Source organism: Neomonachus schauinslandi, chromosome 12, assembly GCF_002201575.2.
Source record: "Neomonachus schauinslandi chromosome 12, ASM220157v2, whole genome shotgun sequence".
In the NCBI taxonomy this organism is placed as follows: Eukaryota; Metazoa; Chordata; class Mammalia; order Carnivora; family Phocidae; genus Neomonachus; species Neomonachus schauinslandi.
Window position 1 is genome coordinate 18061219 of NC_058414.1, and position 72089 is coordinate 18133307.

At 40.4% G+C, this 72089-nt stretch overlaps 1 protein-coding gene and 1 long non-coding RNA gene across 7 annotated transcripts; one reads left to right on the top strand and one right to left on the bottom strand.

Annotated features, from left to right (window-relative positions):
• Positions 1–11638: 11638 nt before the first annotated feature.
• LOC110574254 lies at positions 11639–28380 on the bottom strand. Its single transcript, XR_002479956.1, has 3 exons — positions 28334–28380; positions 12359–12439; positions 11639–11660 (listed from the first exon to the last, which is right to left on the bottom strand). It is a non-coding gene; the product is annotated as an uncharacterized LOC110574254 (long non-coding RNA).
• Positions 28381–28969: 589 nt separating this feature from the next.
• On the top strand, positions 28970–53538 carry SYPL1 (synaptophysin like 1). Of its 6 annotated transcripts, XM_044919892.1 has the most exons (8): positions 28970–29020; positions 29288–29359; positions 30186–30258; positions 37825–37829; positions 43773–43894; positions 45138–45345; positions 50291–50476; positions 52097–53538. In XM_044919892.1, the coding sequence occupies exons 1-8, from the start codon at positions 28970–28972 to the stop codon at positions 52229–52231; spliced, it is 852 nt and encodes a 283-aa protein (XP_044775827.1). In that variant the 3' UTR covers positions 52232–53538. The 6 variants fall into 6 exon arrangements, with proteins under 6 accessions (XP_044775827.1, XP_044775828.1, XP_044775829.1 ...); XM_044919893.1 differs by lacking the exons at positions 30186–30258; positions 37825–37829; XM_044919896.1 differs by lacking the exons at positions 28970–29020; positions 30186–30258; positions 37825–37829 and adding an exon at positions 30373–30443 and having other exon boundaries at positions 29289–29359.
• Positions 53539–72089: the final 18551 nt, after the last annotated feature.

Sequence of the window (72089 nt, forward strand, 5' to 3'; positions counted from 1 at the left end):
AGAACAAGAGGCAGTACCTACTGTCAGGGACCTACTCAATACGGACATTAGTACAATGTCGGAACTAGACTTCACAATGACGATTTTAAAGATACTAGCTGGGCTTGAAAAAAGCATGGAAGATATTAGAGAAACCCTTTCTGGAGAAATAAAAACTAAAATCTAACCAAGTGGAAATCAAAAAGGCTGTTAATAAGGTGCAATCAAAAATAGAGGCTCTAACTGCTAGGATAAATGAGGCAGAAGAGAGAATTAGTGATATAGAAGACCAAATGATGGAAAATAAAGAAGCTGAGAAAAAGAGAGATAAACAACTACTGGATCACGAGGGCAGAATTCGAGAGATAAGTGATACCATAAGATGAAACAATATTAGAATAATTGGGATCCCAGAAGAAGAAAGAGAGAGAGGGGCAGAAGGTATATTGGAGCAAATTATAGCAGAGAACTTCCCTAATTTGGGGAAGGAAACAGGCATCAAAATCCAGGAGGCACAGAGAACCCCTCTCAAAAGCAATAAAAATAGGTCAACACCCTGACATCTAATAGTAAAACTTATGAGTCTCAAAGACAAAGAGAAAATCCTGAAAGCAGCTCGGGAGAAGAGATCTGTAACCTACAATGGTAGAAACATTAGATTGGCAACAGACCTATCCACAGAGACCTGGCAGGCCAGAAAGGACTGGCATGATATCTTCAGAGCACTGAACGAAAAATATGCAGCCAAGAATACTATATCCAGCTAGGCTGTCATTGAAAATAGAAGGAGAGATAAAAAGCTTCCAGGACAAACAAAAACTAAAGGAATTTGCAAACACAAAACCAGCCCTACAAGAAATCTTGAAAGGGGTCCTCTAAGCAAAGAGAGAGCCTAAAAGCAACATAGACCAGAAAGGAACACAGACAATATACAGTAACAGTCACCTTACAAGCAACACAATGGCACTAAATTCGTATCTTTCAATAGTTACCTTGAATGTAAATGGACTAAATGCCCCAATCAAAAGACACAGGCTATCAGACTGGATAAAAAAACAAGACCCATTGATATGCTGTCTGCAAGAGACTCATTTTAGAACCAAAGACACCCCCAGATTGAAAGTGAGGGGGTGGAAAACCATTTACCATGCTAACGGACACCAAAAGAAAGCTGGGGTGGCAATCCTTATATCAGACAAATTAGATTTTAAAGAAAAGAGATGAGGAAGGACACTATATCTTACTTAAAGGGTCTATCCAACAAGAAGATCTAACAATTGGAAATATCTATGCCCCTCACATGGGAGCAGTCAATTATATAAGCCAATTAATAACAAAAGCAAAGAAACACATCGACAACAATACAATAATAGTGGGGGACTTTAACACCCCCCTCAGTGAAATGGACAGATCATCTAAGCAAAAGATCAACAAGGAAATAAAGACTTTAAATGACACACTGGACCCCAAATGGACTTCACAAATATATTCAGAACATTCCATCCCAAAGCAACAGAATACACATTCTTCTCCAGTGCCCATGGAACATTCTCCAGAATCGATCACATCCTAGGTCACAAATCAGGTCTCAACTGGTACCAAAAGATTGGGATCATTCCCTGCTTATTTTCAGACCACAATGCTTTGAAGCTAGAACTCAATCACAAGAGGAAAGTCGGAAAGAACTCAAATACATGGAGGCTAGAGAGCATCCTACTAAAGAATGAATGGGTCAACCAGGAAATTAAAGAGGAATTTAAAAAATTCATGGAGGGTGCCTGGGTGGCTCAGATGGTTAAGCATCTGCCTTCGGCTCAGGTCATGATCCCAGGGTCCTGGGATCAAGTCCTGCATCGGGCTCCCTGCTCAGCAGGGAGCCTGCTTCTCCCTCTGCCTCTCTCTCTCTCTCTCATGAATAAATAAAATCTTTAAAAATAAATAAATAAAATAAAAATAAACAATTCATGGAAACCAATGAAAATGAAAACACAACTGTTCAAAATCTTTGGGATGCAGCAAAAGCAGTCCTAAGAGGAAAGTATATAGCAATACAAGCCTTTCCCAAGAAACAAGAAAGGTCTCAAGTACACAACCTAACCCTACACCTAAAGGAGCTAGAGAAAGAGCAGCAAATAAAGCCTAAACCCAGCAGGAGAAGAGAAATAATGAAGATCAGAAATCAATGAAAGAGAAACCAAAAGAACAGTAGAACAGATCAACAAAACTAGGAGCTGGTTCTTTGAAAGAATTCACAAGATTGATAAACCCCTGGCCAGACTTATCAAAAAGAAAAGAGAAATGACCCAAATCAACAAAATCATGAATGAAAGAGGAGAGATCACAACCAACACCAAAGAAATACAAACAATTATAAGAACATATTATGAGCAACTCTATGCCAGCAAATTAGATAACCTGGAAGAAATGGATGCATTCCTAGAGATGTATCAACTACCAAAACTGAACCAGGAACAAACAGAAAACCTGAAGAGACCTATAACCACTAAGGAAATTGAAGCAGTCATCAAAAATCTCCCAACAAACAAAAGCCCAGGGCCAGATGGCTTCCCAGGGGAATTCTACCAAACATTTCAAGAAGAATTAATACCTATTCTTCTGAAACTGTTCCAAAAAATAGAAATGGAAGGAAAACTTCCAAACTCATTTTATGAGGCCACCATTACCTTGATCCCAAAACCAGACAAAGACCCCATCAAAAAGGAGAATTACAGACCAATATCCCTGATGAACATGGATGCAAAAATTCTCACCAAAATACTAGCCAATAGGATCCAACAGTACATTAAAAGGATTATTCACCACGACCAAGTGGGATTTATCCCTGGGCTGCAAGGTTGGTTCAACATCCACAAATCAATCAACGTGGTACAATACATTAACAAACGAAAGAACAAGAATCATATGATCCTCTCAATAGATGCAGAAAAAGCATTTGACAAAGTACAGCATCCTTTCTTGATCAAAACTCTTCAGAGTATAGGGATAGAGGGCACATACCTCAATATCATAAAAGCCATCTATGAAAATCCTACAGCAAATATCATTCTCAATGCAGAAAAACTGAGAGCTTTCCCCCTAAGGTCAGGAATGTGGCAGGGATGTCCACTATCACCACTGCTATTCAACATAGTGTTAAAAGTCCTAGACACAGCAATCAGACAACAAAAAGAAATCAAAGGCATCCGAATTGGCAAAGAAGTCGTCAAACTCTCACTCTTTGCAGACGATATGATACTTTATGTGGAAAACCCAAAAGACTCCACCCCAAAATTGCTAGAACTCATACAGGAATTCAGTAAACTGGCAGGATATAAAACCAATGCACAGAAATCAGTGGCATTCCTATACACCAACAACAAGACAAAAGAAAGAGAAATTAAGGAGCCTATCCCATTTACAATTGCACCCAAACCCATAAGATACCTAGGAATAAATCTAACCAAAGAGGCAAAGGATCTGTACTTAGAAAACTATAAAATACTCACAAAAGAAATTGAGGAAGACACAAAGAAATGGAAAAACGTTCCATGCTCATGGATTGGAAGAACAAATATTGTGAAGATGTCAAGAGCAATCTACACATTCAATGCAATCCCCATCAAAATACCATCACCTTTTTTCAAAGAAATGGAACAAATAATTCTAAAATTTGTATGGAACCAGAAAAGACCCCGCATAGCCAGAGGAATGTTGAAAAAGAAAAGCAAAACTGGCAGCATCACAATTCTGGACTTCCAGCTCTATTACAAAGCTGTCATCATCAAGACAGTATGGTACTGGCACAAAAACAGACACATAGATCAGTGGAACAGAACAGAGAGCCCAGAAATGGACCCTCAACTCTATGGTCAACTCATCTTTGACAAAGCAGGAAAGAATGTCCAATGGAAAAAAAGACAGTCTCTTCAACAAATGGTGCTGGGAAAATTGGACAGCCACATGCAGAAGAATGAAACTGGACCATTTCCTTATACCACACACAAAAATAGACTCCAAATGGTTGAAAGACCTCAATGTGAGACAGGAGTCCATCAAAATCCTAAAGGAGAACACAGGCAGCAGCCTCTTCGACTTCAGCCACAGCAACTTCTTCCTAGAAACATCGCCAAAGGCAAGGGAAGCAAGGGCAAAAATGAACTATTGGGACTTCATCAAGATAAAAACCTTCTGCACAGCAAAGGAAACAGTCAAACAAAACCAAAAGACAACTGACAGAATGGGAGAAGATATTTGCAAATGACATATCAGATAAAGGGCTAGCATCCAAAATCTATAAAGAACTTCTCAAACTCAACACCCAAAGAACAAATGATCCAATCAAGAAATGGGCAGAAGACATGAACATTTTTCCAAAAAGACATCCAAATGGCCAACAGACACATGAAAAAGTGTTCAACATCGCTCAGCATCAGGGAAATCCAAATCACAACCTCGATGAGATACCATCTCACATCAGTCAGAATGGCTAAAATTAACAAGTCAGGAAATGACAGATGTTGGCAGGGATGCGGAGAAAGGGGAACCCTCCTATACTGTTGGTGGGAATGCATGCTGGTGCAGCCACTCTGGAAAACAGTATGGAGGTTCCTCAAAAAGTTGAAAATAGAGCTACCATACGACCCAGCAATTGCTCTACTGGGTATTTACCCCAAAGATACAAATGTAGGGATCCGAAGGGGTACGTGCACCCCAATGTTTATAGCAGCAATGTCCACAATAGCCAAACTATAGAAAGAGCCAAGATGTCCATCAACAGATGAATGGATAAAGATGTGGTATATATATATATATATGATGGAATATTATGCAGTCATCAAAAGGAATGAAATCTTGCCATTTGCAACAACGTGGATGGAACTGGAGGGTATTATGCTGAGCGAAATAAGTCAATCAGAGAAACAGATGTATCATATGATCTTACTGATATGAGCAATTCTTTTTTTTTTTTTTAAAGATTTTATTTATTTATTCATTAGAGGCAGAGAGAGAGAGGCAGAGGGAGAAGCAGGCTCGCCGCCTAGCAGGGAGCCCGATGCAGGACTCAATCCCAGGACCCTGGGATCATGACCTGAGCCAAAGGCAGACGCTTAACCATCTGAGCCACCCAGGCGCCCTGATATGAGGAATTCTTAATCTCAGGAAACAAACAGGGTTGCTGGAGTGGTAGGGGGTGGGAGGGATGGGGCGGCTGGATGATAGACATTGGGGAGGGTATGTGCTATGGTGGGCACTGTGAATTGTGTAAGACTGTTGAATCACAGACCTGTACCTCTGAAACAAATAATACATTATATGTTAAAAAAAAAAAAAAAGAAGATAGTAGGAAAGGAAAAATGAAGGGGGGGAAATCGGAGGGGGATATGAACTATGAGAGACTATGGACTCTGAGATACAAACTGAGGGTTCTAGAGGGGAGGGGGGTGGGGGAATGGGTTAGCCTGGTGATGGGTATTAAAGAAGGCACGTACTGAATGGAGCACTGGGTGCTATACACAATGAATCATGGAACACTACATCAGAAACTAATGATGTAATGTATGGTGATTAACATAATAATAAAAAAAAACAATCTGCAGGAAAAAATAAAATATCTGGCCTGAAATCCCTCATTGTTATCAGGGAGGACTCCTTTCCCCCATGTTTGCCTGGGGAGAAGGTGTCCTTTGAAATGAAACAGGTTTAAGTGTCTGAATTTCCATTGGCCTTGCTGCGAAGGGAGTGGTGAGTTGTCATCAGACCCTGAGTTCTAGCGTCCATGAAATAAGCTAATAAGCTCTTTCTGGAAATGTGCCCATCCTACCATAGAGGTAATTCTTATTCCCCCAGCCTGTAAACTCCGTGAAGGAGGGTGAAAAATCTCGTGTCCTTATTATACTCAGGGCCTAGAATTGAAGGCAGAACATACAAAGTGGACATCACAACGTGGGGTGGGGTAGGAGGATTCAGAGCACAGTTGTCCTGCCTTGACATTGAGACTTGGGGGTAGAGTGACTGGCTCAGGGGCACAGAATGAGACAATGGGTCTGGACCTCAACCCAGGACAGAAGTTTCTCCTGTTTCCCTTCACTTAGAGCTTTTCCTTAATTTTCTCATTCAGTAAGGCATTTCATTCAGCTGTGAGTAACAGAACCCAGGAAGCAAGGTGAGGTTTTCATTTTCTCTCACCTAACAATGAATCTCAAGGTGAGTAGTTGCTGGTGTTGATTCAGTGATTGGAAGGGGGTGGGGGGGTGGCAGGGGAGAAGCATGAGACTTCTGTGATTCTCTTGGCCTTTTCCTGGTGGCCCCAAACCAGAGCCAGCATTAGGACATGTGGTACTCTTGCGCAAAGTACAAAAAGACACTCTCCTGAGCAAGTGAAGTGCAACAGGACTCACTCCACCCCTGGGTAAACAATTTACTAAAAGACACCCTCACCAACAAAATCTAGATTTTTATAGTTGTCTCTACATACAAATGTGAGTCAGGTCATCTCAAATGAACCCCCGGAGTTTTTCCATACAGTACTGAAATCTCAATTATAGAAAGCCTAGGACCCGAGTTCTGAAGTAAAAACCACCACCCCAAACCCATACTGCTGGCAATTAAATAGTTAGAGACCCATCTAGTGGCACTACCCAGGCAATGCATCCAATGGGCTTACAGAGTTCACCTGCAAGTCGGGTACACGGCTACAAGGGGCGCATAGCAAGTGTCCTGGCAGAGGCAGGTGCTGAGCCATTCAGACACAAGTTCAATGCCACAGCAGTTTCAGTGCCTGGGGACATGTACCCTAGGCTATCCAGGCCCCAGGCTACAAAAATGTTAGCTCTACTGTGGCATCCACCTTTACGCTTTGGTCAGCTTGCTCTCAGAACTGAGGGAGAGAAATTCACCTGCACCCAAACACACTTCTCCAGCTGACAGGAAAAAGTGAGAAGGGGAGTGGTTTTCATCACCAACAGGTGCAGATGAGAGCTAAATTGGGAGAGGGAGAGCGCACAGCAGATTAGTATTTGAATCCAGGTTAATATTTATAACTGACACCAGGCCAAAGCCCTAAAGAGAGGGGTTCTGGGTAACTGGTGCGGCAACTACATTTATAAAGTATGAATCAAACCCCTACATTTATAGCTGCCAGATCACTGTTTACACAATTGGCAAACTTGGGGAAATGCACACTACTTTCTCTCCAAGATTCACATCAATCCCTAAACAGGGCTTCTGTGAAGCCCTGTTTGGGTCCATTTATGGAAACCAAATGTCCACTCTGTTTGTACTTACATTTTACCCTACTTTCAAGCTAGTAAGCTGGCCCGTGGCTGTTTCTTGCAAGCTGCCAAAGAGAAGGGATAGGTCAGAGACGAGCGATTTTTACTGTTTACAGCACAGCACCCGGCAGGAACATCAGCGTCTTTGCGTGGGTCCTCCTCACCCTGAGTCTCATGGGAGCAGCCAGACAGCGTAACCCAGAAGGATACCCCACACACAGCGTGTGCACACCACAGCGCAAGTACACGGAGCTTGGGGGGGATCCGCTGCTTTTATAGCAAGCAAGACTGCTCTTCGTCCGGGGGAGACAGCACCTTGTCTCACGAGGTTACCGGCCACATCAACAACCCTGACGCATGGTCGCCAGCACAGAGCCATGAGGATTTTGCCTTTTTGACACACACGCAGGGCATCTAAGAGCTTTTTCTCCCAACAGGGACCACCTCTGTGGCTAGAAAGCCAAAGCCGCATGATTAACAGTTCCACAGAACCTTCTGGAACGGGAAAGCACCAGTTCCCACCAAAGGGGTGCAGAGGTAAACAAAAACGAAGACAAGAAGAAAAGCGCGGGTGGGCAGCCTTGAACTCGCTGGAGCGGGGCATCCCCCCCCCCGACCACGACCTGGGTACTCAGGTGTGCGCACGCCGGAGGCCCCGTGGGGAAGCGCAGCGCCCCGGGGTTCCCTCGTCTGCTCCGGCTCTCCTCGCGTCTTCCCCGCGAAGCTGCGGGGGACGCCTTGCCGCTGCCGGCGCCTCAGGGTGCCCGCCACGCGCCGGGCCTTCTGAGCCGCCAGGCGGCGAGCGGAAGCCACAGGGCCGCGAGAGAGGGCCGCCGCCTGCCTTCTTCCTGCTGCAGCCCGCTCGACGGGACCAGACCGCGTCCTCGTGGCCCGGAGCCGGTGGCGGCCGTTTTCCTCTCCCCGGCCGGCCCTGCGCGCAGCTGGGGGTGGGGGGCAGACTCGGCGCTGGCACGAGGGGGGCGGGCCCGGGCGAGCCGAGGGCGGGGGTCCAACCGCCGGTTTCCCCCTGACCCCCGCTCAGCCCGCCAGGAAGGGCTCGGGCTGCTCGCTCACCGTTTGTGACGGTTGCCCGAACCTGATGGGAGACGGGGGCACTTGATCAAGCTTCGAATTCAACCACCTCGGTGAATTTAAACACTTGCAGAATTTCAGAACATAATTCCCCCGTCATTCTGCCCGCCTTTTCTCTTCCCCTCCTTTCGCAGCTCGGACTCCTTTTCTCCCTTCCTACTTCCAAGGGCCGAAGCCAAAGAGGAAGGATAAGGGAGTGTCGTTAGAGTCGGGAATTGTCGGGACCAGCAGAAACAAGCCGTTTCAGTTCCGGCTCCATCTGCCACTTCAAACCTGAAATTAAAAAAAAAGAAAAATCCTCCTGAGGAATTCAAACCTTTTGACCCAGATTCCCATGCCCCTTTGGTGATGTGCACCTCTTTTGCAGCCCTCTAGGGGGGCTGTTGGTGTTAACGGTGCGCAGAAGCACACCCAGCCACCTGGAGGCAAGTCCCGGAGGCACTGGCGGGGGAGTGGACGCTGCTGACCATACTGTGCGGGACGTGGGCTTTAGGTGACCCGTTTCATCCACACTTGCTTCTCTGCGCCCTTGTGGCCGATGGATTAGATTTTTAACGAAGCTAGCAAAGATTAGATACCCAGGAAAGAAAGCAAGGCCTAACTCGGCCTCCTTAGCACAGTGAACTATTCTCCAAACACTAGCCTAACTCTAGAGCAGGGATGGCAAACCAGTTTTACCCTTCATTTCCAACAGGAAAAAACCAAGACTGACCGACCGCCCAGAGCCTGGGTTGGATTTCATATTCGTAAAAGGTCGGATAAGTACTTTAGACTTTGCAGACAGAATGGTCTCTGTGGCAGTTACTCAGTTCTGGCCATTGGATTATGAAAGCAGCCATGGACAATACATAAACAAGTGAGTTATGGCTGTGTCCCAATAAAACTTTATTTATAAAAACGGGCAGCAGGCCTGAATATGGCCTGAGGTTCATAGCTTGCCAACCCCCACCCTAGAGACCACTGTGTTGTAAGTACAGTTATGACTTCAGGCTCAGGGGCAGGATTTTAAATCAGCCTTGTCTGCACAGGTGTTGTAAGGGGGGGTAACATGTTCTAGGTCAGTGGTCCATAAAGTGGGCTATGCCTATCTCAGGCATATGTGTAATATCCTTTAAGATACAGAGAGTAGAACCACATTAGAATTTCTTTCATTTTTATCTTACCTGTTTTCATTTTGGACTATTGATCTTGTCTACCCCACCATGAATCCATGGAATTTGCAATGAGTCAGTCCATTCATGTTAATCAGAAGTCAGGTTTACAAACCTCTGAAAAGGTTATCACAGAGGATGTGCCCTTGAGTGGCAATAGCTGTCCATGGACTCTCCCTGCTGGTCTGGTCTGAGCTATGTATGTCTCCCAGGAACCCTCCTAGGAGGAAAGCAGAAGGCCCTAATTCTTTACAGGCAGTTTTTGGGGGGAGTATGGTGTCCTTGCCATGCTAGAGGAGTCTTAGATTCATAATTCTATCTTGTATCTGATCAGCAGCTCAGTTATTGGTCAAAACCAAGGAAAAGGAATATCCCACCCCCGTACACGCACACACACACACACACAAACACACACACACACAAACACACAGCTTTCACAAAAGCACTGAACAAATTGTGCTTTCCTGGCCTCTGGTGGTCTACCTCTCCCTTGATTATTCAGGCCTGCCATATATGGGTGGATATGTTGTACACTGCACAAGAGTGCCATACCTAGGGAGGCATCATTGACATTGTATGCATGTTAGACTTATTATGACAATATTCTGGTATATAGCAGCATCATGTTCTAACAAAATCACTCCATTATGACAATTTCTGACCAGTGGATATAAAACATCGAGGAATGGGTGCCTTTTTAATTCCACAAAGGTACTGCATGGGTTAGCAGCAGTCACAGCTACATGACACCTGTATTAGGTAAAAAATGGAAAAGAAGGAAAATACCCAGAATACAATAGATTCAAACTCTTCTGGGGCAGAGCTGTCTTGTGAGCACCTTTTACAGTTTGGGGAGCCTTTTTAGACCCAGCATTTGAACACTGAAGCATTAGAACAAACCTTTAAGAGTAAGGGTCTGGAGCTGATGGTCTACCCTCAAATAGTTGAATCTACTCATGACTGGAGGCAAAGGAGCAAAGGGACAGAAATCCTTTCCCCATCCCAGCTGCTCTCCCTTTCACACAGAGAAGAGGAGCTGAAAGAGGCAGTCAAAGCAGAGAGATGTGTTTTGCTGTTAACCCACATAGAGGCAAGTGATGAAGTAACTCCTTAAAGAAGAGCCAGCTGTTCGTCTTGTGGCTTCTCAGTATCCACTCCCCTTTCTCCTGGTAATAGCTCCCCACTTTCCCTTTGGGAAATAAGTTCTGCTCCATTGTGCAAAGTCTCTGGAATTGCCCAGCAAAACAACCTGCCTTCTACTGGCCAAAGGGATGGTCCTATGAATCAAACTAGGCCAGATGTGCTCTCCCTCTCTTCCCCCTCCTCTTTGTGATGGTTAATTTAATGCATCTACTGGGCTATGGGATGCCCAGCCATTTGGTCAAACATTATTCTGGGAGTTTCTGCAAAGGTATTTTTGGACAAGATTAACATTTTAATCGTATGTGGATGGTGCTTGCCCAATCTGTTGAAGGTCTGAATCTAACAAAAAGACCAACCCTCCCCTGAGTAGGGGAGAATTACCCAGCAGACTGCCTTTGGGCTTCATCTGCAACGTCAGTTCTTTCTGCCTGATGGCCCTTGAAGTGAAACATCAGCTCTTCCTGGGTCTCCAACTCCAACCCACCCTGCAGATTGCACTTGCTAGCCTCCATAATTGTGTGAGCCAATGCCTTATCATAATTTCCCCCTCCCTCTCTCTCCCTCTCCCCTTTCTGTGTATATTCTATTTGTCCTGTTTTTCTCTGGAAAACTCTGATACACTCTCCCTCTCGATTTTGATGCATGGGTATATACACTCAAAAATATAAGAGTAGCTGGAGATCATTCATTTCAGCAGCAATGTCCCAAGGAAACTGTCAGGGACCTCAGTCCTGCTACCTAAACCCCTCCAGAGATGCTTCATTCTTCTCCTTTCCTGAAACTGGTTCTCAGTCTTCCCTAACAATTCTTTGGTCCACCCCATATCTTCTTTCAGGCCACAAACATTTACTAAGCACCTACTAGGTTCAAGGTCTGTTCTGCCGGGGAGGCAGCTGTGCACAAGGTGGCCCTTGTGGCTTTTGAGAATTGTGCAGAGCCTGGGGTTTTCCCTCTGACTTCTTCTGGAGGACCGGAGGACCGGCTTATTCAAGATGACCTAGAGAAGGGGCAGAGCCAGCAGTCTCTGCAGGGAGAATGTTAGTATCAGTCAGGGTTCTTTGGTGGCAAGCAATAGAAACCAACTCTCAAGGGCCACTTCTCTCTGATTACCCTGAGAAAACAACCCAGGAGCCCACCAATGGACTTATCTAATGTACTCCCTTTAGGATAATGAAGGACTCAACAGGAGCACCTCCATGACAGCGGCTTCTCCACAGGATGCCCTCCACCTAAACCACGGTTTCTCCTCTCCTGCTTGCAACCCGAGGAGCTACGTTACAATGAGCATTACATTGCTTGCGCCTCATTACGATTTGTTTCAAGTTTCATCTTCTTCACCAGCAGCCTTGTGAATGCCCTCTCCCCAAGACCCACAGGATTTATTCTGGGATTAGGCAGGAGACAAGATGAGAGAAGCTGATCAAAGTGGCCAGACGTGGCTTTCTCATCAGGTAGCGCCGGACACAACTGCAACTCTATTCTGCAGCAAGAAAGCCTGCTGTTTGCGTCACTGTGGGGGTTTCAGTGACCAGGGCTGGGAATTGTCACAGTTTAGTTGAGCACTCCTGGCAAACTCTGGAGCCAGCTTGCATAATGCAGTGTCTAAAGAACATGATTCCAGTGGAACAGAGCATGTTGGCAGTTAAAAATAGAACTCGGTCACATAACAACTCATGCATACACCATGAGGCTGGGGGAGGAACAAAATTAAATAATACTCACAGGGGGTTACTGAGCACCTGCCCCAGTCACTTAGAGCCGGCACCCTCCGTCAATTGCCCTCCTGCAGAAGCCAGCTCTGCCCTGAAATTGAATGGCAGAAATAAACAACAGAACTGACCCAGTTAAATCAAGAAACACGAGTTCACCTTTAAGCAGGCAGCAATTCAGGCAGCAGCTCCAGGCCAGGCCCCCTGGGAGATTTAGCTCTGTGCCCTAAAAGAATTAGCTGTTGTAGATTCAGTAGCAGACATGCTGGGTTTACAGCTGCATGGAAAGCTGAGACCAGGGTAGGTCTGAATGCGTTTTCACTGCATGTGCACGTGTTCCGCTCTGTCCAGAATGCACTAAACGTGGTCCCTGGCTCCTAAACAGATGCAGGCGTCTCATGACCCGCAGCTTGGGCTTGCAAAGAGCTGAGGTTTAGAAAAGAAAGATGTGGGTTTTCCTTACCAGGAAACACATTAAAACAGTGGTATAGTTCTCACTGGAAAGGTCACTCCAGGGAAGGAGTAGAGACCTCCTGCCTGGGAACATAGAAAGCTAAGCCTTCAGGACTACTGATATTGTAATATACTACCAGAAGAAAGGATGTGTGAGAGCAAAAAGAAAAGGAGGCTCCTCCTACCTCACCCTTGCCCTCACCAGCCCTCTGTCCTGACGAATTGCTTCTCCACTCTCTGCCTCTCTTCCCCTCTTTAAAAGTAACCTATAATGACTGTTTCCCTTCCGAATGCACCAGAATGGTAGAAAGTTTAATTGGACGCTTGTGTCAGTTCTTTTGTTTCTGATTGTGGAATTCTAGAGCAGTAATATCCTCTGGGGAGCTTATAAAAATTACAGTACCTAGGCCACACCCCCAGAGATTTTGGGGTGGTAGGTCCCAGGCATGGGTAGATCGAAAAAGTCCCCCAGCTGATGCTAATGTGTAGCCAGGGCTGAGACCCATGAGCCTCGACAGAGAGAAAAATTGCTCTACTTCTTCCCAGGGAATGGTGGAAGACGGAAGACACATGGATTCTCCCACCTCCTCCAAATCTCCAAAGGGTTTCTTTTCATGGATTTGGACAAATTGTCTTGTTCCCAGACCTTCTCTCACCAACTTCCCACACCCGTCTGCCAGGATCGTTCAGGGAGGAAAGGAGCTAAATATCTTGAAAAGGTGGCTGGGGACATTTGATTGTTTTTAACCGAAGCCAAACCCCAAGTAGCACTTAAGTGTATTATGGCCTTTACCTCAAAGTTTATCTTTTAGGATTTACTCAGCTCTGGAGCATCTGTAACCAAGCAGGGGGTCTTACAGTCCTGGGTCCATGCGGCCGTGTACAGAACGGGCTGCTACCTTCACACCCGGCTGATGACACTGCCCTTCTGCCTTGCCATAGGGCGTTATTAGTAAAGGATGCCTGGGGGTTAAGCACCCCATCCTGCTATTAAAAAATGAATGATTCAGGCTAGAGGATCCATAATGAGTCCCTTGGGAGGGACTTAATGCCTCAGTGTGGGTTGGTCAGTCCCATTTTCCCTTTACCCCCAACGAGCTCCATGCCTGCCCCCCAACTAAAGCATCTGTTGTTACAACTTTGCTCCACAGGTCAGTTATGTCTCCCACTGGAATAAGTCCTGGAAGACCCATGTCCATTCCATGTCCTCCTATAGCCTGTAGTCTGTTCTCTGACCTTGCAAGCACTCTGTGTGCTTCTGCTCTGTTGAATCAGACATTTGGAAGGGGGTGGAAACCTTGAAAGAGCAGCCAAAGGATACAGCAGGGTCATAGTAGCGAGCGTGGTTAAGAGCTAGGGAATCAAACAGGCCTTGAACGTGCGTGGTTAAGAGCTGGGGAATCAAACAGGCCTTGATTTGAATCCCGTCTCTATCACTTTCTAGCTATGCACCTGGGATAACATACCTAAACTCTCCGAGCCTCAGTTTACTCAACTGTAAAATAAGTTATAAAATCTATAGCATAGATTGGAATGAGGATGAAATGAGATGTACCTGGCTTCATGTGACCATCCCAGGTGTCAGTCACTATTGCCACTATTATTATTAATAAAATTAGGAGTGAGGAGTGTGGTGGACAATTGGCATCTCCTCAGAATCACTGTGAATGGTGGAACAACAGGCCTTGGGGGTGAAAAATTGAGTTTAGAACCATCCCTTTCTCTATGATTTTAGACCAGTCACAAAATCTCTTCAAGCTTCGGTTTCCCCAGGCGCAAAACTGTGACAATACTATAATGATGATGTGGACTGGTGCGAAAGACGAAATGCAACAATGCATATAAATGTGCTTTGCAAACTGCAAAAGAACCATATAACATTAGTAATCACGATTCACACCCGATTCTTAACACTTCCTAGGACTCGTCCTGAAAATTGGTAAAAGGAATAAATGGCTTCTCTAAGATTAAACATGGAACAAAATGAGACTCAGCTCTCATGCCTTTAATCCAGTGGCTCAATAAAGTCTAGGCCAAAGGGTGAGCCCCACAGAGAGTGAGGGATCTGATTAAAAGGGGGCGCCCGTGCTGGGCTTAATTGCATTCTGGAATGATCCCTTCCTCTGATTCAGCAACTGCCTAGTGTTTCCTTACCGTATTATCTCCCATTGCCTCAGGAGACATCCTAACAATTAGTTAAAGTTATTGATTTTCAGAAACGATGACCTTCATAAAGGGTGGCCTAATATCACAGGACAAAAAAAGAGAGGGCAGAAAATATCATAGTGCATGTTTCTGTCTTTCAAGGAGCCTTTTTTCTTGACTCTCACTTTTTTTTTTTTTTTTTAGTGTTTAACTTTTTAAAAAATAAATTGGGTTTTGGGTGACACTTTCCTGGTATTTTTTCTAGGGGTTTTCCAACCTCTGCTGACTTTGCTAATGTACCTGGTTTTCCATTGCTACCATAAATAGACATTTCTAATTTGAAAGTTAAAGGCAGGGAGCACTTCTGCTGGCAAGAGAGAGGGAATTTAATGTCAAAATGTTACTTGCCACCTGTAAGTAGGCCCTAGATGGCTCCTATCAAAGTGGAAGCTCTCTTTGTGTCCTGAGCTTACCTAATCACAGCCTCTCTTCCTCCTCCCATCCTCCAGCTGTCCTCAGAGCCTCCACTGACCCAAGCTCCCCATTCACATTAAAGATAGAGATGACTCAGGACACCTTTTAATGCCAGTCCTCTAATACAGTGTTCTTTTAGGAACATTCAAAATTTAGCCAAAGGAAAGAAATTCTAATTGTAGGATTCCAGGCTTCGCTCTTGCGGGCCCAAGAGGTACTATGGGAGCAGGCAGAACGTTATTTCTCCAGTAATACTTGCAGTCAGTGGTATGAAGTCTTTAGATGATGTCCTACTTCCTTGCCCACTATCTGCTAGAAAGAAGTTGGGGCCAACTGGATCTGTGGACATTGGATGGGGACCAAAGAAAATTTGCAAAGAGTGCGCAGGAGTGCCACTCCTGCAGAATTTTTTACATGTTTGTGGAGGACACGGGGATAACTCAAAGGGAAGAGAGGCAATCTAGTGATTAGGAATGTTCTCTGTCCTCGAAAGGGCTCCTGAGGAGGTGTGTCTTGGAGTTGGGGCATGTATAAAATATGCACTAATGGTAAGGAGGGCCCCTTTGGAGAGCTTTCTTCCGATCCCCATATAATTTCATTTTACCCCCAAATTAGACACCAAATTAAGAACAAGAAAGGAAAACTTAAATCTCTTGTTCAGATCTGCCAAATCGAAAGCTCCACTTACGCAATACTACATTTCACCAGCCAAAACAGCAGTATGCATTTATTTTAGGACCTGGCGAGTATTCAAGCGCAGGAACCTGCGAGTGTTATGACAGCACTCACACATAACTGGGTAAGGCGACAAACCAGGAAATGGATGTTCTTAAAGGACCAAAAAGAAAGGGGATCCTGATTAAAATGACAGCCATCAGCTACCGAGAGGTCTAGTCACCCTTTGAGGGGCTCTAGACTCGTAAAAGAATGACCAGGTCGACAGGTAGTAAGTCATCAAGGAGCTAACACATCCCTGAAATGAATGGAGATCTGCATCAGTGACCTCCAGTCCCCAGGCCCAACTCCTGACACACTGGAAAAGGGGTGCCTCTGTCCTGCTGGGGCCAGCTCTGCCCCCAACCAAAGTATATATTAGACAGATAGTTAAAGAATATCATTGCAAGGGGGGTGGTGAATTCTTTGCCTGCTTGAAACACCCATCTTTGGGGTGCCTCTTTACACCCAAAAGCTTCACAAGCCAAGAGCACAGGGGAGAGGTACAGGCCAGGACTACCAATGTCGGGAATTGCCTTCTCTCTTTCATCCTCTAACACCCTCTAACACAGGTGCCTAATGCCCTTCGGCTGCCCAGGGTCAGGACAAGTGTGAGGTGGGATGAGGAGAAGGATAATGAAGCCGGGCCTGCTCCCCCATCCAGTACTATCCCCCTTAAGCTTCAGGGCATGAGGCAGCACAAAGGGGAGTTCCATTTTTTGAGGCCTTCTGAGGTGCCAAAGACTGCTGGTTGCATTATATACATCATCTCTTTCGAATCCTCACAACCCAACGTGGTAGCTTTCACCATTCACACATTCCCTATGAGGAGCGAGGGAAATTAAGAAAGGTATCCAAATTCACAAAGGGGTTCAAAGCTGGGTCTGACCTCCCCAGCCCCTGCTCATATAGGACACATTTTATGCTCCTCTTCGTTTCCCTTGGTGCCTCTCTGGCCTAGACCCTCCAGCCCCGGCTCTGGCTCAGTGACCCTTATAGCCCAGGAACTCACTCCACCTGGGGCCGGCTAGAGTCGTGCCTGGGAGAGTCAGGACCTTCCCCTTGCTGCTGTTGGGCATTGGGCCGATAAGCCACATACCCTGACATGTTGGCTTCTCCCACCACTTCCAGCCTCAGCTGAAACACAGGCTGTGAGATCTGATTTCCCTAACTGCTACCAAAATGGGCCACGGAGGCAGCCCAGAAGTGGTGCCCAGGGGTGGTTATCTCTGCATTGGAGAGACCCAGTCTGACAGTTTTCTTCACCCTCCTCCCTTGCAAGGACTACTCTAAGGCACAATTGCTCAAAACATCCTCCCTGAAGACCTCCCATGTGGCTGAACAGACACACCTGCCTACTTACCAGCCCTGTGTCTCCAGAGCTCTTGGTGAAGCGATGCTAATTCATCCCCAGCATTACTCCCCGAACCTTTCCCTGTCTCCCTTCACCTTTCCCTCATCATCATCACTCAGAAATCGCACTTTTTAAACCAGTTTTGTCTTGACTTACTAATTTCGTTGTTCTTAATAATGCCCTCCACCCTCACTCCCTATCCCCTGTAACTTTCATCTAACCATGGGGTCCCCCAGCCCACTCCCCTCATGTCCCCCCTCAATACAACCATCATCTAGAATTCCTTTGTTTTTTAAATACATAGTTTTATTGCATCTATATGTAGTTCTATAAAGTATATTCTTTTTTAAGTTATGTTTTTATTCATTTATTTAATCCACTTAACAAACAGTTGTTGAACTCTATTTTTCTAGGGACCTTGCCAGGCCACGGGGATACAAGGATAAATAACACACAATACCAGTTTTTAGAAAGCTCACGTCTAGTTGTACTCTTGACAGTATCATCTTTTTATCTTCTTAGTCACCAAACATATTCCCGCCTCAGTCTATGCTTAATCACACAGTAGAACAGATCACTCATTTTCTGTCAATCCAACTATATTTATGATTCAAGTTTTACCTCTTCTGTCAATCCTTCCAAAGATTTCAGGCAGTGTTTGAATGAACTAAGATTTAAGCTTATAAAGTATATTCTTATATTAGTTGTTTTCAACTCTATACAAATTATATGATATTGTATACTTTTAGGACATCTGCTTTCTTCACTTAACGTTTCATTTCTAGGATTTATCCACATTGTAGTGAATTAGCATAGTTCATTTGTTTTTATTGCCATGTGATAGTCAGTTCGTGAATATATTACAATTCATCCATCCACTCTCCTGTTGATGGGCATTTGAGCTGTTTCCAGGTTTTCACACTGTGATCAGTGCAACTATGAACATTCTTGCACACATCTCCTGTTGTAAATCTGCATGAGTTTCCCTTGGGTCCATCCCTCGGAATGAATTGTTGGATCATACGCATACAAATATTCAACTTTAGGAGATATGCCAAACTGTTTTCCAAATTAGTTAACCAAATTAGTGCCCTTTCTATCATACTCAGACTGTTCTCTAAAATCCAGTGTTTGTATTTTCCCTTGTTCTGATAGCTGCCAAAAACGAGAATTGCTGGGCAACAGGGCAGTACCTTACATTTCCTCTGAGTATTTGCATTTTTTAAGAGGATGCTTGGAGAGGCAGTGCTTTCATCCAAAGCAATGACTTTCTCAGGCTAAATACGAATAGAGGCCCTTCCAGATTCACTCATGTTCACTGACATGCTTCCTAAGTTCTGGTGCTGTGTAAGACCTTGACCATCCAGGAGCAGGAGACACAGTTCTGCCTTCAAACATTCTGAAGACTGATGTCTGAGAAAGACAAGAAGACTAATTATGTTGGGTTTGGATGCTATCTCAGTCTTGCTATTTCTTCCTCACTCATTTTTCCCCTAGGTGAATGGTAATGCACGTTGACAGAAGGCAGCGGGGTTGGGGAGGGGGGTGGAGAATGCGGTGCACAGGAAGGCTTCAGAGAGAGCAGACAGGTATAACTCGAAGTTACCCAAAGGCAAATAACTGCAAATAGTCCCACCTGGTTATTTGCTATCATCGGTCCCTTCCACGATAAATGTCCTAGGAGAAATGTCCCCTTCTGACGAGGACAACTAGTTCTATGGTGAGTCAGAGACCTGATTGCCCCATACGTAGAGACTGGTAGAAACCTGCCCTTCTACTCAGCTTCACGCCCACAAGGATCTCTTAGAGTGGATATGGTATAGGTTAGGACCTCTCCGCCCTCACTCCCTATCCCGTTTGCCTCTGCTTGGCTTCATCTTCAAGCTGACTCCATGTGTCAGCCAGATGGACTCTGGCTGCCTCACGCCTCCAGAGTTGCCTATGATCCTGGAAAAAGGGTATTTTTCTGGATAGCTGGTAAATAACCAGAGAGACTTCTGGCTAAATGCTCTTTCAGGAATTAATCACTGTGACTAGAAAGATAAAATGATTGACTGAGTCTGGACCACATACCCATCCTTGGGCCAAACAACCTGACCAGGAATACTTTGGAAAGAGGGTGGGGGATGTGTTCCCCCCAAAGGATGCCGGGCAGATAAAAAAATGTGTGCCCATGAAAAGGCTCAAGAAGATAGCAGTTTTACTTGATTACTCTAGTTCATATTCCTCTTATTACCTCTTTCACTAGTGAGAGACAAGGCATAGCCATATTTTACATTGTCCCTCGGTATTCTATCTACAATGATCCTTGTAATAGAGAAATAACTTAAGTCATCTGCCTGACTTCTCCTTGTAGTGGCTTTAGTAATCACATGCATAAAAGAATGTTTAGGACTGCACATGCAGCCTAGCATAATATAGATTTATAGTCCCCTATAACAGTTGAACAAGCAGGGACCTCAAGTGGCTCCCCACTCTACCCTTAAAGTTTAGGAGGAATTCTGTTCCCCACTCTACTCTTTACCTGGGTTACTGATCTGGAAGTGTCATGAGTTCACTGTCCTACATGGAGCACTTTCCATCAGTTTTCTCAATACCTTTTTTTCTGGGGCTCTGGGTATATTCCTTATGCCTCTTTCTTCTTATCACCAGCAGCTCCATAACTAATCACCTTTCCCTGTTTTCTTCTCCTTAGGCCAGTCTATTAGAATTCTCAACCCTGGAATTTCTGAAGATGCCACTGAAGGGTGGGCATTTTGGTAGGTTGGGGATAGCAGACAGAAGATAAATCGTAAAATCAAACCTCACAGACAGCGGTCCACCTCACCTACTTAATGATTAGAGCTGGCTCTGGGGAGCCCGTCAGTGCTTAGAATGTTAAGTTTACAGCCTTTCCAAGATAATCATAAGATTATCCCTAGAAGTCCTACACAGGATGTCTTACATGGGACCTAAATCAATAGTAGTTGATGTAAATTAGTGAAGATGGTAATCATTGCCAACTTCTCTCTATTGTACCACAGATTTTGCAAGGTAGTCAAATTGTAGAGTGGAAGACAAAAAATACAAAAAGTATAGGTTTTGTATTCTTCATTGCACATATTACAACTTGAAAATATATTTTCCTTAGTTTTTTATGCTTTTGGCCTTTCCTTAAAGAATATAAATTCTCTGAGGACAAAAATATCCGGTTCTACTTTGTATGATGAGCACTTAGCAAAGTGCCTAATCTATATGGGTGATCAGTAAATATTGGAAAGAAAAGGTCTCTATTCAGGTCTCCCTTTCTTCTCAAATGGTTGGCAACTACTGAAGTTAAATGTGCTAAGAAAATCCAGTCTTCCGGGCGCCTGGGTGGCTCAGTTGGTTAAGCGACTGCCTTCGACTCAGGTCATGATCCTGGAGTCCCAGGATCGAGTCCCGCATCGGGCTCCTTGCTCAGCAGGGAGTCTGCTTCTCCCTCTGACCCTCCCCCCTCTCATGCTCTCTCTCTCGCTATCTCATTCTCTCTCAAATAAAGAAATAAAGAAATAAAGAAAATCCAGTCTTCCTTAAATTAAATTGTGCAGGAATCCAAGTTTACTTTAGTTCTGCTTCCCATTTTCCTTTCCTTTGATACTGAACAGCTTCTCCAGCATACTCCCCAGGCACTCAGTATCCCTTCTGCAGCTTCTTGGCAGCCTGGAACTTTCTCCTTTAGTTAAGCCTGTCTCTCTAGGATGGTGCCCCAGATTCCAAGATTACCCCTTTTTTCCTACACTCCCATTAAAATTCCCATTTTTCTCATTGCCAGGAGAAAAATAATCAGATAATTTTCCATTAAGTGTTATGCTGTAATAGACCATTTAATGCAATAATGCTCCAGGGTGTTGGTATTTTAAAATGTGAAGCTCTAGGGGCACCTGGCTGGCTCAGTCAGTGGAGGGTGTGACTCTTAATCTCGGGATTGTGGGTTCGAGTCCCACATTGGATGTAGAGATCACTTAAAAATAAAATCTTTTTAAAAAATAAAATGAGAATCTGTTAACATAAGATAAAGTATTAGGATGGCATTTCAGGATCCCTGTGACAAGACAGTAGGATACCTGTACATTTCTATAGGCAGGTGGTAGGGTGGTTGGGGCTGTCCTCCTTCTCTCTGGGTTTTGCCTTGATAAAAAGTCAAAGTCAATAAATTCTTAGGCTTCTTATCATATGGTCATTCTGGGAAATGAAAAAAAAAGAGAAGAAAAGAAATAAGAAAATGGAGGATTTTAAACACAAACAAAAAACCTTGTTTTTATCTAAAAAGGAGGGAAAGAGGGCACCTGGGTGGCTCACATGGTTAAGCGTCTGCCTTCGGCTCAGGTCATGATCCCAGGGTCCTGGGATCGAGCCCCGCGTCGGGCTCCCTGCTCAGCGGGGGGCCTGCTTCTCCCCCTCCCTCTGCTTATCCCCCTGCTCATATTCTCTCTCTCTCTATCTCTGTGTCTCGAATGAATAAATTAAAAAACCTTTAAAAAAAATAAAATAAAAAAGGGGGAAAAAAGAAAAGACCAAAGAAGTTGTTTCAGAAAGCCAAGACCAATTTATTTAGCTTGTAAGACAATGACAAATAATTCTTGCTTTAGAAAAATGGGATGGGCAAAGAGTATAAAAAATACAAACCTATGAAGGATAAAGAATGATCACAAGAGGTTCTCCAAAAGAATCCTTTAAACGGCTACCTCCTGAAGTGCATTTAAAAAAATTCCACTTGCAAAAATTACATTTACAGTTAACTTTCTAGAAACCATGCTACTGCATAAAATACTTTCTTCTGCCTCCAAGAGAAATTGTAAACAAACTTCCACTGCCAAAATTTTGTCAGCATCAGAATTTCCCTGGCCAGCTTCTACTCAGGGATTTCTCTATTTACCCTCTTCATATCATGTTAGGAAATTGATTTGTTTGTTGATAAGATTACAGACCTCCTGGGCATGTGACTGATCAGCTTTGAAAGTGGTCCCCTGTGGTAGCCTGTTCTCTCTTAATAAGTGCTACAAAGGCACTCAAAAGATCATGGAGGTCCTGACAAAATCCACAGGACCAGAATCAGGAGGGAAGGGCATTTCTTTGGGTTTCCTATGTTAGATATAAAAAGTTCAGGTCCTGGGGCGATCCTGTCCAGCATGCTAAAAACAAAGCACTTCGTCTGCTCAGTTTACTGTCCGAGATCTATCACACCCTGTTCTCTCTCTGGCAGGCAGTCACTTCTCTGCACTTGCAAGTAGAATAAACAAATTGAGATGGTTATCCATACAAACCGAGTGGACATTTTATTTTGTTTCCTACCAGGTTTCAAGAGAGATCCCTGGGTGTAATACAATATTAAACTTGAAATATCTGTATAACTCTGTGGGGCCACTCTACTTTCCAGGGAGACAATAAAACGTGGAAGTCCCTGGAATCATTACTTATGATAGAAACAGCTCAAAATTGGATTCTAAACTCTCCATATCCACCCTGCTTAGGCAGCCTGCTGAACCCTCTATCCTGGGTAGGATTCTGGGACCAGCCTAAGACATTTTCACATTTGTCTTCATTCCCAAGTCCTGATTTGTTGTTGGAAGTACTCCATCAATGTTATTTAACAAACTTAAGTTGATACTATACAAATACTGCACTCTCATTACACAGAGAGGTAAGCAAAAGGAAATTAAATGGCAATGCATCAGGAAAATTTCCAAGTCTGATAACGCCAAAGCAGGAACGAGTGGTTTCTGCCCCTAAATCTCGTGCTTTCGTTGCAGGCAGTATTATGCTGCTGGTGCTAAACTGGCTGGTTACTTCTGCTCATTGTCACCCATCTGGGACCTGAGATCCCATGACCAACGGGTTTAGAATATATCAGCTCTCTTGAACCTCCCCACTAACTTCCTTTTGAGTTTATCTTTTATACTACTGCCAGTGATATTCCTAAACTGAAACCTGATCCTGTTACTGTCCTTTGCCTCAAAGCAACTCACTGCAGAGAATGAAGTCTGAACTCCTAGCCTGGCACAGAAAGCCCTGCCTCTACATTGCTCCCCTTAGTCAAAGCATCAGATGTATTGAGGTGTTTGGTCTCACAAAAGAACTCCCCTCTCCTCTCTCACCATTCCCTACCTTCTGCTGCACTTCCATCTGGAACCCCCTCCCATCTACCTGGAGAACCCCCTTCACATCCCTCAAGCTTTGACGCGGCATCGCTTCTGCTATGAGGCCCTTTCTGATATGCTTTCATCCCTCTGAGCTTCTATCTCAACAAAATATATATCATAATTCCTACACCCTCCCTTAGTTCAAGAGTCACATGAAAAGGGGAGTATGAAAGGTCTCTGAAAAATGCCAAACACCATGCAAATTCCGAGTTATGTTTATTATAAAAGTTATACAATATGCCTTTTTCTGTAGAAATCTAACTGAAGTATTCCTGATGGTCACTATAAAATTAATCTCTACAAATTAGGACATTTTTCCTGTTTATTCATTGCTTAAATGTGAGCTAAGCTTAAGATGGTGATGAGAACTGTGCTCACTTCAGCCACAAATAGATTAAAATTGGACCCACACAAAGAGGATTAGCGTGACCTTTGCCCCACCTGATTTGCAGTAGTGAAAATTTTCATTTTCTTTGCTTTCTAGAATCCTATTACCAAGTTTCATATTTCTTTCCTTTTATCAATGGAATAGTCTTCCTTAGAACTCTCATCGTCTTCTGGACAATAAATAAAAGTTTGATTTCCTTATGCTTTTGCTCTAACATTGAGTCTTGGTTACTTCTTGACCACCCAATTGGGAGATTGGGCCACCCACGGTTTCTGGAACACAGTGATAATAGCAGGTAACATTTACTAAGTACTTACTCTGTAGGGGCCCTCTTCCTTACAATCTCTGAAAATTACACAATTTAAACCTCACTACAACTCTCATTTCCTCTCTGCGAAATGGGGATGAGAAAAGTGAAACTTAAAGGCTAAAGTCCTTGCTGAAAGTCACAAAGTAGAAGCAGGGTTTAAACCGGGGAGTCTAACAACACAGCCCTGTTATTGGCCACTAAATTGTAACCACTGCTCTAATGGACTTCCCAGCAGCAAGAGGGCTCTCTTGCGCTCCAAAAACTTACATTTAGTGCAACGGGTGGTGGGGCCTAGGGCCATGAGAGCAGACACCAGGCTTTAGGCACATGGATCACTCAATCATATGCCACAGGGCGTCACCGCCACCTGTTGGGAACCGGACACGGAAGGGAGACAACCAAGGTGCTAACACCCAGGTAGCCCCTGAGCAGGGGCCTACCAGAGTCAAAGCAATTTGCCATGTACTGAATCCTCAGGCATTTTGTTCAGTCTTCAACAGAATGGAAAATGATTTTGTCTTATTCATTTCCCTCCATTCCCGAACACACCTTCAACAAAGATCTCAATAGTTTAAATGTGGTATCACAGATCGGATCCTGAAGCAGTAAGAAAACATTAGTGGACAACTGGTGAGGTTTGAAAATTTCTGTAGCTTAGTTAATATTAATACACCAATGTTACTTTCCTTTTTTTGACACGTGTCTCTTGGTAATAGAAGATGTAACATTAGGGGAAGCTGGGTGAAGTATACATAGGAACTTTGCAACTTTTCTGTAAATCAAAAATTATTTTAAAAATTAAAATTTAATTTAAAAAGACTTTAATTATTTTGAGATTAATTCACTGGGCCCACTGAGTTAATCTATTGCACAATTTAAATAAATTTGGAGTGATTTTTACATTTTTCTAAAAGAGTTTTTTTAAAAGATTTTTTATTTATTTACATGAGAAAGAGAGACCACAAGCAGGGGGGAGGAGCAGAGGAAGAGGGAGAAGCAGACTCCCCGCTGAGCAGGGAGCCCGATGTGGAGCTCAATGTGGAGCTCGATCCCAGGCCCCCAAGATCATGACCTGAGCCAAAGGCAGACACTTAACTGACTGAGCCATGCGGGGACCCCGATTTTTACATCTTCCTAAAATCATTGTTGAATACATCAGTGAAAAGAAAAGAACTGTGTTATGACATATCAGATAAAGGGCTAGTATCCAAAATCTATAAAGAACCCATCAAACTCAACACCCAAAGAACAAAGAATCCAATCAAGAAATGGGCAGAAGACATGAACAGACATTTTTCCAAAGAAGACATCCAAATGGCCAACAGACACATGCAAAAGTGCTCAATATCACTCGGCATCAGGGAAATCCAAATCAAAACCTCAATGAGATACCACCTCACACCAGTCAGAATGGCTAAAATTAACAAGTCAGGAAACGACAGATGTTGGCGGGGATGCAGAGAAAGGGGAAGCCTCCTACACTGTTGGTGGGAATGCAAGCTGGTACAGCCACTCTGGAAAACAGTATGGAGGTTCCTCAAAAAGTTGAAAATAGAGCCACCATATGATCCAGCAATTGCACTACTGGGTATTTACCCCAAAGATACAAAAGTAGGGATCCGAAAGGGTACATGCACCCCGATGTTTATAGCAGCAATGTCCACAATAGCTAAACTGTGGAAAGAGCCAAGATGTCCATCGACAGATGAATGGATAAAGAAGAAGTGGTATATATATACAATGGAATATTATGCAGCCATCAAAAGGAATGAGATCTTGCCATTTGCAACAACGTGGATGGAACTGGAGGGTATTATGCTGAGCAAAATAAATCAAACAGAGAAAGACATGTATCATATGACCTCACTGATATAAGGAATTCTTAATTGCAGGAAACAAACTGAGGCTTGCTGGAGTGGGGGGTGGGGTGGGAGGGATGGGGTGACTGGGTGATAGACACTGGGGAGGGTATGTGCTCTGGTAAGTGCTGTGAATTGTGCAAGACTGTTGAATCTCAGATCTGTACCTCTGAAACAAATAATGCAATATATGTTAAGAAAAAAAAAAAAGAAGAAGAAGAAGAAGGTAGCAGGAGGGGAAGAATGAAGGGGGGAATTGGAGGGGTAGACAAACCATGAGAGACGATGGACTCTGAAAAACAAACTGAGGGTTCTAGAGGGGAGGGGGGCGGGAGGTTGGGTTAGCCTGGTGATGGGTATTGAGGAGGGCACGTTCTGCATGGAGCACTGGGTGTTATGCACAAGCAATGAATCATGGAACACTACGTCTAAATCTAAAGATGTAATATATGGGGATTAACATAACAATAAAAAATTTTAAAAAAAAGAAAAGAAAAGAACTGTGTTTATTGACAAAATTCAGGTTTTGAACTCAGCAGTAATAAACACTATCTTTTCAGGAGAAAGATAAATATTGGTTGAGAATGAGTTACAAAGTCTCATCTTCCTAATAAAATGACCAGAACTTGGTATTACCACTGACAAACACAAAGGAATGTTAATAGTTTGCCAATAATATGATTTCCCTAACACACATTCCTTCTCACCCCTTGACATCCTTAAATCCCAAGTATCATAACCTGGCACATGTTTCATAAACAGCAAAGAGAAAGTAAAATAATGGGTAGGTAGATAACTCAGCCATAATTATACTACCACTGATAGGACTCAATAATACTACCTCAGACAGGACAATTTTGCATTACATGTATTATTTTCCATAACAGCCCTGGTAGAGAGTGGAACATGTTGTACCCAGAGCTCCCGGCTCTTAGCTCAGATTTTAAGAACAAATCAGAAAATGACCAGTGTTGCAGTCAATGTGATAGTCATCTGAACATTCTTCCCAGATTTTGAACAGTTGTGCCTTCAATGAAGATGCTATTGTTTAAACACTCTTGTTTTTCCAGGGTCAAAAAAATTTACAACTATCTGGTTGCCTAATCGGATCTCACTTGCTCTGCCAGCCACTACCAGCTCCTTCTCAGGAAAGTGGGAGTTCCTCTGCACTGAGATGACCAGCAATAGCAGTGCTAACCTCTACATAACTCTAAGTAACTGTAGTAGTTCACTCCTGCTTTGTGTGGCCCAGTCAGATCCTATGAATTAGTCCTCACAAGTGACCAGATACTGCTCTTCTGCTCAACTTAAGTGGTCTGCATCTTTTCAAAACTAGTGGCACATAGCCAAGGACGAGAATTTCTTAAAGTTCAAGGTGCAAACTCTAGCACTAAAGGTTTTCTGGAGAGAAACAACCCTGCCTTCTTCCACTGCTGGGTGTGAACATGAAGCCGGAGAGAAAGCAAGGAGGGGCACAAAAGAGGAAACAAAACCAAGCTTCTCAGCTGAGAAAGGGTCTGGCCAATTCTAAATTCTTAGACCTTCAAAAAAATGAAAAACTAAATGCCAAAACTCGGTTACTAAATTACAGTATATTTTAGATTTTTAAAGTTAATAAATAAAATTGCAAAGTGAACAGCGTTCTGCTCTAGCAGTGTATATAGCTCATTCGGAAATTAACAGTCCAATCTAACACTGAATCTTAGTGACTATGAAACCCAAGCCAAAATAGCACTACTATCCACAACCCACTCCCAGGCCTCAAAAAAACGGCAGTAGAAGTTTAGAAAAACGGACTAAAGAGAATACAAAGAGTAGAGCAGCAAGAAAGCCAGTAAGGAGATCACTACCTTGGAGCTCTGATAACTGAATGCCAGAAGAAAAGGTGCAGAAACGGAATAGAAAAGAAAAACAACAAAAGAAGCAGCGAAGACTTGGACTACCACTTACAGTGGTCTCAGGTGCACTTAGAAGGATGTCCAATAACAGTTGTCAAACCCTCCTAGAATAACTTCAATGGCAAGGAACCTAATTCATAGGTAAGTACTTGAAAGTGGGTACTGGGATCCTATTGTGCTAAGTTGATTTCTTCCTTATTTACTAAGTATTATACGGTGTTAACCATCTTACCATACAGGGCAACAGGCCACCGTTCCAGCTCTCCAAGAACTTCAAGATACTGGGGAAGCCGCTAAGGAGGTCACAACTTAGGGACTCCGATAACTGGGTGCTAAGAGGTAAGCGTCACCTAAACGGAATCCGAAGAGGGAGCAGGAATTAGCCTTCTGTAGAAAAACAGCTAGAGTCCCCACCCCCCCCCCAAGTTGAGGACATGCCCGATGGGGTAGGAGGTGGGTAGGTGAGTCAGGAGGCTGTCCAGCCAAGCCTTTTTCTATTCGATATACATCCTTCAACCCTGACTCCAATGATAATTTTCGCAGTAAACTCCATCTCTGTAAGATGTGTGATCTCCCGAGTTGTTCTGCAACAACTTTCCACCATTTTAGTAAAAGACCCTAACACCAGCGTTGAAACGTGGCTTCATCTTTAACAATATTTTCTAAGTCCGTCTACAGATTGGGAACTGCGAACGGAAGCGGCTAGAAAGAAAGCTGCGGCCGGGGACAGCGAGCGCGGGACTAGCTCCGAGCGAGGGCTATGCGCGCGAACCGTGCTGCGCAGGTGCGGGGGTGGGCGCGCACATGCGCGGGAGGAGACGGAGCGCCGCGGGGCTGCCATCGGGGAAGGGGGCGCGGCGCACACAGCATGGCGTCCAACATCTACTGGGTTCGCCAGCGGATCAGCAGGCTCGGCCAGGTGCGGCCCGGGGAGGCGCCTCCCCTTCCCAGCCCCAGCCCACCCCTCGCCTCCCGCCACCGCCCCCTTTTCCGTCCCCGCCTCAGCGCCTCGGCGAGCGGCTCACCCGCCGCCGCCCCGCCCCTCCGCTCCCCGCCCCGTGGCCTCCCGGGCCCACCTCCCAGAGCCCGCCCCGCCCGGCCTTCCTCGCGGCCCTGCTGCTCGGTCTCGTCGGTCCCCCTCCTTCTCCACCCCGCTGTCCTGACTCTCTCTCCCTCCTTCCCTCAGAGGATGTCCTCCTTCCAGCTCAACATTAACCCGCTCAAGGAGCCGCTCGGCTTCATCAAGGTCCTCGAGTGGGTGAGTGCAGCCCGCGCCAGCGAGGCCTGGAATCGCGCCGCCGTGACCGCGCCCGCGCCCGCGCCGGCTCCGACCCGGCCGGCGCCCTCGGCGGGGAGGCCAGGGGCCCCGGGAGCGGGAGCGAGAGCAGGGGCGGCCGGGCCCGCGCGGGCTCCGAGGCCGTCGCCGCCACGGGAGGGTCGGGAGGGTCGGGACAGCGGGGAGGGGACGGGAGGCCGCGGGCTGGGCCTGCGCGGGGCGGGGACGCCGCGGTCCGCGTCGAATCACGAGTTCCTCGGCCGCCTCGATCCCGGCCGAGGCCGCCCTCCCACACGAAGCTCACCTCTGGGTGCTCCCGTGGGAGTGGGAGTTCAAATTTCTCTTTGGTTGCACGGCTTCCCGCAAGGGAAGAGAAAACTTCCTGTTGCGGTCTAACCGAAACCTGGGGGGCCCGAGTCGCGCCTCTGCTCGTCCTGTGGGAAGGGCCAGCCGGTGCATTCTGCCCCGTGCTGAGTGCAGGCCGCGCTCCGTCGAAAGCTGGTTGTGCCTTCTCCAAGTGAGCTGACGAGCACTCAGTTCTTAGTTTGCTTTTGAGATGGCTCCAAGTTAAAAACGGATAAAAATAAACTGTGGGTCAGGCAAGCGGACGGAGGTGGGGGGAGAAGGTCTTTTACAAAACGCGTCTAGTCAGTCCTGTGCACTCAAACACAGGCTAGGACTATCGCCAGCAAGTTTGTTTAGATATTTCTAAACAGCATCCTGCAGTCAGCTTTTAGTCCTTTCCTGGGAACACTCTCAATCATTAACATCAAAGGAGACTTATTAATTCGACCTTGGCAGTGATCAGTCACTTGGAGGCGTTGGCGAATACATCAGGCACTGCACATTTGCTTCAGATTCCGTGGCCGAGTCCATGTTCAGTGCTGATTTTCAGGCCCGGATTAATAGGCAGCTGGCATATGTCCACTGTGCAGGCAGGTTGCTTTTATAGCCAGCAACATTTACATCCGTGACTCTTTAACCCTATATTTTAGTGATCAAGTGACGAAGAGTAAGAACTTCCGATTGCCTGTGTTAAATAACCTACTGAGGATGTTTTCTTAAGGTAACACGGAAACTCAGATTCCCTAATGTGTACTCAAGCTGATTTTCAAAAAGGTTCCTGCCTTGCCCCCAAAGTTTTGCTTGTCTTCTGAAAACTGAAATAGTACTGATTTCACACAAATGTCTACTTTAAAGACACATAAATATATGTTAATTATATTTTACACACACACACACACTTAGGGTTCTGCAAACATTTTCAAATATAAAGAAAAATACTTGAGTATATAAAAATGTGAAATTGCAGTAGGAAAATCATGTTTAATTAGGTTTTTCAAATATAAAGGTTAAGAAAAAGTCTTATTGAGGGTTAGAATTACATTTATAATTGAAGTTTTCACTTAGTAAATGAGGCAGTTGTTTATGTGCTTACATTGTCAGTCTTTTTTTTTTAACAAAACAGGCATAACTTTTTTCCTTAATATTTTAAAACATTAGTGGTAAGTTTATTAGTGATCGTAGGTCTGATATATTTTGAACAAATCCTGTTTAAGCTTTTTAAAGAAATACTACTTTCAGTTTGAACAACATACCATTACACAAGAGAGCCTGATAAATACTTTAGTAAAAGTATAGGCAAAGTGTAGTAGGTGAAAGGAGAAATCAGTTACTTGCAGGAACTAGGGGAGGATTTCATAGATGAGAGAACACTTGAAGGATGAGTACTTATTCACTTAGGGAGGATGTGGGGAGTGGCTTTCCAGGCAAAGGGAAATTAGGTTCAGTGGTGTGAGAAGTTGAAGCAGCATAGCCCTGTTTGAGAACTTGAAGTAGTCGGGGTTGGCTTAAATTTATACTGGGAAGGAGGGTGTAGTTTGAGATGATTCTGAAAGGTTTCATAGGGCTTGCAGAAGAGTTAGGAGTTTATCCTATGAGCCAATCTTAATCCTTTGGGGTTAACCTTTGATAACCTCGGTCCTTTCTTTAGGAAAATGCATATGTGTAGGTACAGAATTTGGAGTTGTTTATAGGATAGTTTCTACTTAAGCCCAGAATTCCTACCATTTGGAGTGAGGACTCATTTAAGGGTTTTAAATAAGTGAATAATATAATTAGATTTTCTTCTTAGAAATTTTCATTTTGTCAGTAGTGTAGAGGATGGATTAGAAAGGTCATAATTGAAGGAAGAGAGATCTGTTGCTTGAGAAATTATGAGGACGTCAAGTTAATTGCAGTGGGAATAGAGAAGAGAGGTATAAAAATTAGAAAGTATTTGGAAGTTGGAAAAGAGGGAGGACTCTAAGATGACTGCCATATTTCTGACAGGTTGGTAGTGGTACCTCTGTCCAAGATCTATCACTAAGGAGAAGAAGCAGATTTTTGGTTGAAGCTCAGTACAGTTTTGGATGTATTGAGTTTGTGGTCTCTAGGTCATAAAAAGGAAGTATCCTTTAGGCAGTTAGCTATATGGGTATAGAGTTTAATAAAAACGCAAGAATGGTCTGGAGATTCAGCAGATATCTGCCAGCAAGGGAGAGAAGAAATGGTTAAGAAGATGGAGAAAAATAACATCTGGCATCACTATAGAATTTAAAGAAAAGAGTACTATTCAACAATACCAAGAGGTGCAAGAGAGAGGTTAAGTAAAATAAGGACTAATATGCACACCTTGGTTTTGGTAATCCAGAGGCTGTTGGTGGCTTCCTAAGAGCAACGTCCATAAATTCAGAAACCAGATGGTAGTAGGCCAATGGATGTATGGTAAGAAAGTGAAGACAGTGAGAGTAAACCACTATTTGACCTCGAAAGTGGGAGGGGTTTGGTGGTAACCCATCTGAAAGATGGGAAAGACTGAATGTGTTTGTGGGCTTGAGAGAAGAGACTTGTGAATAGAATTGTTGGAGGTTAAAAACAGAGGCAGAGGGCATGAATGATAAAACAAGTTTCTAGAGGAGAAGGGCCCATCGGAGGAATTTTTAAATCTGTTTTGAAGGAATTGTTCAAGTTTCATAACGCATTGATTGAGGTGTGGCGGGTTACTTCTAAAAACAGCCAATAAATAAGTTTACAAACAAATCTAAAATCTAGATAATGGCTGTTTACTATCTATACATCTATATAACTAAAAAAATAATTCCCTCAATCAGCTTATCTCTAGCAAGGTTCTAGAATATGTTAGACTAAGATATAACCTGATGATATGTAACTTTCAAGGGATTAGATGCCCAGTAAATATTTATTGACAGAATAAAAATATGATCGCCAGAGCAGAAACATTTGCACTTTGCCTCTAAACTGCAGCCACCATGTTGTACATGTTGTATTCCTTCTCTTTTTTTTTTTTTTTTTTAACTACCCCTAGCACCTAGTTACAGTGCCTGGCAGTGACATTGTCTTAGTTCTCTTTGTGTAGTAAGTACTCAGTAAAGGTTGAATTTTTGTTGCACTTATATGGGAATAGCAATACTTTGTAGGGCTATTGGAATGACTGAGTTAATATTTAATTATGTGAATGACTATAATGTACTTGAATAGTTCTTCGGGACTGAGATGCTGTGTTTGTAAGACTAGTCCCAGGCAGTGGATAGAATTGAGCCCCATATGACTAACATACATACCTCCTGGTCCTTCAAGATTACTCAATTCCCTATCACATATTTGAAACTTTAGAAATGATATGTTGTATGCTTTTCACCTATCTGATAGGCCTTTAGAAGCCTATCAAGGTGAAAATATAAAATTTAGGTAAGAATAAATGCCCCATGTGTAGAAGTAGAACATAGGAGTAAAAGTCAAAGATTAATTTTATCAAAGCAACTTTTTAAAGTATTTAATATTTCTCTGGTAAATTTTAACTTGGTTCTTACTTTTAGTCAAATATCCCTAATATTTAGGTAAAAGTTTTTCATTGAAATGATTTATCTTTTTAAAATATTAAACACTGTGTTTTGGACTTTCTTGTTGCTATCTTGCGCAGGGTGGATGCTGAACAAATATTTATGAATCTAATTATATGCTTTCCTCATTGCACACACACAGAATTGTGGAAGAGATACTGTTTGGGGAGCATAGAAGAAATTACACACTAAGTTGAATTTTAGAATTATAGACCATCTTTGAATATTTTTGTCTGTACTGGTCAAATGTATCCTTGGTGTTAACTTATTTATTGAGTGGGCATATATGTGCCAGGGCTTTACTTGTATTTTCTTATTTAATCCTTTGACAACTTATGAGGGTTGTTATCTCCATGTTAGAGAAATGAAGTAATTTACCCAGTGTCCATGATTATGATAACTACATCCAGGACTCTTAACACTCTATTCTTAGTCATTTTGATAACTACTTTTGTGTTTCTAATTGTCTTTTAATAAGTTAATAAAAAGATTACCAAAGGCTTAAAAAACAAAAGCCTAAGGTACCTGAAGTGATTTTTTTTCCTTGTTAGGTGCATGTTTATAATAAGATCTTAGGAATTAAAAACAAGTAGGCTGTTCTTGATTCTTTGATAAAGTTTTAGTGTTTTTTTCTGATTTTATACTTACAATTAACAAGCGAATTCAAAAGACACTTAAAAACATTACTTTGGGGCAAATTATTATCCAAGAAAATTAGCATGAAAAACAGTAAATAAGAAAATCTGTAGTTCTTTGAGTATTGCATATATCAATTTGTTTAAACAACAAACTTCCAAATATACACAATAGTTTATATAAAATACTTAAAATTCAGTCATCCCAAGTAACATAAAATTTTTGCAAATAGGGGCTATGTTTTACCCTAATTTTGTGGTTCAAAAATAGCACAGAGGAACACCCTGGAAAATACAAATTGTTTGTATTACACAGTGGGAGGGACAGCACATATATAGACAGATGTTTCATCCATTTGCTTAATTTTTTACATTTTTAGGCTATCAGTCTGTAGGAGACTACTCTTTAGGAAACTTACGTTTCTCTTAGCCCTGCCATTTGGGTACACTTCCTTCTCCCCCACCCCCAAATAATGGAAAGGATTTCAAATAGCATTTTATGCCTACTAGGACTCTCTGTACTTAAAGCTTGCTAATAGACTTACAGACTCACCCCTATGCCTTTGCTCTCTGTTTCTTCTACCTGATTCTGGATTATTTACCGTGAGCACTCTTATAGGGTAGATCAGATATAATTTTCATAGACAACATATATATGTTGTAAGGGCTTTGAGAACACACACACACTCATACACACTCACCCCACACATACAAATAGCAATCTCTGATAAAATATAAAAGGGAAAATTAAGATCACAGAGCAGTGTCTAATACAATGGTTCTCAAACACTTTGGTCTCAGAACCCCTTTATGCTCTTAAATATTGAGGACCTCAGAAAGCTTCTGTTTATGTGGGTTGTATCTCTTGACATTTACCACATCAGGGTAAATTTAAGCAGAGGCTTTTAAGGGAACATTTATTTATTTTAAAACACAATAATAATTCACTTAAAAACTTCAATTGCACCAGTGCAACAAATGCTACCCGTTTTCCTTGAAGTAAAAGGCTCACTTCATTTGTTTTTGAGAAAAATATCTGCCAGATATCCACGTCTGAATAACTATTTTTTGTCTGTTATTCTTTCAAGTAAAAATGGTGTTTCATGGAAACAGTTAGTTCAGCATATAACACAGTACTTTAAATGCTTTCCCTGGAGACAACCATTGTGTGCGGTTAAAGTATCTGCACGTCCTGTTTCATCATACAGAATATTAAGAAGACTCAAGGGTCAGGATTTAATAAAAATCATAATTTTTGCTGCTTCATCAAAGACATTCTTAACTAAAACTGGCTTTTTTTAACTGCAAGTGCATGACAATGAAATAACTCTGATGCTATTGCTTATTCTTACTAAAGCCCAACAGTTCCACCCAATGCCTTTGCTCAAGTCAGTGCAAATGTCAACACAGTGTGAAAGTCAGATAATGTTGTAGTAATATGAAAATATTTTTGACCTCATGGACTTTCTGAAAGAGTCTTGGGTACTCCCAAAGCACCACAGACCACACATTGAGAATTGCTGTATTAATACAGTAAACATCATTGGGGAACAGAAATGAAACAAAATATGGGTGGAAGAAGGACTGTTCATGATCTGGGAAATATATTTGGGAAAAAGCTTCAACCTATTGTCTGGATTTATGACTTACATAGAGCCAAGTACTTAAACAAGTGGAAAGAGCGAGATACAGCCTTCTAAGACCTGAATCAATCTACCTGCTAGCTCGAGGTCTGAATTTGTGAACACTTCAATATTCTCATATGTTGGTAGTTTGGGGGTCCCATCGTAAGATGTGGTATTTGCAGCCATGTAGAAATGACTGTAAAACTACTAGACGGGGGTAGAAAAAGGGGGGGGGAACCTCAATTTGAGCCTACATCAAATATCCTACAACACATGAAGAAAACTAATTTTCACTTAAAAGGTCAAAATCAGTGACACAAATACACTTCAGGACAGCCCGCCAGATCAACAATCAAGATATGGATTTACTCTGAAAAACATAAAAGTAGGACAATCTGAAATGATTTTGAAATAAATATATTTAAGTTCCTCAGATTTCTAGTTCCATATTCAATAGCTTAAGAATTATTTAAGGATGAAGGTGACATAAAGGTGCTCTCAGCAGGGTCACGGTAGGTAGAGCATGCAACTCTTGATCTCACGGTCGTGATTTCTAGCCCCACGTTGGGCATAGAGATTACTTAAAAATATAATTTAAAAAAAGGTATTTTCAACATATAATAGTTAAGAGTTGGCAAAAAAAAAAAAACTTCTCTTTCCTCCCACAGGAACTCAAGTTTACTTTTCATGATCCAAATTCTTAGGGGTTATGGAACCGTACTAGCAGGCTGTTTAGAACTTTCTGTGATTGTACTTTACAAGCAGAGGGAGATCATAGAAGAATGAAACTGAAGTACTTTGTACCGGACTTCACTGCTTGGTGCATAGTGGGAATAAACTGAAATAGCATCGATAACAAAACATTTTTAAAAATGAACGTCTTTTGGGGCGCCTGGATGGCTCAGTCAGTTAAGCGTCTGCCTTTGGCTCGGGTCATGATCCCAGGTTCTGGGTGAGGGTTAGGGTTAGGAGCCCCTCGTCAGGCTCTCTGCTCAGCCGGGAGCCTGCTTCTCCCTCACCCTGCCACTCCTTGCTTGTGTGTGCACTCTCTCTGTCAAATAAAAATCTTTTTAAAAATTTAAAAAATAAAAGTGAATGTCTTTAGTAAATGCACAAGGACTTTAACTCATAAAAATCAGTGCTTTGGTTCTAGGCATCTAATCTTACTGACTGTAAAGGCAAACATGTTGTGATAGTTCATTTTCAGCTTTAGTAAAAAGCATACATTTGATTTTGCATATAAACACTCATATACAATGTACTTTTAGGTCTGTTTTTTTTCTTTTAGGTCTATTTCTGAAGATTTCGGTTATATCAGTTTCTAGACTAAACCTCGAACAGAAAGAAATTTAAGTAAATGACATCAGATTAATGATGAAACCAAATAGTCAGAAACTTGTAAAAAACACCCATATATAGATGAGTACCAGTGTTCCCAGCAGAAGCATCAGTGAGCTGAGCAGGGTCTAGAAATAGGATTGAGGACTGGAACTCTGGCTACAGGCTAAATAACTCATTGAAAATACCAGGGGTCTCCAAACTTTTTTTTTATTATGAATCCTTATCTGTAAAATTTTATGCATAGAGCCCCAATATGCATCCATAACTTAGATGGATATTTTTACTATGTCACTATCTTTTTTTTTTTTTTTTTAAGTGGGCTAAGGGCTTGAACTCATGACCCTGAGATCAAGACCTGAGCTGAGATCAGAGTCGGACATTTAACTGACTGAGCCACCCAGGCACCTCACTATGTCAGTATCTTAAGGCATATTTTATGCCTGGGGTAAATTTCATTCATATTTTTAAATCCTTATTTCAAACATTCATCCGATATATAGATAAATATGCCTTCTTCTTGTGATCTGATTAAGTAGAATCTGTTTTTCCTTGGAATGTGGCTAATGAATATAGCTCATATAGGGCTTCTATTTTCTCTTTGGGATGTGAGTTTTTGTATTATTAGTTTATAGTTTCTTTGAAGACATGTTTAAGCCATTGGTCTGTTTTGCGAAGGTTAGTTTGGTTAAAACTAGGTAATGTATTCCATAAACTCAGCCAGGCACACTCATATTGTAATACATGAACACTAAAAGGGAAAGAATAGGTGAAGGTACCACTGTCCTTGCATGTCATGGGACTCCTCTTACCTTCAGGATACCCAGCGTGCTGTACTGGCATGTGACTCGGACCTACAGACCCAGCATGGGTTGCAGTGATATATTAATTTCAGTAAGGCTTTATTTAATTCCTTGTCTAAGTCTAAAAGTAAATACAAATAGAAGTTCAGGTATTTTCTTCTCATATACCAATTAATTGACTACTGCAGTTTATTTTGGAGAGTAGTGTTCTAGAGAACCAAACTGAAATGTTAACTCCAAAGTTACAAACCTCAAAATTCCTGAGGGATCTTCCATGTATCTAGTATTGGTCTGGCGGGTAGAGAGTTAAGTTGACACTGTTTTTTGGCAGCTTGAGTCTGTCATAATGAAATATGGAACCTTTTGACCTGAAGAGAAGCTTGCTTGTCATCCTGTCCTTAGATTCTTACTAGTTACTCTACAGATAGAACTTCATGTTAGCAGTTTTAGCCATTCTTCACAGAATAGAGAGGAATGGGAAAATGAATTTCATAAGTGGCAAGGCAATAGAAATGAGCATGCCAGTACTCCTTGTTTAGACGAGGAGTACAAACTGAAGTGCACATAGGAACCACCCTCATAAAGTGAGTGAGTGAAACAAGCTGTTTGGAAGAAAAACAATAGAATAAGTTCATTGATTCCTGGTAACTAACATGCATCCTGAGGATTATTGAGACAGTAGAGTGGCAACAGTCTGGAAAAAGCACATGCCCCGTCTTACATGTCATCTGTCACTCAGTTCCACATGGTTTTTGCTTTACGGGAATATGGGTCTGATGCTGCCATATTTTCAGTTTCCCCACAGTAAGGAAAAGCAGGAAATCAAATTTTTATGTGTGGTATGCTGGTATTAAAATACCAACAACAAATTCATATTTTTTATGGATTCTGGGAAGATCACACAAATATTATCTGCAGGCCAGGTTTCACCATGGGCTGCCAATATATAATTTCGAATTTAAATCAAAATAGTAGTAGAAAATAGGGAGAAGTGAGATAGTAGGATACTTTACCCTCAGGTTGTTTTATAATTCATGTAGTAAAAAGTGTGTGTCTTGTCCCTTTTTCCAATGAGATAAAGACCAGAATTGCAAAGGTGACATTTATTATCATTATAACAAAAAGATAGCTGTGAAATGATGGTTATGTAAGACTTGAAATATGATTTTTATTTGTAGATTATTGGAAATTGGTTTTTTCTTTAATTAAGCAGTTATTTAATGAGCATTTGCTATGTGCCAGACCTTCTGCTAGGCAGGCACTGAAACTCTTGAGTAAGACCAAGTAACAAAGACATGGCAGTCTGTCAAGGGACTACAGATAGACCCTGTAGTAGGGAAAGGCATTAGGCTTAAGAGCAGTAAGTACAGTATGCCATTTATTTAATTTTTGTATTTAGTTAGAAACTAGTTTTTATTTTTGTTTTGGGTTTTTTTATTTTTGTTTGTTTTTTTTTTTAATCAAGACACAAGAGAAATGCCTATAGTAATGAGTTAATGAACCCAAGTCTATGGCAGCCCAGGAGACAGAATAGTTCAACCATAAGAGACTGGTAAGGGCCTTTAAGGTGAGCTTGTCAGAGAACAGTTTGGGGGTGGGACAGTTTCTGGCAGAAGAAACAGATACTCTGGAGACATAAATACATGATGTGTTTCAGGGGCAGTAGTAAGTAGTACCGTGTGACAGAGTCATACAGCACCGGGTGGGGACTAGAGTGCATATAAATCTAGAAGGATAAGGTTGAGGGTACCTCAGCCATGCCTGTTTGGCCAAATGAAGAAGTTTGGGCTTTGTTTTTTTCTTAAATTTAGTTCTGGAAAGTCATTGAGGAAATCTCTTTAAACAGGGGAGTACCGTGACCAGATCTTCATTTCAGATCAGTGTGACATCACTCTAAAGCATCTGTCCAATAGAAACAATGCAAACTACAATGCAAGCCCCATAATAATTTTAAGTGTTCCAGCCACACTAAAAAAGCGAAAAGAAACAGGTGAAATTAATTTTAATATATTTTATTTATAAATCCAAATATTGTTGCAACAGGTAGTCAATATAAACAATTATCGATGAGATATTTTACATTTTGAATACTAAGTCTTTATAATGCATTGTCTGATTTACACTTACAGCTATCTTAAATCAAGCAAGCCATTTTTATTTTTAAAAATTTATTTATTTTATTTTAGAGAGAGAGAGGGAGCATGGGAGGGGTGTGCAGTTTGCAGAGGGGGAGGGAGAGAATCCCAGGCAGATTTCCCGCTGAGCACAGAACCCTACACAAGGCTCAGTCTCAGGACCCTGAGATCATGACCTGAGCCAAAATCAAGAGTCGGATGCTTAAAGGACTGAGCTACCCACGTGCCCTAAAACAAGCCATTTTTAAAGTGCTTGAGAGCCACATGAGCCCATGCTACAGAAGAGATTAGAAATGAGAGGAAGAGTCTATTGGGTTAGTCCCCATGAAAAATGGTGAGGGCCTGAACAAAAATAGTGGCAGGAGTGGTGTAGATAAATAACCAAAGCTTTTAAAAGAATGGCATCATACTGTATGAAGACTTAGGCAACTTTTTTTTCCCTCTCGGCGTTAGGTTTTTAGGTTTCATCCATACTGACGTGGGCAACTGTAGTTCCTATATCTTTATTGCTATTAAACTTCCCATTGTAAGTGTATACTATTATGTTTTATCCATTTTCCTGTTGCTCCTGCGTTTTCAGTATTTTAATATTATAAACCATGTCACTATGAACATTCTTGTGCATGTTCTGTAGTACACGTGGGTAAGAATTGCTCTTAGATCTATATACTAGTAGAAACTAATCCTTTGTGACATTATTGCAAATACTTTCACCTAGTCTGTAGCTTGTTTTACATTCAAAAGCTGACTTTTGATTTTTCTATAGTTATTTTTCTATAGTTGAATTTAACAATCTTTTATGGTCAGTATATGTTCTTATTTTTAATCTTAAGAAATTTTTCCTTTGTGGTCACAAATTTTCTTTTATATTGTTTTAAAAATTTTTTACAGACTCGATTTTGCATTTGTCTTCAGCCCATCTGGACCTTTTTTTTTTTTTTTTAAAGATTTAATTATATTTGAGAGAGCAGAAGCAGAGGGGAGAGGAAGAAGCAGGCTCCCCACTCAGGAGGGAGCCCGATGTGGGGCTTGATCCCAGGACTCTGGGATCATGACCTGAGCCAAAGACACTTAACCGACTGAGCCACCCAGGCGCCCCTGGGCCATTTATTGAAGTCCTTCTTTGTATTAGTTATCTATTGCTACATAATAAAGTACCCCAACCTTTAGCACTTAAGACAGCACACGTTTATTATTTTAGTGTGGGTCAGGAATCTGGGAGCGGCTTAGCCTGAGGGGTTTCAGCCCAGAGTCTCCCTGTTTGCACTCAAGCTGTTGGCTGCGATTGAGTCATCTCTAACACCCAGCTCATTCACATGGCCTTTGGCAAGGCTCAGATGTTACACTTCGAGGCTCACTCACATGGTTGCTGAGAGTCAGTGGTTCCTCATCACAAGTCTCTCTATAAGTTGCCTAAGTATCCTCCCAATATGGCAGCTGGCTTCCCCCAGAGCCAGTGATTCAAGAGAGAAAGGAAGACAGAAATTGTAGTCTCTTTATCACCTAGTCTCGGAAAGATGTCCCATTCTTTCGACCATATTCAATTTACTAGAAGCCGTCCACACTTCTAGGGAGGAAAATTAATCTTTGCCTCTTGCAGGGAGGAGTATCAGAGTTTGTGGACATACCTTTAAAACCACCACACTCCTTTCCTTGGTGATCTGCAATACAAGCTTTGTTAGATAGAATTTATCTAGTTACACACAGGTCTCCTTCTGGCTTCCTTATTGTGTATCCTGTTTCTTTTTTCTAATCCTAATGGGTATATGCCCAATTTTCTCTGGCCTTCTGTTTTCATTCCTTATTCATGAATATTTATGTGTAGAGAGTATCCATTCTTCTGTCTTTACCTGTGAACTCTTAACTGAAGATTCCAAACTGTGTGCTGGACATTACCTCAGACCCTTCATATCTGTAACCAGATTCCTTTTTTGTATAACTCTTCTTTACAGAAAAAAAAAAAAAAATCTCTTGATAGTTATGATCCTGGTTATGGCATGATTCAAGGCCCTGTGAGAGGCATTATATCAGTGTTTAACAGTTCAGGCTTTGATATCAGACCTTCACTGAATTTTACCTATTTGCTAGATGAATGTGACCTTGAGCAAAACAAAGTCCCTGCCTTTGAGTTTATATTCTAGTGAAAAACGGACAGATACTTGAGTACTAATAGGCAGTGGTAATTACAGTGGTAGAAAAATAGAGCAGCATGAATAAAGGGAGTAAGTACTGTGGGGTTGGAGCATTATTATTTAATATAGTGTGATTGGAAAGGCCTCTCTGATAAAGTCCTGTTGGAACAGGGAACTGTGAAGTAGGAAGTGAATCATGTATTTCAGGCAGAGAGAGTAGCCAGTGCAAGGGCTCTGTAGGAGAAGTTTACCCCTTTAAGGAATAGCAAAGAGACCATTTTATGTAAAGAGATTTGACAAGGGGAAAAGTAGCAGTGTGTGACCAGAATTATTAAGGGAAGAAAGGATCTTGTAGACTGTTATATGAACTTTGATTTTTATTCAGAGAACTCAGAAGCCGTTGGAGAATTTTGAGCAGAGGATATAAAGTTTTCTGCCTTTTATTTCTAAAAGATCACCCTGGTTGATATATTGACAGTAGACTGAAAGAGGGATAAGGACAGAAGCAAGATTATCTATAAGGCTGTTAGAGTATAATTCAGGCAAGAGGTAATAATGGTGGTTTGGATCAGGATGTTGTGATGGTGGTGATCAGATTCCAAATATGTTTTTTTTAAATAGAGCTATCAGAATTTGCTGAAGGATTGAGCTTTTGGCCACTACACCATATGTGGGATTTTTTGTTTGTTTTGTTTTGTAGAAAATTTAGAAGATACAAATAGAAAAAGGAATTATCTTTATTTTCTGTTCAGAGGTGACCACTGTTAAAATTTTGATGTATTTTTGTAGTGTGCATCATATGCATAGGCGTAGACACATGGCACAGTGCACGTGTAAACAAACTTTTTAAAAATTAAACTCTATCTGCAAAGTGGGGCTCAAACTCACAACCCTGAGATCAAGAGTTGCATGCTCTACCAACTGAGCCAGCCAGGCACCCCATAAACAAACTTTATATGTAATGAATGTTTTCAGTATCATTAAATATTCACCAGCATTTTAATGACTGCATAATGTTCCATCCTATGAGTGAATTACAGTTTATTTGATTACATATCAACATGTAGGATGCTTCCGGTTTTTTCCTGTTATATATAGCATTTAAGAGAACATTGTGGGCGCCTGGGTAGCTCAGTTGGTTAAGCGACTGCCTTCGGCTCAGGTCATGATCCTGGAGTCCCTGGATCCAGTCCCGCATCGGGCTCCCTGCTCGGCAGGGAGTCTGCTTCTCCCTCTGACCCTCCCCCATCTCGTGCTCTCTCTTTCATTGTCTCTCTCTCAAATAAATAAATAAAATCTTAAAAAAAAAAAAGAGAGAGAACATTGTGTTCTTTTAAGTATATGCATGATCAGGAAAATAAATTTCCAAGTACTTTTTGAGACCTGGAAATATTGAAATACTCAAAAATGAGGTCATACAAGCTCATGAAATAGCATCTGTGTTTGCTACCTCTTCGCAAGTCTCTTGGCTTAACAGTTACCATTAAAAATACCTCCAAATCACCCCTTTTGATTTTGATACTAATAAATAATACTTCATCTGAATTTCTTACTAATATTTAGTAGGTACACTGCAGTATGAATAAAAGGATTATTATATGGGCTGGTATACTAGCTTCTGTATTATACTGAGGGGAAAAGAAAATCATTTGTTCACAGTTGGAAATGAATTTTTTAAGTGTTTTTCACCATCTGCGTTTAATTTGTAATTAAGAATTTCTAGAATGTTAGTGAGCCAGTTTTTAATAATGTATTTAAGCTTTAATGACCCATGTTTTGGGTACAGTAATGCTGCTTCCCCCTTTTTTGGTCTCACTTTTTATAGATTGCTTCTATCTTTGCTTTTGCCACCTGTGGAGGTTTTAACGGCAAAACAGAAATTCAAGTGAGTTGTCCTAAAGTTACTGAAAATAAAACAATAACAGCTGCTTTTGGTTATCCATTCAGGTAAGATATTTATTTGTTTGTTTTTATGGTTAAAAACGTTTTACTTTCATATTGACTCTTGAAGATTTCCAGCAATTTGGGGGGATAGAAAATTTTAAAGTGCACACATGCTCATTTGTAAGTGGTGATCATTGCTCCTCAGACTGTGGCACATGGACCAGTGTCTGTCTGCAAACTGTGTTCCTGGCCTGTGATGAATTAAGTACAGAAAACGAGACTAAGCATTTAGAAATTTTTATATGACCTTGCCTTGACATTTGTATTCTGTCATCCCACAGTGAATTGAAAATTTAAAAACAAAACAGAGACTGCTCTATCACCTTAGCGTGTGAAGCCATGATGTGGAAGCAATCACAGCTTCAGAAAATTCAAATTTTCTCGTGTATTTGCAATTACTAAATAATAGCCTTCTTTATATCGTTTTAAGACATGTATTTAAAGCGAGGAGTTTGTGTTTATTTTCTTAGACTAAAATGAATATTTTGTGAATTTTTCTGTTTAACTTCAGTGTTTATTGAAGTTTATTGAATATGTCCTGTGTGTAAGCTATGGTGTAAATCTTCTTCCATGTACTACTTACCTGACTTCTCTAGGACGTGAAATTTCTATCCATTGAGTTAGAAATCTTACCTTTAAAGGTTGTTTTGATGATAAATAAACCCTTACACTAAAAATATGTCAGATAGCAGGAGCCTGGTTACGAATCATTGCCTCTCCATTTCCCAGCCCTTCTCTTATAAAGTTCCTATATGAGGAACTGTTATGGCACATTTAGTGATAAGGGCTTTTGCAATTTATAGGTAAGGAAATTTAAAAACAGTCTAAAGTTAGCAGCTAATTAATCTAGGGCTAAAATGTGAATCATGATTGGCTCTCCTGGTGCTAGTGACACATACTCTGCCTCCTAGAATGGAACATCATGTCTCAGATCGCAGACTGTTTTTTATCAGCGCTTAATCTGCTAAATTCTTCTTGCAGGGAGATAGTATGTGGATGTTAAAGTGTTTAATGCAATCTATATTCAGTCTATCGTAAACCAATTACAAGGCATAATTTATGTACATTTCTTAGGAAATTTTTAATTTAAATATTTGAATGTTCCCCTTTTTTTCCCCCAAAGGAAAATGTAATATATTTTGGGAGTGTTTTTTGAAATGTCATTTCAGTATTCTACTTACGTATTTCTATCTCTATTGGGAGAGTCCAAGTAATTCACAAATTTATTTGAGCCTTTTTTTAATAGGTTGAATGAAGCATCATTTCAGACACATCCATATGTAAACGTGTGTGATGTAAATTGGAAAAGTTATGTCCTTATCGGAGATTACTCTTCTTCTGCACAATTCTATGTTACGTTTGCCGTCTTTGTCTTCCTGTACTGCATTGCTGCTCTTCTGCTCTATGTTGGTTATACAAGCCTGTATCGGGATAGTCAAAAACTTCCCATGATTGTAAGTAAACACTTTATTTTTGTACAAAAATCATTTGTATAAGTGTATGTTATATTTGGAGTTAAATATAGATTTTCTTACACTGGAAATGAAAATTCTTGGCATAAACCAGGTAAACATATTTTGATCTATGTTTACCATGAGGTTGAGCTTTCTCTGGTTGTCACATTGAACCTAATTCTTTGAGCCAGTTTGCAACACTTCCTCTATACTCTAGGGAATACAGAGGTCTGTTTGTTTCTAAGTCTTACTTTAACCTGGAAAGATCTCAAACGTATAGAGCATATTAGATTGCAAGTAGAGAAATTAAGTAGAAATTAATGCCTTTAATTTCACGAATTGCTGACCATACTAGTAGTCTCATGATGGTGTTCTTACTTCTTACCTTTTTTCTCTTTTCTCAAAGACCCCCTTTATGTCTCTTGCAATGTTTTATTGAGCTTAATAGTATCGGAAATCAGCAAACTATGGCCCACAAGCCAAATCTGATTCATTGTGTTTTGGTTTTGTTTTTTAATAAAGTCTTGGTTTTTTGGTCTTTTGTTTTAGAACACAGCCATACCCAAACATTTCCATACGGTCTATAACTGCTTTCATGTTACAGTGGCAGAGTTAAGTAGTTGTGAGAGAGACCAAACATATTTACTGTCTGGCCCATTTCAGGAAAAGTTTGCTAACTCCCGGTCTGTATTCCTAAGTTCTTTACTTTAAAATCTGACCCAGATAATTCTATAAGAATTAGAGAATTCTCACTAGTGATGTTCATGAACTAATTTTGAATCTTGGAGATGGCAACAAAGGATTTGGATTTGAAGTCCTAACATCTTTCTTGGCTTCAAAGTCTTCTGAGCTAGAAATAAAAATAATCTGAGATTTAGGTAGTAGAATCTCCTCTGGATTATTGGTGCAAATGCAGAGATAAGCCATGGTTTTAAGCTAGGTGTCCACAACAAAAGAATAACCACAAAGGCAGTATTAAGTGTTATTGACTTGAAGGGAGAACAGAGGTGCTTTTGAGATACCGGTCATTTATGTCTTGAGAAAGCACTGTCATCTGCTGATTATATGTGAAGCTACTTTTAAAGGGAAGGCTAGTTGGGTATGAAGAAATTATTAATTAAGATAACAGGTTTTATTTATTATTTATTTTTAATTTTTGCTGCCTGGATCATAAGAATACAAATGGTAAGTAAGGAATAAAACCACCTGCTAAAATTCTTACTTATTTTGTTTCTTGTTTCTGAGAAGAGATTCTTAAACCTGACATTTTCATAAAATATTTTCTTGGATGTCTTTCAAACAGATAGACATCAACTATTTTAATTTGCAGTGCTTAATCAACAGGAATTACATATTAAGAATCTGTAACTTCTGTAGACTTTCCAAGACTTACTTAAAAAGGAACGGTAGAGGGGTGCCTGGGTGGCCCAGTCGGTTAAGCCTCTGCCGCCAGCTCGGGTCATGATCTCAGGGTCCTGAGATCGAGCCCCATGTCAGGCTCCCCACTCAGTGTTCTCCCTCTCCCTCTGCACCGTTGGTGCTTTCTCCCTCTCTCTCAAATAAATAAAATCTTAAGAAAAGGAACTGGAGCGCCTGGGTGGCTCAGTCAGTTAAGCATCCAACTCTTGATCTCAGCTCAGGTCTTGATCTCAGGGTCATGAGTTCAAACCCCGCATTGGAGGGGAGTTCAAGCCCCCCACGGAGCCTACTTAAAAAAAAAAAAAAAGGAATTATGATAATCATATAGATACTATCTTTGGTTAAAATTCTTTTATAATTTAAATACTAAATGAAGACATTCTTGCCATTTTGTCATTCTCCCAACAAACTTTTTTTTTTTTTTTTTTTAAAGATTTTATTTATTTACCTGACAGAGACAGCGAGAGCATGAACACAAGCAGGGGGAGTGGGAGAGGGAGAAGCAGGCTTCCCGCCGAACAGGGAGCCCGATGTGGGACTCGATCCCAGGACCCTGGGATCATAACCTGAGCCTAAGGCAGCCGCTTAACGACTGAGCCACCCAGGCGCCCCAAACTTTTTTTTTTTAAAGATAGATTGATTGATTGATTGATTTGACAGAGACAGAGAGAGCAGGAACACAAGCAGGGGGAGTGGGAGAGGGAGAAGCAGGCTTCCCGCAGAGCAGGGACCCTGATGCGGGGCTTGACCCCAGGACCCTGGGATCATGACCTGAGCCGAAGGCAGACGCTTAACGACTGAGCCACCTGGGCGCCCCATCCCAACGAACTTTTAAGTTAACTCTAGCAATGAGCCTTTTATTTTTCATATTTTGTTTGGTGAACTATTAAAAATCACACTTTCTAAGGCAGCATCTAAATCTATATTTTAGAGGGTTTTTCTTTTAAAACTATAAAAGTGATCTAGGTGCATCATTCAAAAGTCAAAAGAAATTTTCCATCTCTGGAGTGATCGGTTAGTGGTCATGGAGAGGTAATCCAGAACTAGCCCTTTAAATGTTTTTTTGTTGTTGATATAATATATAAAGGATGCTTCTTGTCTGTAAAAATTCAGGTTTCTAAATTAAATTTTGAATTCTACTTTTAATTTAACCATATAAATATAAAAAAGTTTTCTTGAGATACCCAAATTTAAAATATAGCCAAGTAGGACATTGTTTTTTTTAAAGTACTCTGTTAATGAGGACATGCCTTTTTGGCAATGTTCTCAATTCTCTACTAAGGTATTTCTAGGAGCATTTCAATTGTGGCATTTAAAATCAACTTCCCTTTTTAAGTAAATGTAGCATTTTTTTGGTTTTAAATAGCAGGAACTTAAGGGTTCTAGGCCATGTGGAGAATCAGAAATATCCAAAAACCTGAAACCAAACAAAAATAAAGTATCCCAAATCCTAAAAATCTGTTATGAATCCTATCCCAACTCATTGGTGGGAGCAGGGCTGCCAGAGGCAGCTACGGTTGTGCATTGCAGAACTGCGGGTGGGCCACACCCTAAAAACAGAGCCCTGAGTGGGACAGAGACGATCTTCAGAGGCCCTCATTTCCCCCGCGTCCCCTCACCCTAAGGTTACTATGTGCATCATTTTCAGAAAAGTTCCCTGCTTTTGAAATATAAGAATGTCATGCCAGCTGCAAAGTAGATTTAAAGAGCATAATCAGAAAAACACCAGGGTGTTTTTTAATTAAGAAGTTGGAAGGAAGAAACCTGGAAATTACAAGGATTTGACATATATGGGTCAAAGCTATGAACTTCAGCCCAGAGAGAACTTGTTTAAGATGTGATAACCTTATACTATTTATCAGTTCTCCAAAAGGCATTGTGTTTCTAGCAAGTGTTTAGAAAATATCTACCTGCAGCAAAAGTGCAACCGAGTGCAGAAGTGAAAAGGAGAGTACCCCTGCACAGTGCAAAACATGGAAGCCATATTTCTGTACTTTTTTCTTTGATCTGCATTTTTTTAAAAGAGTACCAGGAGCAGCGGAAAGCTCAAATGCAAAATGCAAATACCTCCATCTTTGTAAAATTAGTCATTGTTTTTGGTTCTCTGATCACAAGGCATGTATTCATTGCTGTCTTGACCTGGTGGACAAGCTATATATAGGAGAGTTTCTATATGTCATAAGTGGTTCCTGGTGTTTAGTCTCAATAAATGACTAAAAGCTGGTTGGAAAAAGTAATTAAAAACCAATCAGATTTATTGGGGGGCGGGGGTTGGGGAACCACTTCTCTAATAAGCTCCAAAACCCATTTCTGAGCTTTCAGAGATTTTTGCTGCAGATGTGTAAGAACTCATAGCTTTGGGCATACCTGAATGCTAAGAATACATAACATTAAAAGATATAAATTTTACATTATTCCCACTTTTGTGGTTAATTTAAAGGAAAACTAAACAACGTGGGATTTAAACTTTATATTATACAAATGCATTCTTTAAAAAGTCTTCATTAGATTTTTGTAACCAACACTAGTTAACAAAATTTTAGTTGCCCAGCTAGTTAACAAAATTTTAGTTCCCCAGCAGAATAGATTGAGTAAAGAGAATACATTTTTTTCTTTCTTCATCTTACTCAATGAGAAACTATCCAGAATATTTAAAACTTTAGTCCTATTCTTGGAAATGTAATAAATAGCAAAGACTGTAGTAGAAAATTACTAGTGAGAGGATGCCTTGAGAGATTATTATTTTTTTTGTCCTTAATATAATTGAGTATTCTTGAAATTTTAGGGTCATGAATTTTAAAAGAAACAAGTCATTCTGGATGCGTGCTTTTCACCATTTCATTATCCAGATCATGGACAACTAGATATTTTGTTTTAGTTTTTTATTTTAATTCCTTCCAGTCATGGGGAATTAGATTTAACTGAAGTTAGAGTTTTGCCAGAATAGTATGAGAAAGCAGAAGAAGGTGAGGGAGTTGTGTGTGTGCAAGGGGTTGTAACAAAGGACCTTAGAATAAAATTAAGGGGGAAATGAGAGCATGAGTGAGGCTGAGAGACAGTAAAAAAGTGGTAAAATCAGATTGTAGGTCTCAATGGGGCCAAAGGATTTTTGAAGTTGGGGTGCCTGAAAGAGAGATGATACTGGGAAGTAGGGGGAGTGAAACTGGGATTATGAGGGGATAGAGTTATTGGTGATAACAGGGATTTGAGGTGTGATCCTGGGAGTGAGTGGCTTAAGTCAAGGCTGTGGTGACGGCTACGTGAAACTGATTTCTAGTGTCAAAATCTTAGACTGCTTAAGTAGATGATTGAGTCTTGCTCACTGCTGTAGCTCAGGCAGTGTGCTAGTGATGACAAACAGCAATGTGTACAGTGCTGACTATGGCCTTTTTTATAAAGTATGTCATGTAGGCCCTTTCTCAGTACCATAGAGTTCAATGTGATCTTAGTTCCTTCATCATGGATTTGAAGTGTAGTATTTTTAAATTAACTCTTCATTATTAACTCATACTTATTTTTGCTTTAGGACTTTGTTGTTACTCTTGTTGCCGCTTTCCTGTGGTTGGTGAGCACTTCAGCCTGGGCTAAAGCTCTTACAGATATTAAAGTAGCTACTGGTCAAGGCATTGTCAAGGAACTTGAGCCTTGTAATCAAGAAGTGGTGTGTTATTTTGGCTCTGTGACTAGTATGGGATCCCTAAATGTATCTGTGGTACGTATGCAGTATTTATAAGATATTTTATTTCACTTAGAAAAACCTTACTAGTGATATAAGAAAGCAACAGTTTTTAATAAATCTCTGGATGAATATATTGTTTTCATTTTTACTAAGCTATCAGAACCCTAGCTACCAGATAGTCTTTACCTTTATAACAATGAAGAAAAGTTTGTCAGGAAAATTATTACTTGTTAACAGGTTTCAACAAGATCGTGATTGAGTCTTTCTTTTCATTAAAATTGACTAGGCAAGACTTTTACCCGAAAGGCACTAATAGTAGTCACTAACATTTATAAAGACTATGTGTCAGGCATTGTGCTAAGGGCATTACATTACACTCATCTTGTTTAACTTATCCAGTAACCCAAAGAGGAATGTGGGATATAGTATTATCATCTTCATTTTACAGCTGGGAAAAAATGTAGCTTGTGCTTTAATTTGCTCAAGATAACACAGCTAGTAAGTTGGCAAGCCAAGGTGTGGACCAGATCTGACTTAGAGCCCATTCTCTGGTCTGACTTCCTCTGGGTTTATGAAAGTAGTACTTTTATGGTTTCTTAAGTGATCTAAAAAAATTGGTATATATAAATTTTAAATAATATTTAGTCTATTTTACCAAAATACAGGTAAATGTATTACTATGTTATTAATATACTGCATATATTATGTTTAAGGAAGTCATTCTGTCTTTTCAAGAAAATATTTTTCCAGTGGATGAAGTCAGCATGCCTTGTAAAGCAATTTGGCCAGATTTTTGTGTTATAAACTTTGTGATTTAAAGTCTTTTTTTGCATTTATATTGACCATGATCTAAGATGGACAATCTCAGAAATGTTGTTTCTGTATGCAAATATGCAAAAAATATAAAGCATTTGGCCTTCAGTAATATGATACTACTCTCAAACTCTTTACCCCAGTGTTACATCATATAAGTCACTGTTGTTCTTATATTTGGAGGAAAAAAAATACAAAAAAAGGGTAGCTTCAGTTTATTCATCTCTGAGACTTTTATTGTGTCAGATTTGTAACTGGGAAGACTAATTTCTTTTATGTTGACTAATGTAGGATGTGATGTAAAGTTCTTTTGTGACTCCTTTTCTCTTCTGGCTGCAGCTGTTGGAGTAGGAGAGATAGTAAGTAGTAGGGAGAGAAAGAAGGGAAATAGGAAAAGATACCCGGGGTGGTTTATAACCATTCAGATGGAGAAAAGTGAAAGCCCCCCAAGAAGGAAGCATGGATTCCTGTTCCTCTTCACCTGAAAGCACTAAAGTCTAATTACAAAGTAATAATAGGGTTTTACTTATTTTTCTCAAATTCAATCCCATCTTCTTGGTAATGTTGAGCATGCAAAGATAAGCTTTCTTTTAGTCATAATTTTATATGTTACAGTTTTAGAGATTTTAGCTTTATTTCATTGGGAGTAAGTCATTATATATACACATTTGGCATTGAAATGGAAAGTCTTCCCTTTTTATTCTACTTTATATGTAGTTTACATTTTAACTGAAATAATGGTATACTGCCTAGAAATGTTAAATATTTAAAGGAAAACTAAAGTGAGTATAAATTTTTAAGTAGATACTAGATTTTCATTTTTATTTTTCTCTTTCTTAGATCTTTGGCTTTCTGAATATGATACTTTGGGGAGGAAATGCATGGTTTGTGTACAAGGAGACCAGTTTACACAGTCCATCAAATACTTCTGCTTCCCACAGCCAAGGAGGTATTCCACCTCCTTCTGGAATATAAAGGGAGAAGTACACTGTATGAAGTATATGTCTATACTATGACCTGTTGCCAACATCTTGAGAAGCATTATTTGTTTCTAATAAAAGTAATGGCTTTTTCAATAAATTGGTGGGTTTAAAATTTTGCTGCTTTTTTATATAAAGCCTATGCCTTTCCTAGAAATTTAAGATGTAAATGTATTCTCACATGTAAATTTGAAAATTCAGGGGCCTATTATGAGATGATACACATTTTTAAATGACTGGTTATTTCTTTACTAAGTTGTTTGCCTTCCAAAGTGTTTACACCTTAAGCCTTAACATATATCTTCACTCAGAAAAAAGTTACATTTTCATATCATAATAGGAAGAAAAATCTCTATTTGGAATATACACTACTGTAAGTTTGTACAGATCATATACCTAAGACCTGTCTTTAAGAAAGCCTTGATTACATAAATCATATTTAGAAAAACATACTTTGTTCAGAATTTGTAGCTGAACATTGTTTATATGTTATGAAAAATTTTTCATTGCAAAGACTGGTTGTATGTTTTATTTCTGTTTTTCTAAGTGACCTACAGTACTTAATAGGTGTACTAAAACTGTTTTGGGAATGGGGTTTGGAAATTTCTAATAGATGTATAGTTAATTTAGTGATTCTGTTGCATGAGGTGTAAGCTTCCATTATGCTGGTTGTTTAATAGACTTGCTGTATAAGTAGAAAGAACATGGTTCAGCTAGATATTTTGATATGTACGGGCATTACTCTTAGTGGTATTTGTTTGCTGTCCTTTGTTGCTCATCCTGCTTAAGTGCAGGCTCAGACCTAGTCTCTTTGCAAGTGGAATAAAATAAGCCACCTGTTTTTGCAGACCCTTTCATAGGGTTAAAAAAAATTAAGATTGCCTTTTACTTTGGAGACATTTAACATTTAGATTCAATGAAGTTGCTATTTTGAGTGTAGCATTGATATTGTGAAAATAAATGCAATTTGGATTTCATGTTTCTTAATGTTCATTCTTATTTCACAAATGGATGATTAAGGAATTATGCATCATAAACAGGAATTTAAGTGAGCTGTATTATGGGTGCACTGCCTTTGCACGCACATTTGGGTATATTCTGAATACAGGGATTATTCACATTTTGCTTCCTAATCTTTTTGTTGTACAGGGCCAGATTTCTTATTCTTACCACATGATTGTTTATATGTGAAGTACATCTTGTTATTGCCTTTTTTGTTGTTGCTTTTGTTCATGACAAGAATTGTCAGTTTGAGAATGTATATCTTTTATGCAACAAACTTAATAAAGAAGTTAAAAGAAAGAGTGCACTGATTATTATATTACAAAGAAACTTTCATCTTAAAGGCAGGAGCAATGCAAAATGGAATTGATTTCCAAAGTAGGAATAATTTTTTAAGTGTTTGGCAAGAAATAAAAGACAAAAAAATGCTTTGGAGACCCTGGTTCTATCCTTTTCTCTTTCAATCTTGTTTTTAAAATGCTTATTTGCAAATTTCAGGTTAAGTTTTCGTGATAAACTTTTCTCATTGACTGTCCATTAGGCAGCAAAGGTTCTTGATTAAGAGTGTATTCTCCGGAACCAAACTGCCTGAATTTGAATCTTGGCTTCACCACGTACTAGCAATTAACTTTAGGCAAATTACTTACCTTCCATGTGCCTCAATTTGCTTATCTGAAAAACAGGAATAAGTACTGACCTCAAAGAGTGTTCTTGAGGATGAATTGAGTTAGTAAATGTAAAGTCCTTAGAACCGTGTTCAGCAGTAGGTACTTTATAGATGTTGGCTATGATTACTAACTTTTGGTAGCATCTAAGTCTAAGGTAGACTTAGCCTGGAGTCTCTAGAGCTGGAGAGGGGAATGTGGTGGTCTTGAGCAGAAAGGCAAGATAGATCTCCCTTTATATTCCTCACAGTCCTGGATGTTTTAGCATTTATTTTTCTGTTGGTGGTAGTTGTACATAAAGTTAATGACATTGAAAGTAAATAGCTATTGAGATTACAGCAAATCCAGGAAGGAGTCTGTTCTGTTGCTCTTTCACTTTCCAATTTTGATTCTGATTTTGAGTCAACACCACAGGTAGCAATTAATAGGATAATTTCCAGGACAGAAGTAGTAAAAGCTTTGGGGTGCCTGGCTGGCTCAGTCAATAGAGTGTGCGACTGTTGATCTCAGGGTTGTGAGTTGGAGCCCCACGTTGGGTATAGAGATTACTTAAATCTTTTTTTAAAAAAATAAAAGCTTCGACTTACTAGGTGATAGTTTGCAGAGAATTATTTATAAACAGCATCATTACTAATGTTTTTGTGAATTCAGGTCATTTGGATAAGGACCCTTAAAGTAATTTTTAACCGGCTGTAAACATTAAGGGCAGTGGTGCTTGTGATGTACTTTATGTTTCACACTTAATTTAAAAGTTTTTAACTGTGTAGTATTTCAGATAGGTAAGTATAAGAAAATATAACCAAGTCCCCCACCACTATATTGAACAAATGCTAACATTTTGTTTTATTTGTGTCAGATTTGTTGGTTTTGACTTTAAGGAAATAAAACATTACAGATACAGATACAGCCTTTTCCTTACTGAAATACAATTAGATTTTTTTGCACTTTCACTATTACAAGATAGTACCTAAATAAACATTTTTGTGAAATGTGTGAAGGCTTTTCTAGGACTTATCACTAGAAGTGGAACTGTGGGAATGTGAGATAATTCACATTTTCATTTGTAACTTAGGTATTACAAATTGGTCAGTAAAGCGCCTGTACCAGTTTAGTCTCCCACCAACAATATGTGGGAGTCCCTGTTGGCACATATTCTTGCCAATGTGGCATATTCTTGCGACTTGATGTTATTGGACTATTGCCAATCTCATGGGTTTGAAATAGTGTCTTTGGTGTGTTTCTATTTTGTATTTCTCTAATGCCTAGAGAGGTTCGTGATCTTCTGTATTTATTGGACATTTAGTGTTCTCCTAGTCTGTATTGCCTGTTTATATCTTTTGCCAGTTTTTCTATTGTGGTGTTTCTTTTTCCTGTAGAACTGAGGAGCTCTTTATTCTGGATACTAGTTCCTTGATATTTATATAGATTGCAGATGTCTAATCCCTGTCCATGGCTTGTATTTTCACTTTATGATTTTTGTCATACAAAAGTTTATCTTAACCCTGATTTAACTTTCTTCATGGTTTGTGCTTTTTGTGTCTTAAGAAATTCTCAATGTCATAAAGATATTCACCTCTGTTTTTCACTTTTAGGTCTTTAAGCCATTGGCAGTGTGTTTTTGTATATAGTTTGAGGTAGGGACCTAATTTTTATATTTTTATATTTTTATATTTTATATTTTTATATTTATCAATACTCATAGTACCCTTTATTTAAAAGTTCATCTTTTAGGGGCTCCTGGGTGACTCAGTCAGTTAAGCAGCCAGCTCTTGGTTTTGCCTTAGGTCATAATCTCAGGGTCCTGGGATCAAGCCCTGCCTTGGGCTCCTTGCTTAGTGGGGAGTCTGCTTGCGAATTCTTTCTCTCTGTCCCTCTCCCTCCTCCTTCCCCCTCCCCCACTTGTGTTCCCTCTCACTCTCTCTCTCTAAAGTAAATAAATAAATCTTAATAAATAAGGGACACCTGCAGTCGATTAACTGTCTGACTCTTGGTTTCTGCCCAAGTTGTGATCTCAGGGTCCTGGGATGGAGCCCCCCACATCAGGCTCCATGCTCACTTCCTCTCCCTCTGTCCCCCGCCCTCATGTACAGGCATCCTCTCTCAAATAAATAAATCTCTTAAAAAATAAACAAAAGTGGGTGCCTGAGTGGCTCAGTCAGTTAAGCGACTGCCTTCGGCTCAGGTCATGATCCTGGAGTCCCGGGATCGAGTCCCGCATCGGGCTCCCTGCTCGGCGGGGAGTCTGCTTCTCCCTCTGACCCTCCTCCCTCTCATACTCTCTGTCTCTCATTCTCTCTCTCTCAAATAAATAAATAAAATCTTTAAAAAAAAAAAAAAAACAAAAGTTCATCTTTTAGTCATCTCTGTCATATGTCAATTTTCCATATTAATTGTAACTCTGTAAGCTCTATACCAGCACCATATCTAGCCCTATCTTTCTTTAATTATATGTAACTTCCCAGTAAGAACTACTGTCTGATAGGATAAGTACCATAGCACCATCATTATTTTTACTCAGTTGTCTTAGCTATTGTGAGCCCTATACTCTTGTATAAATTTTAGGATCATCTGGTCAAGTTTCTAAAAACCTTTGTGGGACTTCAGTTGAAAAGAATTGCATTCAATTAATAGATTAATTTGGGGAAATGATCATATTTATAATACTGAGGCTTTGTATTTATGAGCACAGTGTACCTCTCCATTTAGGTCTTTCATGTCCATCAAAGTTTTAATTTTCTACATAAAGATTTAGATTTATACCTTTGTGCCTTGTAGTCTTTGTTACTATTATACATAGTAACATTTAAGTTATATTCAAATTATCATTTTCATTGCTGATCTAAGGACTTCTGACTTTTATCTATTGATCTTCTGCATGGTAACCTTTCTAAGCCGCATTAATTTTAATAATTTGTAGATTCTCCTATTATTTATGTGGAAAATTATGCCATATATAAATAATAGTTTTGTTTCTTCGTTTTGTTTGGAAACTAAACCTTTTTTCTCCTATTATCTTTCGCTAATTGTAGTTGCATGGTGATTGTCATTGAAATCTGTGAAAAATAGAAAGTATATGTTCATTTGAAAATATAACAGCTACCGTTTTGTTTCAGGATAGCAAACTTAGCCACAAATTTATACCATCTTATATCTTGGTTATGCTATTAATATATAAAATTTGATCAATATCAACAGTTCTTATGTTGTGGAACAGACAAATTGAAAATACCAGTTAAAGGGCGCCTGGGTGGTTCAGTCGGTTAAGTGTCTACAGCCTTCAGCTCGGGTCATGATCCCAGGACTCTGGGATCAAACCCTGCATTGGGCTCCCTGCTCGGCGGGCAGCCTGCTTCTCCCTCTCCATCTACCCTTCTCCCCTTCCCCCCCCAGCTCATGCTTGCTCTCTCTCTCTCAAATAAATAAAATCTTAAAAAAAAAAAATACTAGTTAAACTGATCAAAATAAAATAATGCTTTTACATGGTATATTTTATAATACTGCCATCAGAGTCAATTTCTTACTGTTACAATTTGGATTTTGCTTGTACAAAAATAGTAATTACAAGTGAAACCCTGCTAGTCAAATTTGAAAAGTATAGTTAATATAGTTTCTTAAAAACAGTTTCATTCAGGTATAATTGATGTACCATAAATGCATATCTAGAGTATACAATTTACTAAGTCTATATGTGTCTGTGAAACTGTCACCACATCAAGATAATCTATATAAGTCAAATCCAAAATGTTCTCATGACCCTTGGTAAGCCCTCTCACCATCCATCCCACATATTTCCCAGCAGCCATGGATTTTTGTCTTTGTTAGTTTGCATTTTCTAGAGTTGTATATAAATGCATTCATACAGTATTTATTCTTTTTGTGGGACTTCTTTCACCTAGCATAATTATTTTGAGATCCATGTTGCATATATCAACAGCCCATTCCTTTTTAGTGCTGAGTGTTGTTCCATTGTACACAATTGGTGTATATGTTCACCTGGTAGATATTTGGGCTCTTTCCATTTTGAGGCTAATACAAGTGAAGTTGCTATGAATGTCCACATAAACGGCCTTTTATGGACATATGCCTCTCAGGGGTCAATAGCTAGGAGTGTGATAGCTGAATCATATGGCAGGATTATGTGTAACTTTTTAAGAAATGCCACAGTGGGGCGCCTGGGTGGCTCAGTTGGTTAAGCCACTGCCTTCGGCTCAGGTCATGATCCTGGAGTCCCTGGATCGAGTCCCGCATTGGGCTCCCTGCTCGGCAGGGAGTCTGCTTCGTCCTCTGACCCTGTCCCCTCTCATGTGTTCTCTCTCTCTCATTCTCTCTCTCTCAAATAAATATATAAAATCTTTAAAAAAAAAAGAAATGCCATAGTGGTTGTACCATTCTAAATTCTCACCAGCAATGTATGGGGGAGTTGAGTTACTTCACATCTTCAACAACACTTAGTATGGTCAGTCTTTAATTTTAGCCATTCTAATGGGCGTGGATCTCATTGTGGTTCTAACTTGCATTTCCGTAATGGCTAATGATGTGGACCATTTTTGCATGTGCTTATGTGCCATTTGTATATCTTTAGTTAAGTATCTGTTCAAATCTTTTGCCCACTGATTTGTGTTTTTCTTACTGAGTTCTGAGACTTCTTTAGATAGTCTAGACACAAGTCCATTATTGGACTTGTCATTTAATTCTCAGTCTTTCAAAGAGCACAAGTTTTTAATTTGTTTTTTTTAAGATTTTTTTGTTGTTGTTGTTAAGTATCTCTACACCCAACATGGGGCTCAAACTCACAACCCTCAGGTCTAGAGTCGCATGCTCTATAGACTGTGCCAGCCAGGTGCCCCACAAGGTTTTAATTTTGATGAATTCAAATGCATCGTGTTTTCCTTATGGATTGTGCTTTTGGCGTTGCATCTGTGAAATCTTTGTGTAACCCAAGGTCATAAATATTTTGTATTTTTTTTCTCTAGAAGTTTTACAGTTTTAGGTTTTACATTTTGGACTGTGGTCCATTTTGAGTTTAAAGTGTGCATGGTATTGATCAAAGTTAACTTTTTTTTTTGGCATAAGGGTATCCAGTGGTTCCAGCACCATTTGTTGAAAAGCTGTCCTACTTCACCGAATTGCCTTTGCACCTTTGTAAAAAAAAAAAAAAAAAAAAAAAAGTTGTGCATATATGTGTGTGAATTCCACTGTATTCTGTTCCACTGACCCATTTGTCTGTCTTGATGCTGATACCATGCTGTCTTGATTACTGTAACTTTATAAGTGTTGAAATCAGGTAGTGTGAGTCCTGCAATTTTTTTTTTTCCAAGTTGTTTTGGCTGTTAGAGGTCTTGCGTTTCCATATGAATGTTAGAATCAGCTCAATTTCTACAAAAATGCCTCCTGGGGTTTTGATTGGAACTGTGTTAAGCCTATAAATAATTCAGAAAGAACTAACATCTTATATTGAGCCTTTGACTTGTGAACATGGTATAACTCCATTTTTATAGGCCTTTAATTTCTCTCAACAGTGTTTTGTAGTTTTCAGTGTACAGAGTCTTGCATGTTTTGTCAGATTTATCCCTCAGTAGTTAATATTTTTATGCCATTGTAATCATATTTTTATACAGAAATATATTTATGCATATTAATCTTGTATGCTAAACTGACTTACACTAGTAGATATGAACAATCTCATGTTTCCATTCCAAGGTACAGTTTGATTCCCTGTAACAATCCCATTAGCCATCATCATAATCCCAGGAGATCAAAGTGACAAATTCATCATTGGTTCTGCTGAAGCTTCTTCCCTTCATGGGAAGATCACTTTCAAACAGGACATGCTTTTCAGGATCCCTTTTTTAGAGAGGAAAATATTTCATCTGATTCATCCACTGATTAGCAGCCATCAGGGTCACTTTGGAGCCAGAAGAAATGCAGAATCTCTGGCCCCACTCCAGACCTCCTGCGTGAACCTGAATCTGCATTTTAACATTCCTCTGATGATTTGCATGCATATTAAAGGTTGAGTAGCATTGCTTCCTGTCGACAAAAAGCACCATTGCAGATCCTTTACTCCTGGGCAGATCTGAAAAACCAGCTTTGTGTGTAATTTATCGAAAGGAATCTCAAGCCATTATCCCATATAAGGACTATAAAGACTTGTGCCCCTTGCTAGGTTGTTTGAAGAAATAGAGGAATTTACATAAGTTTCAGTCTTTTTACAGCATGTATTGATCTATCATCAGAACTGAGAAGAAGGCTATAAGACCCAGGTAGAGATCTCAGATAAGTGAATAGGACCTTAATCACAGTACCATCCTCAAGAACCAGGGAGTGCTTTGCTTTCCCCTGTCTCCTCCATTACACTTCGGGAGTGCTTTGCTTTCCCTTGGCTCCTCCATTACACTTCATTCATTCACCTCCTTAACCCCACCCTAGACCTCTTTACCCTAACTGCCCCTTCTCTGATGTCTTTCTGACCAAAACCTGCCATCTTCCCCACTGCATTTCTTTCAGCTTATCAGGACTGCTGGCCAGCCTCCTTCCTTTCCTCCCCATCTCCTCTGATTTAGCTTCTGGTTTCACTTTCTTCCCTACCTGGTGACTCCTCCCTCCTGCCAATATTCTTGACTTCCTTGCCTAGCAGATTCCCAATGGCAGATCATTCTGTCAGCTTTCCCTGGTCCTACCTTCAGACTGCTGAGTTCTGCTGGAAAAATCACTCAGCTGTGCAGACTGATACTACTTTGAATGTCTAGAATTTTGCTGGGTCTCCTTAGCAGTCCTTCCCAGGCAGCTCTCACCCATTCTCCATTTGTATGCGTTTCCTGAGGCTGCTATAACAAATCGTGACAAACCTGAGGGCTTGACACAACAGAAATTTGTTCTCTCTCCGTTCTGGAGGCCAGAGGCCAAAATCTGTTTTCCTCTGTGAAATCACGGTGTCCTCAGAGCTACACTCCCAGAGGCTCTCAGGGAGAACCCACTCCTTGCGGTAGTTACTAGCTTCCCTGGGTTGGGGCTCCATCACTCTTAATTGTTGCCTACAGAGTCACATTGCCTTCTCTTATGTGTCTGTGGAATCTCTCTGCCTCTTCTTAAGGGTAATTATGATAGCATTTGGGGCCCACTGGATAATCCAAAGTGATCTCATATCAAGATTCTTAATCACAGCTGCAAAGACCCTTTTACCAAGGTAACGTTTACAACTCCAAGGATTAGGATTTGATATTGTTGGGTGGCCATTATTCAACCTACTGTACCATCAAAAATAATTCTGTTATGAAATACTACACATATAAAAGTATATGAAAATACGCAGCTGTCCAACCAAGAAGCAACGTTACCCATGCCCCTCAAACTCCTTTCACTTCCCCTCCCTGATTGGATCTTCAATTCCAAATGTTGTAGTAATTCTTCCTCTTTTTTTTTTTTTTTTTTTTTGGGGGTTTTTTATTCCTAAAAAAATTGTGGTTTTGATTGCTGCTTTTGAAGTTTATAAAAACAAATGGTTTGGGGTTTTGGTTTTGGTTTGGTTTCTTTTTTTTTTTTTTTGCTTACTTTCTTGGACATTTTTTTTTTTAATTTATCCCTGCCGATGAATTTAGCTGTAGTTTGTTAATCCTCACTAGTATAGTTTCATTGCATACATATACCGAATGGATAGACATTTGGATTGTTTGGAGCTTTTGCTCTTATGAGTGATACAGTGAATTGCTGAGTTGTAGGGTAGATGCCTGTTCAACTTAGGGAATGCAAATCATTTCTCAAAATGATTCTACCAATTTACATTTCCTCTGGTAGTGGATGAGGGAGCCCATTGTTTCATAGTCTTACAAACACTTGGAGTTGTTTCAATGTTCAATTTTTGCCAGTTTGGTGAGTATGAAATATTTCACACTGGATTTAACATCCCTGATTATGAATGAGGTTAAGCATCCCTTCTTAATGTTCCTTTTCTTCTTTCCGTGAAATTACTATTTTTGTTGTTTCTGCCTTTTTTCTATAACTGATCTGTTATAGTTCCATAATACTCTGGATACTATTCCTTTCAGTTATATGTGTCACAAATTGTTTTCCCCCAGGTACCTAAAATAAGAAGTGTTTGCTTTTTTTCTTTACTCTGAAATAATTTGTGTAAGATCAGGATTGTTCGTGCCTTGAATATTTCATAGAACTTACGAGTAATATCACTGGGACCTAGAATTCCTTTTGTGGGAAGATAATTTTTAAATCACTGTCTCAGTCTTATTTGTGATTATAGGACTATTCAGGTTTTTTAAATTTTTCTTGAATCAGTAATATTTTGAGGAATTTTTCCATTGCATCTGAGTTTTCAAATTTATTAGCAATTTTATTATTTAAATCTATATGTTACGACAAGCATGCCCACTCTCGCCACTGTTGTTCAACATAGTACTAAAAGTCCTAGCAACAGCAATCAGACAACAAAAAGAAATAAAAAGTATTCAAATTGGCAAAGAAGTCAAACTCTCTCTCTTTGCAGATGACATGATACTTTTTGTGGAAAACCCAGAAGACTCCAAAATCAGTGCACAGAAATCAGTTGCTTTCTTATACACTAACAATGTAACTATAGAAAGAGAAATTAGAGAATCGATTCCATTTACAATAGCACCAAAAACCATAAGATACCTTGGAATAAACCTAACCAAAGAGGTAAAGGATCTATACTCTAGGAACACAAAAAGATGGAAAAACATTCCATGCTCACGGATCAGAAGAATAAATATTGTTAAAATGTCTATGCTGCCCATAGTAATCTATACCTTCAATGCCATCCCAATCAAAATACCAATGGCATTTTTCAAAGTGTTGGAACAAACAGTCCTAAAATTTGTATGGAATCAGAAAAGACCCTGAATCACCAAGGAAATGTTGAGAAAGAGAAACAAAGCTGGGGGCATCATGTTGCCTGATTTCAAGCTATATTACAAAGCTGTGATCACCAAGACAGCATGGTACTGGCACAAAAACAGACATATAGACCAATGGAACAGAATAGAGAACCCAGATATGGACCCTCAACTCTATAGGTCAAATAATCTTCGACAAAGCAGGAAAAAATATGCAATGGAAAAAAGACAGTCTCTTCAATAAATGGTGCTGGGAAAATTGGACAGCCACATGCAGAAGAATGAAACTCGACCATTCTCTTACACCATACACAAGGATAAACTCAAAATGGATGAAAGACCTCAATGTGAGACAGGAATCCATCAAAATCCTAGAGGAGAACATAGGCAGTAACCTCTTCGACATCGGCCACAGCAACTTCTTTCAAGATATGTCTCCAAAGGCAAGGGAAACAAAAGTGAAAATGAACTTTTGGGACTTCCATCAAGATAAAAACTTGGCACAGCAAAGGAAACAGTGAATAAAACAAAGAGGCAACCCACAGAATGGGAGAAGACTTTTGCAAATGACACTACAGACAAAGGGCTGATATCCAAAATCTATAAAGAACTTCTCAAACTCAACACCCAAAAAACAAATAAGTAAAAAAATGGGCAGAAGACATGAGCAGACACTTCTCCAAAGAAGACATACAAATGGCTAACAGACACATGAAAAAATGTTCATCATCACTAGCCATCAGGAAAATTCGAATCAAAACCACATTGAGATACCACCTTACACCAGTTTGAATGGCAAAAATTGATAAGGCAAGAAACAACAAATGTTGGAGAGGTTGTGGAGAAAGGGGAACCCTCTTACACTGTTGGTGGGAATGCAAGTTGGTACAGCCACTTTGGAAAACAGTGTGGAGATTCCTCTAAAAATTAAAAATGGAGCTACCCTATGACCCAGCAATTGCACTACTGGGTATTTACCCAGTTCATAGCAGCAATGTCCACAATAGCCAAACTGTGGAAAGAGCCGAGATGCCCTTCAACAGATGAATGGATAAAGAAGATGTGGTCCATATATATAATGGAATACTACTCAGCCATCAGAAAGGATGAATACCCAACATTTGCATCAACATGGAAATAAGTGAAATAAGTCAAGCAGAGAAAGTCAATTATATAGTTTCACTTAGGTGTGGAACATAAGGAATAGCACGGAGGACATTAGGAGAAGGAAGGAAAAAATGAAGGGGGGGTGGAATCGGAGGGGGAGATGAACCATGAGAGACTATAGGCTATGAGAAACAAATTGAGGGTGTGAGAGGGGAGGGGAGTGGGGGGGGATGGGTTAGCCTGGTGATGGGTATTAAGGAGGGCACGTATTGCATGGAGCAAACAATGAATCATGGAACACTACATCAAAAACTAATTATGTACTGTGTGGTGACTAACATAACATAATAAAATAAAAAATTAAAAAATAAAAAATAAATCTATATGTTAAGTGAAGCACATGTAAAATAGGATACAATACCTCAAAAATAAAACGATATAAAAGATCAGGCAAAACAAGTTTACCTGTTTGGGATTTGCCCAGCTTCTTAAATCTATAGATTTATATCTTTTGCCAAATTTGGAAGTTTTCAGCCATTATTTCTTCCAGTCCTTTTTCAGCTCTGCCCTCCTCCTCCTCTTCTAGGATGATAATGACATAAATGTTAGATATTTTTGTTACAGTTTTGCAGGTCTCAGAGATCTGTTCTTGTTTTGCTATTTATAGTTTATTTTCTCTCCAGAAAGTTGTGTAATACCTATCTTCCAAATCACTGATTCTTTCCTCTGTGTCTTTGATTCTGCAGTTGAGTTCATCCATTGTTCAGGTATTGTATTTTTCAGTTCTAAAATTTCCACTGGGATTCTCCTGGCTGGCCCAGTCAGAAGAGCGTGCTACTCTTGATCTCGGGGTTAGTGAGCTTGAACCCCATGTTGGGTGTTATGATCACTTAAATAAATAAACTTTAAAAGAATAAAATTTCTATTTAGTTCTTTATTTACTGAGACTTACTACTACTTTGCTATTTTTCATTTGTTTCAAGAATGGTTATAATTGCTTGTTGAAGCATTTGTATTAGAACTATTTCAAAATCTTTGTCAGGTAATTCTAACATCTCTATCATTTCTGTGTTCTCATTGTCTTTTCTCATTCAGTTGAAGATCTAACTGGTTCTTGGTGTGGTGAGTGATTTTTACATGAAACCTGGACATTTGGAGCATCACATTATGAGACTCTGGTGCTTACATCAGCTTTCTGTTTTAGCAGGCCTCCTCTGACTCTGTTCCAGCAGAGAGAGGTCAGGCCACCTCTTGATCACCTCACATGGGTGCAACTCCAGGCTCCTCATTGTACTTCGCTGGTGTGGGTATTGGTAGGGCCACAGTTTTTTCCTGTGCTGTTTGGCTGGAGTAGAGTGGTTTTTCTCTAAACATTTTCTGTCTTGCTAGACCACCTTTCTTCTTATCCTTTAACTAGACAGAGCCAGCTTTTGCTGGGACTTTTTTTTTGGTCTGCAACTATTGGCATTTCCAGATTGCCAGCTTCTTCAGGTCCAAGTCTGAGATGTATGAGGTAAATAGAAAATCCAGGGAACTCACCACTGTGTTGTGTGTTTCTTGGGTCCCAAGGCCCCTGGCTACTGTTTTGTCATCTTTCCATCTTTCAGAAACTTCTTATGATTGTTTTATATATAATGTACCAGGTTTTTAGTTGTTATTCACTAGAGAAATAGGGAAAAGCACATCTATTCCATCTTATGGGAAGCAGAAATTCTCCTTATTTTCTTATTTGCTAAATTACATTTTTAGTCAGAGGAGGGAAGATCAGTAGAGAAAATGACTGTTCTCCCTAAGTAATTGTTTTCTTCCTGCTTAGCATGATGACCAGATGTGCTGGAACAATAATCAAGGTATAGAAATCATTTTGACATAAATTTTCCTTTTTCCAGGAACTCAAACCAAATAGTGTATAATTTCATTTTAAATCAGAGGTTGTGTGCATGCTCCTGATTTTACCCATGATCTGAGAGGAGATAATTTTAAAAATCATTGCTTTAGAGACACAACTTAGTCACTTTATAAATAGGATGTGAAGTGTAGCAAGCTTGAAAGTGGAAGTAACATCCACTCTCGTCCCAAAGAGAAAGTAAATCTGTACTCTCAATTCAGTTTTTCCTCCCACTGTACTATTTGCTTCTAATACTGTTTGCTTCTAGGGTTTCTTTTATTGGAATTTTTAAGAAAACTATATAAATCAGCAAGGAATACATTTGGTTGCAAATAACAGAAACCATCCTTTAGTGGTTTAAATAGAGGTGTATCTGTATCATACAGCCAAATGTTTTACCTCTTGAAAAGATAAATTGTGGGGGTGCCTGGGAGGCTCAGTCATTAAGCATCTGCCTTTGGCTCAGGTCATGATCCCAGGGTCCTGGGATTGAGCCCCACATCAGGCTCCCTGCTCTGCGGGAAGTCTGCTTCTCTCTCTCCCATCCCCCTGCTTGTGTTCTCTCTCTCGCTGTGTTTCTCTCTGTCAAATAAATAAATAAAATCTTAAAAAAAAAAAGAAAAGATAAATTGTGAATAAATGAATACATGCACAAACCCCATGTATTTACACCTCCTATACACACACACACACACACACACATTTACAAGATCAACTGTCAAATGCTAAGAGATTAAGTAAGATGAGGACTGAGAATCAACCTTTGCATCTGACAATGTAGAGTGTATTGTCTTTGACTAAGTCCATTTCAGTGGAGTTCTGGGAACAGCCTGAGTAGTCCAACAGAATGATTTGTGGTGAGAGTGGAAACTAGCAAGTATAGATGACTCTTGAGGTGTTTTGCTGTAAAGTTGGGCAGAGAACTGGAAGAGCTGGAGGTGGGTGTGGGGCATTTTTGTGTGCTTAAGATTTAAGATATTACAGCATGTGTTTTTTTTTTATTTAAGATTTATTTATTTCAGAGAGTCAGAGTGAGCATGCTGGGGGAGGGACAGAGGGAGCGGAAGAAAGAGTCTCAAGCAGACTCCCTGCCCAGTGCAGAGTGGGACATAGGACTCGATCTCACAACCCTGACATCATGACCTGAGCCAAAATCAAGAGTTGGTCCTTCAATTGACTGAGCCACCCAGGTGCCCCTACAGCATGTTTTTAAGCTGAGAGGATTGATTCACTTTAGGACTAAAAAAAAAAAAATTGATGATGCAAGGAGAGGAGGGATGATTGCAAAGCTGAGTCCTTGAGAATGTAAGAGAAGGGATCTGATACCCAAAGGAAAGGCTGATAGTGGTGAGAGCAAACACAGTTCATCCATTATATTAGGAGAGAAAAACAATTTTTAAAGTTTTGTTTGTAGATTTTGGTAATTAGACTGAAGAATTTCTCTTTGATTGCACCTGTTTCTTTTTTTTTTTTTTAAGTTGGTTCCACGCCCAGCATGGAGCCCAATGTGGGGCATAAGCTCATGACCATGAGATCAAGTCCTGAGCTGAGATCAAGAGTTGGAGGCTTAACTGACTAAGCCACCCAGGCGCCCCACACCTGTTTCTGAACATGAACTAAAAGCAAGGTCACCAACTGAGAATGAGAGAGGAGGTGTAGAGGTTTGAATGGAGAAGAGAACATATAAAATAGAGTGCATAAAAATGAAATGATATTGTACCTAGCCAATGCAATAAGACAAGGGAAAAAAGTACATATAAGAAAGCAAGAAACTAAGCTGTTATTAATACATAATATGTAGGGGCGCCCGGGTGGCTCAGTCGGTTAAGCGGCTGCCTTTGGCTCAGGTCATGATCCCAGGGTACTGGGATCGAGCCCCACGTCTGGCTCCCAGCTCAGCAGGAAGCCTGCTTCTCCCTCTCCCTCTGCCTGCCGCTCTGCCTACTTGTGCTCTCTCTGTGTCAAGTAAATGAATGGAATCTTTAAAAAAAAAAAAATACATAATATGTATCCACATAGAAAATCCGAAATGATCTACCAACTAAGTACTAGAATTAATGAGTTTAGGAAGATAACTGAATATAAGATCAACATACAAAAACTGCATTTCTATATAGAGTAACAGTTATAAAACATAATTTAAGAAAATAGATAACCTAAAGTAACAAAGGATTAGGAAGAGAGAGAAAGCTAATATGCAAGATTATTAGTAAAAAAAAAAACTATAAAACTGCTCTATTTAGTAAACAGATATCGTTCAATTACAATAAGAATTCCAAAGTTTAAGGAAAATCTTGACAAACTGATTCTTTTTTTTTTTTTTTAAAGATTTTATTTATTTATTTGAGAGAGAGAATGAGAGAGAGAGAGCACATGAGAGGGGGGAGGGTCAGAGGGAGAAGCAGACCCCCTGCTGAGCAAGGAGCCCGATGTGGGACTCGATCCTGGGACTCCAGGATCATGACCTGAGCCGAAGGCAGTCGCTTAACCAACTGAGCCACCCAGGCGCCCGTGACAAACTGATTCTTATGGAAGAGCAAAAGCCCTCAGATAACCAAGACACTCCTAGAGAAGATTAAGTAGTAACACTTAGTATAAAGCTATTGTAATTAATATGGTATGATATGAAGGAGAGACAAACTGACCAATAGAAGAAAAGAAATATTTAAGAAGGAAACAGCAAATATGTATATTTGATACATGATGTAGAAGATACTGCAGATTTAATGTGTACAAAATGCCTAGCACATAATGGGTGATCAGTATATATTTGTTGAATTAATGTTTGGATAAATGATTGAGTAGATAAAGCAATATTTAATATTTGATGCTGGGACAATTGCATACCATTTACATAAATGGCTAATAACCTTTCTGGAAAGCAATTTCATCCAACAAATATTGACTAAGTATCTGCTAAGTGCTAGGCAACTCTGCTAGGTAGAGGGGAGACAAATATAATGAATATATTATTCCTGCAGTTGAGGAAAATCTAAAAAAGTAGTTCCTCCCTCAGACCATAATTAAAATCAATTTCAGATCAATTAAAAACCTAAATGTGAGGGTACTTGGCTGATTCAGTTGGAAAAGCTTGTTACTCTTAATCTTGGGGTGATGAGTTGGAGCCCCACATGGGGTGCAGAGATTACTTAAATAAAACTTAAAAAAAAAAAAAACTAAATGTGAAAGGTAAAATTTTAAAACAGTCTGTGGAACAGTATCTTTTAGACTTCAGGGTAGGGATGGATTTCTCAAACAGATACAAAAAGTGTTCACTATAAATGAGATAACTGATAAATTCAACTGTATTAAAGTTTGGGACTTCACTGCTGTGAAAATGAATAAATTACATCTATATACAACAACATGTATATCTTAGAAACAATGCAAAGTAAAAATAGCAAATCAGGGAAGATTGTTGATGTGATACTATTTTTATATGATGCTCAAAAAGAAGAAATGCAAACTATTGTGTAGGTATACAATGATACATGGTTAAACATTTTCTTTCTAAAAAAGCAAGAGAATGATAAATATAAAATTCAAAACATGATTACCTTGGAGGGAGAAAAGGGGATTGGGATCCAGGAGGAGCACATGGGGGTTTCAAAAGCACTGATAATGTTCTAGTTCACAAACTGGGTGGTGGGTTCATGTGTGTTTGATGTATTATTACACTTCATAGTGAAGGATGTTGCATACACTCTTTCAAATGTATCAAATACCACATAATAAAAACATTTAAGGGGGCGCCTGGGTGGCTCAGTTGGTTAAGCGACTGCCTTCGGCTCAGGTCATGATCCTGGAGTCCCGGGATCGAGTTCCGCATCAGGCTCCCTGCTCAGCTGGGGGCCTGCTTCTCCCTCTGACCCTCCCCCCTCTCATGTGCTCTCTCTCTAATAAATAAATAAAATCTTTAAAAAAAAAAAAACATTTAAGGGAGAAAAAACAAAAATACATAGTAACATGTAAGACTCGTAGACAATGGCAGTGAATGGAGGCACCTATGGCTCTTCTCAGTTTAACTCATTGTTTACTGTCTAATCAACAGCATCCCACTCCGCTCCCTCTCTGTGTCCACCATCTTGTTCAAGGCAAGGTACTAGCTGTCCTCCTACTGGCTTCCTGCCTCTCTCCGTCCCACCTTCATCTCAGCCTCCTCATTGCTGTCAAAACCACTCTGGTCCCTGGCAGTAGGGTTGACTTACAGTGTTTTTCTCTGGCTGCACCAGTGACAGTAGGAACTTAGTTCTGCCTTCTCTTCCTTCACAAACACATGTAGTAATTCCTTCTCTGCAGGAGTTCTGCCCTGAGGAGCAAAGCATCACAATCACTCCTGTGCCCACCTCTCCCCCCCTGCAAAAAACAAAAACAAAAACAAAAAACCATATGTAATTTACTTTGGAGAAAAAAGGAAAATCACTTATACATATGTGTGAGGTTTTAGTTGCAGTTAGTTAGGCTACCGGCTGGCAAAATCAGATGATTTACCACAAGAAACACAGACATAGACTGCAAAGTCCTGTATTGGTTTGTTGGACCAGTTATTGCCTTCTTTAAGGTGCCGTGGCGTTTTGTTTTTTAAGTAAAAGACATGTTTTTATGTCCCCCATAATTACTTAGAAATATAAACATAATACTGTAATAATTCATATATTTAACAAATGTTTATTAAGTATCACTTTGTGCCAGGGAGGCATCAGTGAGCCAAACAGACAAAGCGCCTCATGGTGCTTACATTTCAGAGGGAAGGACAAACAACAAAGAATACACATAATCTCAGTAAGTAAAAAAGTTGTGTTACCAACCAATTAGGTAAAATTTTGTGACAGAAACAAAAGAGAAAAGAGAAAGCTGATTTAAAACTTTGAGGGAGATTTGGAGAAGAGAGACTAAAATGTTTTCTTTGAAAAGGTGGAGTGAATACTTGAAGGAAGCGAGGGTGTTGACACTGAGGTTATCGGGGAACAGCATCCAGAGGGAACAGCTCGGGCAAAGGTGCTGAGGTGGGAACACGTCTCAGGTGTGCAGGCGTATCAGAGTTCGAAGGGTTTTGTTAAAAGGGTTGGGCCTTAGGCAGTCTGGGGAGCTGGTGACAAAGCCTGGGGAAGAAGGTTGCCTCCGCTTCTGGTGGTCTGAGTAAGTCGTGGTAGACCAGCAGGACCAGCAGTCAGGAAGGAAAGCTGAGTGGGAACCGGGGGAGAAGAGGAAACAGAAGAACAACCAGAACCTGTGAAACCAAACCCACCTGAGCTGCACACACCGGACTCAGAACTCGGAGAAGACCAAGATCTGGCAGCAGCTCGTCGACAGAGAGAGCCAGCAGATCGGAGGCCGCACGCATGCCCTAGCACGGGGCCCCCTGTTCTCGCCATCGCAGCACAGTGGTTGCCGCCCACCACCGCCTTCCAGATCTCACACCAAGTCCTCTTGAGGCCACTGCAAACAGGAAGGGGAAGCGAATTTTGGGACATGTAGCTCCTGCTTAGCGACGATGATACACTTTAAAATTCCGAGGAAACGCAAGGAGGCCAAGGTCGCCAGACTGGGCTGAGCGTGGACGGGGCAAACTAGTAAGGGGTGAGGCCAGAGCCGTACACTGGGGTCCAGGTCATAAGCGGTCTTATAGGCCACTGTAAGGACTTGGGCTTTTACTCTTAGTGAAATGAGGACCCTTTGCAGGGTTTTGAGCTGCGGAGTAATTGTTACTTTCAAAAGGAATAACTAAGCAGTTTATTAATGATGTAGCAGTACAATAAGCCCTGAAATATGCCATCTTATAAACAATGACTTAGACTAAAAGGAAATGTCAGAAATCAATGGATAATGGAAGCATCATTAAATAACTGATATTGAGAAAATTGGACATCGAGGGGAAAAGCAAGTTAGATTCTCATGTTATTCCCCCAGATAAATTTCAGATTGATTAAATAAGGAACTGCATACCATTTACATAAATGGCTAATAACCTTTCTGGAAAGCAATTTCATCCAACAAATATTGATTAAGTATCTGCTAAGTGCTAGGCAACTCTGCTAGGTAGAGAGGAGACAAATATAATGAATATATTATTCCTGCAGTTGAGGAGTCCATATTTTGCTGGGCTATTTTGCAATACATCCCTAGAGTCTTGAAATTGCAAAAGGTAAAATATTTTCTCACTACACAGGTATTTAAAAATGTAACCTGTTTATTTTCTATAGTTCATCATATCCATTGTGAGGCTTTATTAATATAATCCTATATAAATTTCTGGTAAATTCATTTGCTTCAAATCAAACTCGGTTAATTCAACTTTTAAATTTCCCCCTCCTCCCCTCCAAG

Bases quoted from the DNA above. Each gene is read 5' to 3' on its own strand.
- SYPL1 (XM_044919892.1), top strand. From the start codon at position 28,970: ATGGCGTCCAACATCTACTGGGTTCGCCAGCGGATCAGCAGGCTCGGC. The intron at 43,895-45,137 runs GTAAGATATTTA...TTTTTTTAATAG, and splicing joins GCTTTTGGTTATCCATTCAG to GTTGAATGAAGCATCATTTC. The intron at 50,477-52,096 runs GTACGTATGCAG...TCTCTTTCTTAG, and splicing joins GATCCCTAAATGTATCTGTG to ATCTTTGGCTTTCTGAATAT.